Genomic DNA, 72089 nt, shown 5'->3' on the forward strand with positions numbered 1-72089 from the left:
ACATTAATTTTCTCCCACAGCTGTGGATGTGTAAGTGATGAACATGAGAGAAGTGCTAATCGATACTAGTTGAGGATGATTTTCAGCTGTGAATTCATGTGAAACTAAAATATCCTCATGAGAAAATTTTCCGATTTATAGTCTCAAGGATGTATTGCTGTTTTTTTGTGCACAGTGAAGTTTACTTTATGTATGTTTGAGTACATCAACATTTTCAATGCAGCATTTCACACATTTTTGATTACCAATGTTGGCACATCGGAACTTCTTAAAATACCTTTACGGACATTCAGTGATAGTAAGTGAATATACATTCAAAACTGAAAAAATTGCGCCAAGATAATTTTTCAATTTCTCCGTAAATTTCGCACCAAATTTTAGAAATTTTAATATCTGGGCAGAATTTGAGTTGTAGAATTTAAATTTAGAAAGAAAAATTTTTATGCTATTTCAAAAAAGCCAGATTTTGCGTCAAAATACCTATGTTAGAACAATGTTATATATAAATCTAATCTAATCCTCAATCGGCCCAGTAGAACGGGAGATATAGAACTGTCCAATTTTTTTTTTGCGCAGTGTACATACATATATATGCATACACACATAGAGATCCTTCAATATTTAATAATACTAGCCGCCGAAAATAATTATAATAAAAATGAAAGAATATGTGGTTATCTTAATATTGGAGCTTAGATAATTTCAAAGATCCAACTAGTAATTAATTATAACACAGATGATGAAGAACTGCGTTTATTGCCTTTAAATCGCTTAGTTTGTTAATAAATAAAATACGTATCTTATTCTTTGTTAAATGATAAAACATAAAGACGCGTGGAAAATTAAAAAGTATTTTATTTTTGGCAGTGGCCACATATTTCTTTAAATCGCAGATTTGTTGATTAAATTTGAAAGAGAAATATCTGATATTTTGCCCAATGGCAACACACTGCTTTTAATTCGCTGAGTTTGTTAATCAAGAATTCACTAAATTAGCACCTTCCCTCAAAAAGTAAGTAAATAAAAATTGAAGTTCGAAACTTAAAATTTAAGTTTCGAAGTGCACAGGTTTGGTTGAAAGACTATGTGTGTTCAAAATCTGGTGGCTCTGGGAGCCACCTGATTGAAATGATTAGCAATGGATAGATGGAAAAATCTATCCATTCATTCATACATACATAGATGCATATATCTGATAAAATTTAAAATTTCAGTTTTATTTTAATAATAAGGATAAATTAAAACTGACAAAGTATGAAACTCGTTAAAATTATACGATTTCACCACATGGTCTATATACAAAATGAAATTATATTTAATTTCATTAGAAAGTTTTCTGTTAAATCACATTATTTGTTTAGCAATGAAGGTCACCATGATAGTAGCTTGCATTATAAGGAAAGACAGTTTTCCCTTCTACCTCATTTGGACACCAGGCGGAAAAAGTACACGTAAGTAATCCGGTCTTTTCCTTATTCCCTGCCTTTGAGAGGCCCCTTGAAATAATATTAACATTTTAAGAAATTCCTGCGTAAATATTACGTATGATTAGCATATGTATTTTAGCTTTAGACTGCTCATCATCGTTTCCGACTGAATCCCTTCCGATCTCTAGCGGAAAAATAAAGTTATGAAGAGACCCGTTAAGGAAACCCTGCTCTAGCTTAACCCAGAATAAAATGGTCAAATTTTTCACTGAATCATATCAAAAGAATAGAATACTATTAAACAAGCTTACCATTGAATAACTGTGCCCAAGTGTAGACTGTTTAATTTATATTAAGCTTAAATTACTATGCTTAGTAGTTTCGGTGTAGATGCGTTTTGAACGTGCCATAAATGCTAATTATAAGAATGCCATCCTATCATAAATCGTGCAGTATCTTTAAAGAAACTTTACCTCAATTAGATAGATTTGAATAATATTTACGACGACAGCTTTCTTCTTAAAATAATTCTAGACCACTTGTTGTGGCTTTAGTTTAAATTATTTCTCAAAGAAAATTGTAACAGAAATTATCATGTTTATCTGAGATATGAGAAATAGCATGAAATATTATATAGTCAACGTATTCTGTTTCCGAATCTAAAACATTTATCTTCGGAAAATTGGAAACGGGTTTAATTTTACGTACTCAGCTGTCTTACCAGTCGAATACTACTAGATCAGCTAAGTATATAAAACATTAAGTTGACATTTATCCACATGCAATCAGTTCACCTTTCTTTGCATACTTCTTACGGGAATCAATTAAAGTTACTGAGAAATTGCATAGTTTCAGTCGCAGATTTAACAGGAAACTTAGACGACTACTTTGCTTCGTCAAATACTTTATCACTTATATGGAGAAATGTACTCGTTTGAATTTCATATTTTGGCAAATCTGATTTTGCTCTAATAGAAACTTTCTGAATTTTGAGTCAGATAAACAAAACTGTGCTCATCTTCAAGAAGAAAGCATACTTTACACTGGAAGTATATATTTTAAAACAGGAAAAATAAAAATACGTAAATAATATAAAAATGAAGCATTAATCATAGGCAAGTATTACATGTAACATTTCGAAATTTTTAAAAGAGTAGTTTTAAAGCTTTGTAAAAATACTTTTTGGACTGAAAATAAAAGTTGATAGATTTCATTGACTGTAGAACAAACACTTCAAGAAAATAGAACTTCCCAGCTGAAGAGATCTTTTGGATAATATTAGAGGATCTAAAATTATAAGATTGCTTAAGGGGACAAACTAATTCAGCTACGGATGATTTGTTAATTTATTCTTTAATCACAGGAGTACTTGTTTTAAACAAAAAAGTTCAATCACTCTGACAGATATAATGATAAGGTACGAATTAAAACTGAAGATCTTTGAGGACTGAACAGTTCATTCTGCCAGTGAAAATAACAAAAAAATTAACTCAAGTAAAATTTTGAAATTTCGAATTTGAGCAATTTTGTAACTCTGAAGAAAAAAGACGTCTTCATTGAAAATTTATTCAGTTTTCTTAGGAAACGAATTTAAATCTAAGATTGAATTTCGCATGAATTTTAATTTTTATTAGTAATTCATATGGAAATGGTGATTCCTCAATCTCATTTTTCATTTCGACATATTCTTCTTTTTTAAGCAGTCTGAAACGGAATTTAATAATTTGTTTACTGTAAAGGGAAATTTCATTTGAATTAAGGGAAATTTGTTGTAATATCTTATATTTAGTATATTATGTGAAAATAAGAAAATACATTAATAAGTCTTGATTTCGGTGTTTATAAAATGTACTCTTTATAGTCATTTTATAAATATTGAGTTTCCTTCCAAATGATTGCTCATTTGAGCAAAATATCTTTATTTTATTTGGATTGAAACCTAGTAAGAATAGGATGATTAATAGACAACAGACAATGATGAAGTATATTGCTGTTATTTAAGAGAAAAAATCAGACACAAGTAAAATAATTAAGTTAACTTCATGCAATCCACCACGAGGACACTATTTCGTACACTCCGTAACAAAAAAATATTTTTAGAAATATATTCATTAATTATTTCTCTTCTTTCACTAAAGGATTAGATTCAGACACAAGTAAAATAATTAAGTTAACTTCATGCAATCCACCACGAGGACACTATTTCGTACACTCCATAACAAAAAAATATTTTTAGAAATATATTCATTAATTATTTCTCTTCTTTCACTAAAGGATTAGATTCAGACACAAGTAAAATAATTAAGTTAACTTCCTGCAATCCACCACGAGGACACTATTTCGTACACTCCATAACAAAAAAATATTTTTAGAAATATATTCATTAATTATTTCTCTTCTTTCACTAAAGGATTAGATTCAGACACAAGTAAAATAATTAAGTTAACTTCATGCAATCCACCACGAGGACACTATTTCGTACACTCCATAACAAAAAAATATTTTTAGAAATATATTCATTAATTATTTCTCTTCTTTCACTAAAGGATTAGATTCAGACACAAGTAAAATAATTAAGTTAACTTCCTGCAATCCACCACGAGGACACTATTTCGTACACTCCATAACAAAAAAATATTTTTAGAAATATATTCATTAATTATTTCTCTTCTTTCACTAAAGGATTAGATTCAGACACAAGTAAAATAATTAAGTTAACTTCATGCAATCCACCACGAGGACACTATTTCGTACACTCCGTAACAAAAAAATATTTTTAGAAATATATTCATTAATTATTTCTCTTCTTTCACTACAGGATTAGATTCAGACACAAGTAAAATAATTAAGTTAACTTCATGCAGTCCACCACGAGGACACTATTTCGTACACTCCGTAACAAAAAAATATTTTTAGAAATATATTCATTAATTATTTCTCTTCTTTCACTAAAGGATTAGATTCAGACACAAGTAAAATAATTAAGTTAACTTCATGCAATCCACCACGAGGACACTATTTCGTACACTCCATAACAAAAAAATATTTTTAGAAATATATTCATTAATTATTTCTCTTCTTTCACTAAAGGATTAGATTCAGACACAAGTAAAATAATTAAGTTAACTTCATGCAATCCACCACGAGGACACTATTTCGTACACTCCGTAACAAAAAAATATTTTTAGAAATATATTCATTAATTATTTCTCTTCTTTCACTAAAGGATTAGATTCAGACACAAGTAAAATAATTAAGTTAACTTCATGCAATCCACCACGAGGACACTATTTCGTACACTCCATAACAAAAAAATATTTTTAGAAATATATTCATTAATTATTTCTCTTCTTTCACTAAAGGATTAGATTCAGACACAAGTAAAATAATTAAGTTAACTTCCTGCAATCCACCACGAGGACACTATTTCGTACACTCCATAACAAAAAAATATTTTTAGAAATATATTCATTAATTATTTCTCTTCTTTCACTAAAGGATTAGATTCAGACACAAGTAAAATAATTAAGTTAACTTCATGCAATCCACCACGAGGACACCACAAGGACACTATTTCGTACACTCCATAACAAAAAAATATTTTTAGAAATATATTCATTAATTATTTCTCTTCTTTCACTAAAGGATTAGATTCAGACACAAGTAAAATAATTAAGTTTTAACTTCATGCAACCCACCACAAGGACACTATTTCGTACACTCCATAACAAAAAAATATTTTTAGAAATATATTCATTAATTATTTCTCTTCTTTCACTAAAGGATTAGATTCAGACACAAGTAAAATAATTAAGTTTTAACTTCATGCAACCCACCACAAGGACACTATTTCGTACACTCCATAACAAAAAAATATTTTTAGAAATATATTCATTAATTATTTCTCTTCTTTCACTAAAGGATTAGATTCAGACACAAGTAAAATAATTAAGTTTTAACTTCATGCAACCCACCACAAGGACACTATTTCGTACACTCCATAACAAAAAAATATTTTTAGAAATATATTCATTAATTATTTCTCTTCTTTCACTAAAGGATTAGATTCAGACACAAGTAAAATAATTAAGTTTTAACTTCATGCAACCCACCACAAGGACACTATTTCGTACACTCCATAACAAAAAAATATTTTTAGAAATATATTCATTAATTATTTCTCTTCTTTCACTAAAGGATTAGATTCAGACACAAGTAAAATAATTAAGTTTTAACTTCATGCAACCCACCACAATGACACTATTTCGTACACTCCATAACAAAAAAATATTTTTAGAAATATATTCATTAAATATTTCTCTTCTTTCACTAAAGGATTAGATTCAGGTCAATGGTTTGCATTTAAATTTTAAACTTTCGCTTTTGATTTCATGGTATGTATTAAAAGCTTAATTAAAATGTTTACTTCTGAGAACAAACAAACTTGAGTGATCTGCTTCTATTCCCATTTATCTGTTACAGAGGAATATTTCGTTTCATTTAGAATTTTTATGCAGTTTGTAAATGCTTAATAGTCAGTTTTAATTAAAAGAGGTTTTAATTCTTTGAGGAAACTGATGTATTAGCTAATTTCACACTAGCATTCACAGAGCCAAAGTTTCAGGTTCCATTGTGAATAATGCAATGATTTCTTGTTGATTGTATTTCTAATCTATTAAGTTGTCATCTCATTTGATAAAATAAACGTCTACATTATTTTCAGTTTTGAATGGTGTATTATGTTGTTTCTGATATAGCACTTAACTTTCTATTCCATGAAGTAATACTAAATTTGTATTGTGTGTTCCTTAAATGCATTTAAGTATTCTCTTCGCTTACAATCTTTTCCTCTAAGAATGTTACTGTACCCTGAAATTTTATAAACAAGAAAAAACAAAATGTGACATTCTGTCTATTCCTAAATACATTAATGATAATTTGCAAATACATTAATGATTTTACATTAATGATTTTATGTTTTTAAGATGGGAAAGCAATATGTTTACTCGAATTTTCTGGTTTATTTATAAGATCAGAGTCAGTAATTTCAAATATCTTCAAAATGTTTGCGATATAACATTTTCAGTCACAATTATTTTTTCAGGTTTCTTGTTCGATGTCAAACCTAAAAATGCTAATAAATTTACCTAAAAATTTGCTTACCATGTTTACCTAAAAATTTGTTTGCATTTGTCATTTCTGTTAAGATGAACCAATTAGAACAATTGACCATTAATCATCTACAAATACGGCTACAATGAAGCATATTGATGGATGATTATGGATATAAACAGACAAATTTGACTTGAGATAATTTTATTAGCGTTATAACTAAGATAATGAATTTCTGAATTCAGTATCATATGTAAAATGCTCTGGATGTATATAATCGTATTAGCACTTGTTTATTTAGAGAGTAGCATGTCCAGGTACAATTTCATAATTAACAAAACTGAGTTAAACTTAATTTTATTCTTATTTATTCTTATTTTTATTTTGTAAATTTATGCGATATTTCCCTTCAGATATCTCAATAAAATTTCAAAATCTAAAGCAAAAGAGATTTAGCTATATAATTCGACTTATTCGATATGTCACTGCATAATTCGATATATAGTTAATGGGTTATAATTATTTCTTAATCTAAGGGATTACTTAACTATCCGTACCTCCTTCTTAAAGAAACGTCCTTCGTGGAACTGAGTTCTTTCCAAAGCAATAAGATTCTTCTCTTACCGTGGTTCATTTGACGGAAATTTTTCGTACGCAGAGATTTAGTCCATTACCACATCTCTACGAATCAACAATTCATTGCTTTATACGCCTTCTTCGGCAATATTCTTCACCGCTGCTCTTCACTATCTTCAAAAGATTACGCTACCAATTCTTTCTTTTCTCAGGAGCAATTTCCTGAATGTTATATCATACGTCTTTCAGTATTTCCTGATCTTTTAGTTAGGTTCTTGCTTTTATTTCTTAGAATCCAAACTTTCTTTTATACGCTTCTGGACTTATAACATTTTACCATTCTAAAATATAAAGTATAGTTTTTAAATAAATAACTATTGATTTGTATTATTTCTTAATATCTTTGGCTCGAAGCACTAATTTTCTTATATTTGTGAATAAAATTAACAGCTGTTTTTAATTATAATGCTTGCATCTTTTAACTTTCTCTGAGTTTTGTTCTTAAATATTCTTAATTATAAAATATTTTTAATAAATTTTTCCTTCATTATAGCTAACAATGTTGCTCAATAATTTATCAGTAAAGTCCCAAAAGGTTTCAGGAAATATTGTAAATTTAGTTCCTTTAAAGTAGGCAGGAAAACTGCTTGCAAAATAAGATCTTCTAAATTTGAATTTCCAACATTTTTTAAAAAATTACGTATGAATCTAAGCATTTAAAAATATGTAATAGTAAAATAATTAGCTGTGATATGCTGTAGTTAGTTAAATAAAGCAGGAAAATTATAACGATATGTGGTAGTGCAACGCTCTTTGGCAGTTTTGTAGAAATTCAAAATGTTATTGAGTCGTCAGGCTATAGATTATCGGAGGGAAAACGTATGTGCAGAAGAAGTGAACCAATAAGACGAATGGTGAATTTCAGGTGTCCAACCGACTTCATCTATACTGTGTCTGAGTGCGCTTGTGTATGTATGTGTGTGTCACATGCAGTTCGAAATGATTTTGGGAAATTCCATTTTTATATTTCACATTAAAAGTCATTTCATATCAATTATTTTATTTGTGTTTCGATAACAGGAAAACTGTAATTGCGAAATTTCACTACTTGCAATACCGAATAAGACGTAAAGAACCTTTTAAACGGAGTTTAGTTTATTCGGAATTAATATCGTGACGCACAGATTTCTGACGAGTTATTGATCATAATACTTTTCAAAATTTCAACTTTCAAAACTTTGTCTGTTATAAAATTTTGAACTTTTTGAAAACTGTAAAACAAACATTTTACACCTTCCGTTAAAACAAAAACAATCAAAAACGTTAATTAGGTCCTTTTCTACGTCTTAACTTCAGTACATTGCAAAAAAAGGCCTCATTTAAAAGTTTCACTAAAAGTATAATTTTTTCTATCACTATAATCTTGGAAATGCTGATATATGACTGGAGATAAAAAGGTCAAGTGAACAAAAATGGCTGGAAAGACTGTTATGTTTCGTTTCATGGCCTGAAAAGTTTTGCGCGGACTGCGAGTAGTGCACTTTTTATTCGTTTGGTACCTTTAAGTAAAGTAAATTTGAATTTGGAGTAAATTTTGAACTTGTCAGCTTACAAACTATTTTATAGTCTTTAATATTTCAGCTGAAGACAGAATTTCGCAAATAATCCTTCATTAGCAAGCATGCTGCCAATAAGAGGTCTTTGCATGCACGACTTCAACTAATCCCTTGGGATATTCATCGAAGCAGGAAACATGAAAAATGAGCAATGGCCTCAATGGCAGAGACTCGGACCTGGACCTTTGGTATACATGTAGAAAAGAGGGAAAAATACCTTATATACATAACTTTTTAGAGAGCGACTGGGAATTAGGGAACTCAGTCGCGAAATCCTGGTGGTGAAGAATCATTATCCAGCATTTTTTAGTTCGGGAGCTACTCTAGAGTCATTATTTTGAAGCAGAAGACATGAAAAACGAGCAATGCTCTAGCCGAGAGTCGAACCTGAACTTCTCGAATACACGCCGAGTGTGCAACCATTACACCACGAAGGCATCCAGAAAGGAGACAGAAAATACTTTATAATAAATACATCCTGCACGACAGCAGATAAAGTAGAAAATGGAAATAAGAAAAGGTAGGATGAAACTTTAAGGATGTCCAATACAAACTTAACATCTGAAATTTAAAAAAAAAAAGGGTGAAAGATCTAAAATAGCATCATTCGTCTCATTAAAGGTTTGTCTGTTTGAAATTTATTTATTTATACATTAAAGTTAATTTATCTTGGTAACGACAATTTATATCTAAAAATACGTTCCTCTTACTTGCGACGCATATTTTGTTTTAATCTTTGACGTGTCACTCGGTCAAAACGTTTCTCAAAGCCTGGTGTGTAGTGTAATATTGTGACAGAAGTAATTTAAGATTGCTTTGCTTTAAATTTCTTTCGGACGATTTAATATAAGGTAAATATTGTAAAAAATTCTTTTAATTGAAGTTTATTTAATTTCTTTCCTTGATGCACTTTTCAATTCTGATTTAAAGTACGTATTTATAGTATTTAGGAACTTATAAGCAATAAGAATTGCTTATTGGCAAGCTATTCTTTTGCATTTTATAAGTTTGGGAACATTAAGTTACTGTAAAAATAGGGTTGGAAAAAATAATAACAGAAGAAACAGTTAGTTTTAAGATAAATTATCATTTTGTTTTATGCTGTTGTTGATGTGAAAGACAAAACGTTCATCAAGTCTTTCGGGTATGATTTTAAAATCATTACGATACACAAAACGTAAGCTGTAATGCATTAAAAAAAGACCATATGTAAACGGCATGACATTGTACAGACATTAGGTATTTTTTTGGAAGGACCTCTGGAATACGCGCCCAGCGTGCTGAACACTACACTACGAAGGCATGCTAAGAAGGCGGGAAAAATACCTTATATATTCTTCCTTTTAAAGGGCGATGGGGTTTTAAGGGGACTCAATCGCCAAATCTTGGCTGTGGAGAATCATAAACCACCACTCGTTTTTGGTTCGGGAGCTACTGTAGAGACATAGGTATTTTTTGGAAGCAGGAGAAGTGAAAAATGAGCAACGCGTTCGACTGGAATCGAACTACGAACCTCTGGAATCAGTGCTGACTACGAAGGCATGCTAAGAAGGCGGGGAGAAATACCTTATAACATAACAATCGTCTTTGTGATGCAAAATGATTATTTTACACAGTATTTTAATATAATTTTACCGCTTGTATGTTAGGTCAAATCATTAAATTAATTTTTGTTCTTCTTTTACAAAGTCAGTTTTCTGGAAAATGTTGACATATGCATATTTGAGATTATAATTCACTGCAGCACAGACCACTTACTTTTTTTCCTCCTCAGAAATCAAACATCAGAGAGCAACAATCTCTTCATAATCACGTAAGTTGAAAAATAATCTTCCAAACCAGTTTCTTCCGAATTCCTAATTTATGTTAACAAAATTTCTCAATATGTTTCAAAAGTTATTCTTTTTTTTGACCTATTGTGTGGTTATTAACAATAAGGAAATTTTAAAACAAAAGTTTAATTCACTGTTGTTAGCATCCTCACGATTTTAAAGGATGATGAGATCTGATTTCTAAACCGAACGCAAATTTTTAAACTGATTACAATCTGACGCCATCAAATTACTTTAACACGATCTCATATTATAAAAAAATAAAAAGATGATGTTAGCTGCATGCTGATTAGAAGAAATAATTTTTATACGTTGGTGAATTTTTTCTTATTTTTGTCCCAGTCCTTCTTCTATAAAGTGTTTTGTAAAAAGTGTAAGAGATAAATTTTGTAAAAAAAAAAAAAGGATTTTAAATTACATGCGTTTTTAGCAATAAAATAGAACCTGTTTTTGCCATAATGTTTATGGTTGCAAGTAAATAAATATAAAATTCATGGAAAGGTTTCATAAGAATTATATTATGACATAGTAGAATTTTAAGGAACTAAAGTTGAATTAGCACGAAAATATAGTATATAAAGATAAATTACCATTCAGTTCGCTAAATTTCCTTTTAAGCACTTTTTTTTAAATCCATCTTTGCTAACTGTTCTAAAACTTTACTTTTAGACATATGTGATGGAATATATTATGCTAACATCATCCTTTATTCATAGTTTAGAGCATTTATGTAAAAGATTGCAAATTAAAAAGTTTTTATATGCACACATTTCATTCCCCTTTTTAATATTTACTTTTTGCTTTGTATACTTCTGTGAACATTTGTAATACCTTAAGATTCGCACGAAAAGAGCTTTTTTCCTCCTCCGTACGAAGAACGTGTAAATTGCAGAAAAGTTACGCAATAAAATGTTAAGTATGAGAACCGGGAGGATTTAAGTTCAAACAATTCTGCTCTAGAGCATAGCGTATGCTATCCCAGACGTGTTTTATTAGTTAAATAAATGCAGAAGTTAATAAAATTTGTTTCGTCTGGATATATTATGAATAATTTATATTTAAAAGTGCATTAAGATTATTTAGATACGTAATTAAAGTAAAAATTATAAGTACATGATGTTTGTTAAAGGCGCCGGTAGACTGAAGCTCTATTGTTCATGGAGATAACTGCATAGCGGCAGCGCAATAAATTTCAGTTGAATTTTAAATTAATGTTAACAAAACGCATACCGGTGGCCTTCAAGGTTTCCGGTCAGTGTTGGTATACAGAATGACTTTGAGTGTAGGGTAGCCTATAGGCTGTTAGTGTGGGTCGAATAAATCGCAGAACATCGATGCCCATCAGAGCTTTTATTCACTGGTAAACAACCCATTGCGCATTGGCTTAATCCAGGAAATCGCTGGTGTGAGGCAGTGCATTAAATTTACATAGATACATTGTTAAAAATTAAATGAAACTGAAAAGCATTGTTAAGATTAACTGAATAACACTTTTAATTGTCATACGCATTTTTACCATTAACTGTCCAGGCTATTATCCAGTGGTGACGAGAGGGTATTCAGTCATCAGTGTATTCCAAAATCCATGAATATTATACATAAAAATATAAAATGGAAACAAGGTTTATTGCACAATATTATTGGTCATCGAACCACAAATTTAGCTTTTTACTGCCAAAATCATGCTAAAAGCTTCCAGTTGTTGAACTATAATTTTTTCGAGGCTTTTCATAGCAATACAAATCTCTTTACTTTAGCAAATGGCTAAAATCTAACTCGTTTTGTTCACCTATTTAACACAGATCAGTTCTGATTCCATTTTCCATACCTAAATTACACCATTTGTTTTCGAAATTTTCATTACTTGTCTTTTCTCTTTATTATAGAGGGCATTACTTCTAGCTACTAGGACGTCCGTTAGTTATTTTACTTGTCTTTCATTAGCTGCAGTTAAATTATGTGAAGCACGAGTGGTGCAACACCGAAGTAAACGGGGAACCTACCTCAAACGAAAAATTAGTTCATTTCGAATATATCACTCGAATTCAGCAAGATATTGCAAATAGCATTATATAAATGAGAATGGTGTTAGTAGAGAATTGAGGTAACAGGATTGTAAACATGATGTCCACCGAATTTCTCATGAAAAAATTATCTATAACAAATAACTGACAAGCTGGTGACATAATTAGCAAAAATCACTTATAATAACAACAATAAAGAGAATGAAAAATATATTAAAACACGTAGTATAAATATTAACCAAAAAGAAACGGGTACAAATTACAATACTAAAACCTCTTATTGTAACATATCACCAAACATTACCGATTACAGATTGCAATACTAAAAATACTAATACAAAGTTCCTAAATATATCGTTACCCAATACAAAATACAAAACAAAACTACTACTACAGTTATCCTGAGTAGAACATAAAAAACAGAAATCATTACAATAAGAAATATAAAAATTATTCACAGGATACTAAAGCGTTACCCAGAAAATGACACTTAGCAAGTGATAGTACAGAAAATATGTAAGGAAGTTCACTAAGCTATCAGTTCCTCATGAATACAAAATATTTTAGCAAAAATATAATGCAACCTAGACATGAAAAAAAGAGATTAATTCTTTCTGTTAGTGGAAGAGTTAAATTATGCGATAGTGTCAATCGATTATGCAACAGTGTTCAAATTATGCAATAGTTGCTTGTAGGAGTTTCTGCTAAAAAAAACTGTATCAATTAACATTGATTTTCTTACACTAAGTGAAGTAGGATTTTATTCAGCTTTTGAACTTATTTTAAAACTTAGATTTGAGTAATGATAGCAAAAAATTTGGAATTGCATAATACTTTTAATACCATGACGAGTTATTAAAACATGATTGTTCAATAACGTATATAAACTTGAACACTGTATTGTTATGTATGCTTACGAAAGTGAATAAAAGAAAAGAATTCTTTATTACATATTAATGCAATAATTTTTTAAAGCCTGCAGTGAAGAAAAATAAGCGCTTTGAAGAATTTCGTGTTTTTGCTTTAATGATTAAACTAAATGCATTACCTAAAGATAAATTTGAAGCACTTTTCAACTTTCGAAATTTACATTTTTAAATGAAAATCTGAATAGTTGTTAGATTGCTTTTACGAAAAGTGCTTTTAAAAGCCATTAAATGTAATAGAATTGGGGTAAAAAGACACGACGTGGAAATTTCCCGTAAAATCTTTATTACACTTTGTGAAAGGTTTTTAAAACTTAGATCTCTGAATTTTTTTAAATAATTTAAATTGATATCTTATTACTTTTCATTAAATGCGAATCCATCGCATGCGTCCTATTTTTAGAAAAAGTTATCAAAATGGAAATTAGCAGCAAGGATTTAACTTAAAGAGTGCTATTAGTAGTTTTATTTCATAAATATTCTCGGTCATGGTTTTCTTTTCTTGTCTTCAGATAATCCTTTCCTTGGAATCTCAGAAATTCACTTTATACGCGGTTCAGAATAATATGAAGTGATGGAAGTTTCTCTACTCTCATATTTTTCAAATTTTCTCTTATCCAGAGCATAATTACAGAAGAGTGCATAAAAAATGAAATATTTACATAACTATAAACTTAATTCTCTGAGAACTACTCCTGTCAAAGAATAGTTTAAGGAAGGATATTCCATCCGTAAATTCGCCTATTCGTAATTTGATTTATTCTGTTTGATCTTTCCACTTTTTGTTACCAACTTTGTAGATAATTAGATACATCCTTAAAATGTTATGTTACTATGCAATATTTTATTATCCACGTGGTTTGGAAAAAGTTGCTACTTTTGACATGAAATACTGAATCAGTAACTCAAAAGTAACTGTAAACTCATAAAGAATGGATCTGAAGGTCTCCGATGAACAATAACATTGAGAGTCAGAGGAATCTTTCAGTTTAATTTAATAATCTTTTCCAATTAATTGCACCTTCTCATAATGATGACATATAATTTGATTATTAACTTCTAGATCAATTGTTACCGTTTACACTTCTGATTGTGAGACGACTGCCAGTGACTTGTATGCTATAAGAAACAAATGATCACTAGTTTAACTTTATTTTGCTATCAACCCACAGATAACTTACCACAAGGTCAGCTGTCAAAGGCAGTATTCAACTTAATTTTATTCTAATAATGAATCTAACTTTATAACGTCGCTTTTAACTTCATTTATTTATTTACTGCGCCACACGGGTTTTCCGTCAGTTAACCGATGTTCGGCGCCATTGATAATTTCAATAATTATCTTCGGTTTAGTTTAATTTTAATAACCCACTTAATGACTAAGAATGTTACTTTAAAAGGCGTATGAAAATGTTACTTTAAAAGGCGAAAGATGGTTTTTAAGGGTCCATTTGATAATCTGAACCTGGTTTTTGACATTTACAAAGGATGGCCCCAAGGCTCTTGCAGCGCTCCTCTGTTCCGGGGCTTCTTTGTAAATGATTTACTGAGAAAGTCAATATTTTGAATTGTGAGATTATCTGTTATGCTGACGACGTATTGGTTGTGGTGGAGGGAGACTCTCTTGAAAAAATAGAGAAAGTATTTAAAAAAGTAGAAAATGATTTTGAAGAATGGACTGACAGAGAAAAATATATTTTAATAATGAAAAAACTTGTGGACTTTTTTCCCTTCAGATTGGGAGAAAGAGTAGACTCCCACAATTGAAATTTAAAGGTAATCGTATCAAATTTGGTGAAAATATGAAATATCTAGGAATTATTATTGACAGCAAATTAAATTTTCGGAGCATTTTCAGAATATACATAGAATCACAAATAGCAATTTAAAATTTATAAGTATAATTTTAGTGTTGATACTTTGATTAGAAAGAGTTCTACCCCGAGAGAGATATTTAGAAATGTGGTCATCCCTAAAAATATTGTATGGAATTGGAGCATAGGGCTGACGGGTAGAGGAGGTACTTAGGATTAGAATGAAACTGGGATTAGAATGAAGCTGGTCACCCTGCAGAGAGGATGGATGCTTACCATTACAAGAGCCTTCAGAACCGTTTCGACTGAAGTTGCCTGCGGCCTTGCGAGTGTTCCGCCCTTCTGAATTTTATTCAAATTATACTACAAAAAGTTCCTATTATCTAATAAAATTATTATAGATATTGAAATTGGACATTAAGAACTCACGAGTAAGGCCTTTCAACCAGAGAATGAGGATATTATTCAACAAATGACACAATTTGGATTATTTTATGATGTTGATCTTCCTTCTGATGGCGAAATAGAAGTTTTTTCAGATGGTTCTGGAATTGATGGGGGGGGGGAATGCTGTGGTAATTTATTTTCATGGAGTGGAGATAGACAATGTGAAAATAAAGCTAAAACCAATGAATTCAGTTTATCAAGTAGAACTATACGCACTGGCAGGGGTTTTAAATTGGATTAATAAAAAAATAACAGTTCGATGTTTTATAAATATTTATACTGATGCCCTATTTGCGCAACAGCCACTAACCCAACCAGATCAAATCGACTGATTAACGAAATTTAGCTTACATTTTTCATACCAGAAAAGCGCGTCTTAGGTCAATCGGAGGATATCACCAACACCACCTAGAACTAACTCAGTGAGTTAGTTCTAGGAGGTGTTGATATCACCCGCATGGACTGGCCAGCATTCTCGCCGGACTTGAATCCAGTAGAGCACTTGTGGGACATGCTTGGCCGACGAGTTGCAGCCCGTCAATCTCCTCCTACATGTCTACAGGAACGTCGGAGAGCATTGCTTTTTGAGTAGTGTAATATCCCCCAAGATCAGATTGATAATTTGATACTCAGCATGCCTAGGCGTTGTACGAACTGTATTGCATCGTCTGGGAGATATACAATGTATTAACATTCATACCGACCATGTAATATTGGTTTTTTGTAAATATTTTTTTTTTGTAATTCGCTCCAGGGAGAAAAAATCGCTAATTTTTTTAATAATATCAAACATATAGCGTCTTTTTTTGCTCTTTACCTTTTGTTTAATAAATAAGATTTACAAATAAGTCAAATTTATTTTGTTTCTAACTCTTCCTTTGCCTGATTTTGCATTATCCTTAATTTATGGACATTAGTGTAATTTCACTGTCGCCCGAAAAACCAAGAGGTGGACAATGGCAATATTTTTGCACTGCTAAACGTAGCGGGCATAAATTCGCAAGTGCTCTTGAACTTCTCCCAACCTGATGCAACCATCAAGTTTAGAAGATATTTTTTGAAAACTCTATTACATCTTTGTTGAAACCACATCTTCAGAATCGTCTGAAAATGCCATTTCTCCTGTCGCATTCCAAAGCTATTATTAGAAGGCTGGTAAAAACAGAAGCGGACAAGACGGCCGAAAGGAACGAGGAACCACCTGCAAAAAAGATCAAAGGACGCTGCGCTGAGTGCGGTAGAATGCTGAGTGTTCTAAGTTTACCTGCAAAAATTATTTGGGCAAGACAGTACAACTGCAGTTGTAACCCTGCTGCAGTGAACAGGGACAATCGGAAGAGGATTAAAATAGCAAAATAGCAAAAGGTTTTCAAATTTCTCATTTGTGAAATTTATTACTTACCGAACTTTTCTTTACGGAATATTTATAATTTGTAATTTTGATTTATGTTCTTATAATTTTCATACAGAAAATAATGCAGAATACTATTTAACTTTAAATTATATTTCCAGTGCATCCGCTTTTTGAATTAATAAAAAATTCGTAGTTTCCAACTTTACTGCTCTATTTCTGTTATTCTTTGCCTTATATCATTTTTACTATTACAAATCACCTTATTAATGCCATGTATAAGATTAAATAGATTCAAACACGAAGCAGAGGCTCGAAAAATAACCTGGCGTACTTCATACGCCGCCCCTCTAAGATTATACCATACGCCAGCCCCTCCAACTGAGGGTTAAGTAAATTGTTCTTTATTTAAAATCATTCTCTGCGATTTGGATATACTTATGGATTACGTGAAAATGACTCCGCCCTTATACTTATAGACTTATACTTATACTTATAGACTCCGCCCTAAGGATTTCACCTTAGGGCGTAGGGCGGAGTCTGAAGTCTCGTAATTTTGCCTGAGAGGCCAATATTTTATGATTCATGCAGTGTTTCAAGAATAAAGCTTTGAATATCATAATGAATCATAAATAAATAATAATAAACGAAAGTCCTTGATACAAATGAGATGAAAAGACGAATGATTCAAATTTTATTGGAGAGCCAAAAGTGTTAATTTTACATTTAATTTTGAATGAAAGTCTAAACATTATAACGCGTTCGAAATTTTTTTTTGAAATAATAATAATAAATAAAATTGTAATGAAAAATAAAATCAAAAATTTAAAAATAAGTAAATCAAGTTCAAAAATATAATAATAATAGTAATAAAATAAATAATATAAAAATTAATGGTAAGGAAAGTAAAATATTAAGAAGAAATAAATATAAAATGTAAAAAGTAACAATAACAAAATACAAAAAACACAAAAGTAAATATTAATAAACAAATAAGTAAAAATAAATAGCATTAAAAATTGAATAGGATATAAAAATAGTAAACAAATCCATTAATTGCAAAAATATACATAAAAAAATTCTTAATCTTTAATTAAGGGCTTTAAGTTTGGCTAAAATGCACAGTTTAGTCGCATTCAAGCCGCATCCTTGGCTCCCCACTTAATGTCTTTTTTATTAAATAAATATAATTCAGCTTATGAGCTCAATTTTTTATCAGTCACAGGTCCGTCAAGGAGGTCCCCACTTAGTCACTCACTGGTCAATCCGCGTGCAATTTTTTAGCCAGCCACTGGTCAATCATCGAGATCGTCATTTAGTAAGTCTCTGGTGTGTCAATGAACAATTTTGGTCAGATTGATGTCATTTCGAACAAATTTATGACGAATATAAACTGAAATTATGTAAACTTAGCTCAGATCTTGATAGGTTGCTTTAAAGTGTTATGTTTATTTTTAATTTTCTTAGAGCAAAAATATTTGAGTAACGCTTTTCTTAGGTTTGAAAATGTGAAACGCCGGCTACGATGTGAGGAAGGAGGCTGCGTATTCTCGTCATCAACGTAGATAACAGCGACGGTATCAACGACGATATCAATAAAGCGTTCTTGAAATTCTTGAATTGGTTTCACTTCTATTCTGTCTACATGATCCATTTTGCCTTTTATTTCTATTTCATTATTTGTGTTGATGAGATTGCCGAAATCGATGTCCCCTTGTGCTCCAAGATCGTTAATCCAAGATCAAAATTCTTTTCTGTTTCTTGATGAAGGTAACTAAATTGATTTTCATCACTGAAAAGGTACACATCAGTGGGATTATTATCGAAATCATTTTGAAAAAAGTCGATGTGGTCAGTGGCACTATCAATATGCAAATTAAGATGGTTATTATCGAAAGCTACGTTAGAAACTTGGAGGAAATCGGTGTCATTGTCTATATCCACTTCAAAGGAATCGTCATTAAATTCATTAATATCAGCATATGAATCAAGGAAATCTACATTATGTACCTCCTTTCCGACATTAAGGTTGCGTTCATTACGGTTAATGGTGTTTTCATCATTACTTTTCCGAGTTTTCTCTTCTCTTCGAGGAAACAAGGTGAAGGCAGTCGCAAAACAAATAAGTATGCCCAATAGGCTGTCGATAAACGGTGTTGGTATAAAAACGTAACACAGTACTGTCAACAAAAAGAAGCCCATTTTAAAAACGGCCCCAATTCGATTTTAGCAATAAAAATAATATATTTAAGCAAATAAGATCCAGACGTAAGATTTTAGCACCACTAGATTTGATATCTCTAATGATTATGGTTGATAAGCATTGTTAAAAAAGTATTCATTAACTTTGTTGTAATTCAACAGAAGCTGAAAAACAATTATTGGTAACTTCATTTATACAAATCTTATTAAAAGGATTCTTTGAATATGTAGCAATGAAAGATCTTCTGATATATAATTCATAATAAAAAGGAAGTTTCTTTGTGTGTCTTTCGTTCATGCTGCGAGTAAGCTAATAGACCCAGGGCTACGAATTTGGTACATAGGTGCATCTAGGTAAGAGCCAGTGTACCTCGAAGCGAGTATTTCAAAATTGGAATATGTCTTTTTATCGTATGTTTTTTCATGAAATCGCATCAAATCGATAATTCTCTCTCATTATATCAGCAATAATGCTATTGTATCACTATTGCCATTGTTTATTGTATCAGGACTGTTGCCATTCGGAAAGATTAAGGCGAAAATTAGCGTTTTAAGAGATTTTAATTAATATCTCTGATCTTTGCTATTTTTTTGGATAAAAGAGGAAGCGGAAAAGCGGACAAAAGAACGAACGCTAAACTACCGCTCCCATAAATATTCAAATAAATATTTTTTGGGGGTTTCTTGTGATACAAAACCTAAACGTAATCCTCATATATATATATAACCAAAGATTATTATTATTAAAACGAAAATTACGGGAAACATATATTTCAATTGAAAAAATACTTTCAAAACTTGATGTTTTCCTGGTTTTATGAGTGCAAAGCGCAGAATATCATGTTTACCGTAGACTCTCATGCAAATCGTTTCTTCTACCTTTGGTTAGGTGAAAATGAATTTAAATATAAACACAATATAAAATATATAAAAATGTTTTTAATTCTTTAATAGGCACCTATTTAAGATAAAATCAACTGATTAGCATAAAATTAACTTATATTAGCGTTATATTCTTAGTGGGAAGGTATTCATGTCTAGAAAGGCCTTTAAATGATAAGCGCAACAATATGCTTCCATACAAAACCATCACAAGACACAACATTCTGACATCATACCAGGCTACGACAGTCATAACAAACATTCTGAACATGGTAAACATACGACAGTCATAACAAACATTCTGAACATGGTAAACATACGACAGTCATAACAAACATTCTGAACATGGTAAACCGAGTGAATAGAATATAACGTTTCAATTCTCTACATTCCTCAAAAATAAGATATAATAATTTGAGTCAACATGGAGTGTTCAGAACGCCTACATTACTAAGGGATTCAGCGAATGGATTTAAGTTCGCTCGTGCGATGGTCACTTTCTCGTCCAACAGATTATGACTAGAGAGTGGAAGGGAGAAAGGGACTTATATGTCATCTTCGGTGCACGAACAGAGCTAAATTATGCGCCTGCGTAAAGCTGTTAGCTGAATATCATTCTAACACTTACACACATGTCTGAATCAATGGAGATACAAAACACCTTCATTGAAAACTGTAAAACATATAAAAATCTAAAACATTAAATGCAGTTAAAAACAATTTTTACAATTAAAATTAGAGTTTCTGCGTCCAAACAAGCAACTCAACCAACAAGTAGACAGACGAAAATTTTTGGTGTACAGTTTTGAAACTTAATGTTTAGTCTACCTTTGCAAAAAGACATGGAAGTTGGCGCACCAAATAATTTAATCCACAGTTCTAATAACAGTGTCTGGCCTCGTTACGCCTACTATCACTTTCACATTGCTCATAATTCGACAGCTATCGCATACACGAAAGGTGTAAAATCCATAACCGAAATATAAGAACAACATAAATTAACCTTTTAAAGTGTTAAAAGGCAAAAATGCAAAATTTATTAATATATAAGAACAAAAATACAGAGCTAAACTAGCCGGTGTAAGAAGACAGGAATATATATATATATATTTATACATGTTAAAGTGACCGATTGCAAGGAAAAAGTGAGGAGTACAACTAGATGTTATAGCACTCCCATATACTAAAACATTCTACGGCTACTCATTCTCGAGTTATTCGAGATACGTATTTCACGAAACGAAAATACTTGAAAATACCCAAAAATCTCTGTGCTGAATCTATTTTACAATCCGTTTTTATAAAAAAGTGCGCCATATATTTTATGTCCAGATACTATGCCAAAAAAAGTCATTCCAATTGATTTAAAGCGGTAGAAATGAATACTTTTCTTAAAATTTGCTACCCTAAATTTTTCGCAACTATAGTTCTTCATTTAACTCGTACAGGGAACTAGAAGGTGACAGTTTTGTAATTTCAATTCTGCAAAGCCGATTAACGGAATTTAGCTTGCATTTTTCATACCGAAAAAGCGCGTCTTATGATGCATCTTATTAATCTGTAATGATATTTTTAAATCAATTGATTAAATTAAATTTTATTAATATTGCATAATAACGTGTTGGCGATTCTCTACCTAAATTGCATCCCTGTTCCTAAATTTTGGCGAAATCCTTTCTTTAGTATAAAATATATTAACCTGTTGGCGCCCGCCAAATCGCCAAACTTATAAATCTGTCATATTACATAAAGTCCTTAAGAACACTTCTGATGAAAAGATAGCGTCACCTCGTGATTTCAATTAATATCGCTGATTGGAGGAGCCTCGTGACGCACACATATGTATAGGTAGGGCTTCTGCTCAAGGTACGAGGAGAACGCTTGTGAGATGGATGCTAAAATAAACCTACCACTTTATATTCCAAAGTTTGTCTCATTCCTGTTGCCCCGGCTGCACAAAACAAATAATGTATGAGAAATTACATTTCAGAAAGCCGGCAGGACACCACCTTCAAAGGGATTATCTAAAAACGAAGATACCCCAAGGATTATACGGATAAAATGTTATGCACTTAAGATAAATTCGCCGCTGTGCGACTTCTATGTTTCTACATTTTTCTCTAGGCGTTCTTGCTTCAAGAGAATCATCCTTCTGTTACCAGTATTCTGGTATTCTGCAGATTATTTTACGTCCAGAGAAGCACCCTTCTGCCCCCTGTGATGCGTGATCTGTGTTTCCATCGAAAGTTCGTCGTTCATCAAATGTGCTCTTACCGTTGACCTACTTTTGAGGATGGAAATCTTTCCCTACGTCTACGGCGTTCTGTGTTGCTCTCGAGAGCTTTGTGCTTGTGTGGTGATTGATCGTGTTTTGCGAAGATCTAATTAAGAGTGCACAAAAATGTGTATTTTCGTGTCGATTTCATCACTCGTATTCTCGTCACAATAAGTCAAACAGAAGCAATTAGTAAAAAGATTGGCGATACAAATGATATTATTACTATTGAATTATAATTACTGATTTAATAATAGTGTTTTTATTTTGAAAATTTTAAAAAGTATTATTTTGGTATAAATGTATTTTAAATTTGGTATTTAAAGGATGTATTTTGGTTTTAATATTGTTTTGGGAAAATTTAAAGAGTATTATTTTTGAGTTAGTTTTATTTATGAAAGTATTATTAGTTTTATTTATGAAAGTATTTTTGAAAGAATAATGGCTAACGAAAACCTCTCTGATCCTCATGATTCATTAAGGGCAGCTAGCGCTGAACCTGAAACAAGTATAATTCCCTTTGACGCGCAGAATGATATGGATATAAATTCATGGCTTGAGTACTTTAACAAAACTCATTTAGATAAACATGAAACGTGGAAGCTTAATAATGTAGCTCGATATCTAAAAGGTAATGCACTTAGCGTATATGTCAAAAACTGCCATAAAATTACTAAATATGTGGAATTAGTCCAAATTTTAAAAGAAAAATTTTTCGACCCCACTTTAACTACGTTTGGTGACTTTGCCAATTGCAAGTACAATCATAAAGAGGACATAACGCAATATTTTCGCAAAAAATTAGATATTGGTAAAAAATTAAATCTAACTCATGAAATGATCTTGGAGGGTCTGACGGATGGCCTTCCTATAGAATTAAAATCCTTAATGACGATCAACGCACCCTCTGACCCTATCTCTTGGCTTACTCATGTCCATAATCTTATTAAGATTAGCGAAAACCAACAAATCAAAAGTGCACCTCCCAGATTTGTTACTCCGATTGGGAACAGTCCCCAAGATTACAATCGATTTAATAGAAGTAGAATTTCAGCTACTGTGAGACAAGATTCTCCTAGACCCAACAATTTCCAACGTTTTCAAAGACCAAGTAATTTTTATAATCGGTTCAGTGGTCCAGGATTTACAAGCCATCATAATTATAATTCTCAAAATAGATTGCCATTGCCACCCAGTCGCTGTAGACTTTGCACCCGGAACGGAATCCCAAATGCTTTTCACTGGTTTAAGGTTTGTCCTTTCAGAGGGGAGAGATCTGATACACCTAATGTTACGCCCCTTGCAATAGAACCAACCCCAGAAGCCCCTCACAGTAGTTGACTATTAAAGGTGTCGGGATATTTGCCCAATAAGAAACGTCTAGAGTGTGTTGTAGACAGTGGTGCCACCATATCGATAATTTCTTCCAAAACGGCTAGACAATTACATTTAAAAATACAAAGAGTTAGGTCATTTTCAGTAACCCAAACTAAAGGAAACATAATCTTTAACAAAATATGCTGTATACAAATGAAAATTGGACGGATTAGTAACCAATTTACCTTGTTTGTTCTTGATAATAATTTGAATTATGTAATTTTAGGACTTTATGAATGCAAATTATTTGAGTTGAGTATTGATTGTAGTAATTTAAAAATTAAACAGAGAGCTATTGTACTTGACTGCCATTTTGACAGCCGACCCATATCTCTACACCTCCAACTTCAAGGTGGTACAACAAATGTTTATCCATGTGTTAATAATGATGATGATGTAAGAAATTTTCCAACCTGTAAATATAGGACTACAAATCCAAAGGAATTAGTTTCTCAGTCTAACATTTATGTGAAAAATGCTGTTTCTAATACTGTCGATAACAAAGAGTATAACTTTGAAAAATTGTTAAATGATTATTCATCTGTGTTTTCTAAAAATAAGTATGATGTAGGAAAAATTAATATTGAACCTCAACGAATTAATTTAAATTCTGATTTGCCTGTATCATTAAGACCTTATAGAACATCCCCTATGGAAGAAGAGGAAATAAAGACCCAAATTGATCAATTATTACAAGCAAAAAATTAGATATTGGTAAAAAATTAAATCTAACTCATGAAATGATCTTGGAGGGTCTGACGGATGGCCTTCCTATAGAATTAAAATCCTTTGTAGGGTTTATATTTATTTTAACTAACATTTATTTAAAGTTTAAACTATCTTTCCTGTCAAGCGTTACTTTCCCCTGGAACTGCCAATGACAGAATATGTAAATTTTAGTAGAACGCGCAAGGATTCAAATTATCAGCGGAAGGATTATAATTTAAATAGAAGGAAACGAGTTCGGTGTGTGATATTCTTACTTCACGAGCGCGGAGGTAGTTAGCGAGAATTGAAGAACCCCGCGTTTCGGCCTATGTGCTTGGCGGGAAGTAGTGTTATTCGTTCAAGTGAGCTTAAAGTCTGCTGAATTAGCAGCGGTATTGTAAACGCGGTGAGTATTTTAGAGAGCCTCGTAGTTAGAGTCTTGTCTTTAGTTTCTTTTCAGATTATTATTTTTATTTGACTGCCGAGTTGGCACAGTCTGTGAGCGTCAAGAGCACGCAATTGTAATTTTTATGTTGAATAAAAACGGACTTAAACCCTTCACAAGACTCTATCTTTTATACAGTTTTCACAGTCACCCCTTGGTTGCGTGCAAGTTGGAGGCGCGCAACTTTACATTGGCGCCCGAACACTTATCGAACTGAAATGGCCGATAACTGGATGGAAGCCGCTGGACAACACCAAGAAATGACAAGCCAGTTAGAAGGATTTGGATACCTGGTCCAGACTTTGAGAGCGTCAATCAAGCCAAACGTCCATTTCGACGGAAAAAATTCGGTGGCGGTATTTCTAGAAGGTCTAGAAAACCACTTTCAGCTCTACCCTGTTCCCGAAAGACAAAAAGTTGCCACCGCCACATCAGCACTAAGAGGACAGGCCGCGCTATGGTGGAAAAACATAGGCAAATTTTTATTAGGGGAATTTGGAAGCCAGACATATATATTTGAAAATTTCAAAAAATCGTTAGTAAAGGCCTTCCCCATAGTGAAAGATCGCGCACGGCTGGAAGCCGAGCTATATAGTTTTTATCAACGGGATACAGCAGAATTGACGGACTTTTATGCTACGAAAAATCAAGCTAACGGATATGTTGTATGGAAAGAAACCCGATGCGGAGATTATTGAAATAATATTACCAAGATTGTTACCCGCTGTTCAAGACTACTTTGAAATTAGAAACCCAAGCACATTGCAGGAACTCTTCGAATTGGCGGTGAAGTTTCAAAATCGCAGAATAGCGGGAAAAGCGAGAGGGGAAACATATTCTCAAAGTACCCGAAGGAAATCTTCAAAGGAGGAAACCAGAAATGGAAATCGCTCTTATGGGGGAAAGAACTATCAAGCTAACGCATCGAAACTCGAAGGTCAAGGCCCAAAAACAAAATTTGAAAATAAGCATCCGCGTACCCAGAAGACACAGATTGAAAGGAAAGCGTTAAACGAGTAGAGGGGCCTGTGAAAGGGAGGGTCCAGACCCCGGAAGTTTTAAAAAAACCCTCAAATAGACATTTAAATACGGTCATCGTAAAAAACTCACAGCTACCAATTATACAAGTCCTGGTTGGCGATGTACCAGTAGAAGCCCTCATCGATACAGGAGCAGAAGGATATTTTATGAGTGAAAACTTCTTCAAAAAGAATTTTTATATGGTACGGCTATTTAAAACCAAAAATACGGAAATTATAGCGGCGCAAGGAAAAACATGTCACTGCATCGGGAAATTATCATTAAACCTACAGGTAAAAGAGGAAAGTCTCACAGTATTAATTTTTGTGGTGAAAGATCTGCAACATTCTCTTATTTTAGGTATTTAGTTTTTAAGGGCCGCGAGGGCCAAATTAAATTTTCAAGATAGTTCCGTGGTGTTGGAGGTGGACCAGAGGGTGGTGGAACCTGTGGAGACACCGCAATTGGACCTTAGCCATCTGAATGACCATGAAAGGAAAGCAATACAGCAAGTGGTGAGTAATTTTTCTCATTTGTTTTCAGAAAAACCAGGAAACTGCCAAGTAGTGACGCACAAGATTCAATTAAATGCCGAAAAACCTTGTAGGACTAAGCCATACCGTTATGACAAATAAAAAGACTTAATCATCGAGGAACATATTCAGGAGATGTTAAAGAATAAAATAATAACGCCCATAAATAGTGAGTACGCGAGTCCAGTCGTACTATGTAGGAAAAAGAACGAGTTTCCTCCTTCGGATAAAAGGGCTTAAAGGTTTTCTATTGATTACAGAAAACTAAATAGTATTACCAAATTTCCAGTTTACCCTTTGCCTGTTATAGACGAGATCATTAGACAGATCAAATCGACAAGATATATGTCTACTTTGGACTTAACGTCTGGCTACTATCAAATAGCTATGAGACCCGAAGATATACATAAAACCGCGTTTATAACAAAATCGGGCACTTATGCATCTTTACGCATGTCTTTTGGGTTGTGTGGGGCCCCATCAACATTCCAGAGAGCTATGGACATTGTTCTAAAGCCTGTCCTAGGAAAATCAACTTTAATTTATCTAGATGATATAATTATAACGAGTAGTACATTGGAACAACATATTAATGATCTAGAAGAAGTTTTTAAATTATTAAAAGAGGCCGGTCTTACAATTAACGCCTCAAAATGCAAGTTCGCAACTAAAGAACTTAAATATCTCGGTTATAAAATTTCGCAAAAGGATATCGAATCGCAAGATTCAAAAATAAAAGCTATTAAGAATTTCCCACCGCCCAACACCGCCAAGAAACTTTCTTCTTTCCTTGGATTATGTTCTTACTATCGATCTTTCATAAAAGATTTCGCTAATATTGTTGAACCACTCTTAGTAATCAAAAGAAAAAGGGCTAAATTTACGTGGACAGCGGAAGCTAACACAGCTTTTGAAAGATTAAAAGAAGCGCTTATTAATGCCCCTGTTTTAAAATTCCCGGAGGGGGACGAAAACCTGGAAATTGCAGCAGATGCGTCAGACTATGCGGTGGGCGCGGTTCTTATGCAAAATAACCATCCGCTGGCATTTTTTAGTAAAACGTTGAATCAGACACAAAGGAATTATACAGCTACAGAAAGAGAAACATTAGCCGTATTAATGGCTGTACACAAATTTCGAGTTTATTTCGGCAAATCGCCAGTAACAGTCTTTTCGGATCATGCGGCTGTTGGTAGACTTTACTCGGGGAAAAACCTAACGCCCAGGTTAATAAGATGGGCTTTAAACCTCCAAGAATATAATATCATAATAAAATATAAACCGGGTAAGGAAAACAATGTAGCTAACGCACTTTCTCGTATAAAACTGGACGATGAAGGAAATGAACTTAAATGCGCTGTGTTAACTTCAAAAATTTTAGATTCTAGAGATACGGTTATTACTGAACTGAAAGCTGATCCTGAATTTGGAAATATCTATGCTTATTTGAAAGACCCCGAAAGCTTCGAGCACACAGATATCGATGCGATAAGAAATAGAGCAAAAAACTATGAAATAATAGATAATTTATTATTCTTTACGAAAACAACAAACGAAAAACTTGAGTATAAGCCAGTCATCCCAGCCTCGCTTCGATCAAGCATTTTGAAGGAGTTGCACGAAGCAAAATCAGCGGGCCACCTAGGGATCAGAAAGACTTTAAAAAGGGTACGCGAGGCGGTATATTTCCCGCAATTATACAAAATAGTAACGGCGTATGTCAGGTCCTGCAATCAATGTCAGTTAATAAATGATATTAATTACAGCCCGGCCGGGTACTTAAATAGCATTCGCGCTACATTTCCGAATGAAATTTTAGGCATAGATCTTCTTGGTCCCTTCCCCCAGAGCGAGTTAAATAAAAATCGTTTTCTTTTAGTGATAGTAGATCATTTTTCAAAATGGACAGAAATTGTTCCACTTAAACGCGCGTCAGCCAAAACAGTCGCAGATGCATTCTTACACAGATACATTTTAAAATACGGTGCACCGATAAAAGTCATTAGCGATAACGGAAAACAATTCATTAGTCAAATATTTGAAAACATATGCAATGGACTTGGCATACGCCATATCAAAATGGTTCCGTATAGACCACAGGCTAACATAGCAGAAAGAGTTAATAAAAACATAGTAAAAATAATTCGCAGTTACGTGAGCACACATCACAAGCGCTGGGATGGCTACATAAATGAATTAGCTTATGCTTTAAGAACGGCACATCATGATACTACGGGAAAAACTCCAGCAGAATTATTCTTAGGCCGAAAATTAATTACGCCTTTAGATAAATTATTCTTTGTGCAACAAAGAGAGCAGGAGTTTAAACAAAAAGATGTGCAAAAGTTGATTGATCAGGCGCTTAAAACCTCGGATACGGCACGAAATAGGCAGAAAATATATTATGATAGAAAACGCCGTGAAGCAGATTTTAAAGTTGGCGATAAAGTATTGAAGCGGAAATTTTCTTTATCAAGTGCCCCAGACAATTTTACGGCAAAGCTAGCTCCAAAGTTTGAAGGCCCCTATGTAATTCAGGAAATCAAAGGAGTAGTCTTATATCTTAAGAACGAGAGAGGGGAAATCTGTAAAGCAAGCCCCGACCAGGTGAAAAAATACTATAATCCAAATGATTTTGAAATCCTTAAAAGTTTCTTGCAGGACTCAAGTCTAAACGAAGTAGAAGGTCCAGCGACAACAACAACTATTCCACCACCAAAGAAACAGAGAACTGAAGAGAGACCTAGCCCTTCTACAACCCGGACGTCGGTATCAAAAAGAAAAAATAATTTTCAAACTCCAGCGTTTAAGAAAAACAAAAATACAGATGCACCGGGTAAAGAAACCGTGGTAAAGAGAAAAACACCACCTACAAAGGATGGCAGGAGAAATTTCACATCAAGGAAAACGCGCACACGGCCACAGAGTCAGGTGCCAGCAAGGCCGCCGTTCCGGAAACTGAAACGGCAACAGGAGGCACAAAAATACGAGGAACAGAAGAAATTCAAGAAGGACTCCAGACCGATGGACGTCAAGACCAGCCGTCCCAGGCAGAAACGGAAATGCCAACAACCAGACGATTACTCCGCCAAGAGGCCAGCATGTAGAGGACGCAAAAGAAAGAGCAACGTGGACGACACTCGGAGATCAATAAGGAGAAGATTGACATCCATGAAACCTCTAACTTGGGATCAATTTTGCCAAAAACGGATGACGGAGTTTCAAGCATCGAAAACTCAAAGATAAGTTAAAACCTTCTATAATTTTTTTTTCTCTTTTGTTCCGAAATGTTATGCATAAGTACGAAGTTCTATGTTTTGACGAAAGTCAATATGTCTCGGTTGAGACTTAGTTTTGTTTTACTTTATTTAGCTAAGGCAAAAGTATTATTTTCTTTAAGTGTAAAAGCTAAAAACAAGCATTTTCTGTTGGTCGAAAGACTAATTCTGTTATGTTAAAGCCAAAATTTGGCCGAAGATAAAAATAACTTCGTATTCTTGTATTAATAAGAATTTTAGTTTCAGTGCCGCCAGCTTGGCGAAGAATGAGTAAAGTAAAAATTTATTTTCTCTTATTCATTTTATGGTAAATTGTAAAAATCATATGTATTAAAATTTTGTAAATGTACGTAAATACATGAATGTTATGTAAAAGTAGAATTTAGTCTAGAAGCATAAAATTGTAGATGCAAAAAGTGAATGCTTAAAAGCAATGAAGTTAAAATTTAAGTATTAAACTGTAAAGTCATGCTTTAGAGCGAAAGCCTGCATGTTTAAAGATGAATGAGGGGGAAGTTAGAATGAATGTGTTTTGTAGGGTTCTCCACCTACATTTGAATTTTTAAGAATATTAAAGTAGCTCATTGAGTTGTAGAATGTCGAGTAAGGTGTGTCTATTTGGTCGTTGAATTCTAACAAATCATGGTGGTTAGGGGAAGTGTTGTAAGACTAAAACACGAATATTCCCGTTTGACACCACACACGGTGGAGAACCAGGGTAAAGTTAAATTAATGCTTGAAAAATTGAATGAATGTGAAGTAAGCAATAACTAAGAAAAACGAATTGTTTAAAAACAAAAATTTATTGTGTCAAGAAAGTGTAAATTATAATGTATGTAGAAAGATACTGATACTTATTCCTTCCAGATGCTGGAAGGAAAGACCAAGATTGATTGATCAAGTCCAGGAAAAGTTGCTGTAAGAAGAGAGCTTTATAACGATCAACAGAATTTTAGTATACAAATTGTTACATAAGATTTTTTTGTGTAAACGAGGTTCTCGCCAGTTAGTTCAGAATTAGAGAAACTTACAACAGGTCGTTTGTAGGACCTGCTTCCAAGTTTTCCAAATTCTGGCAGCGGCAAATGTAGGGTTTATATTTATTTTAACTAACATTTATTTTAAGTTTAAACTATCTTTCCTGTCAAGCCTTACTTTCCCCTGGAACTGCCAATGCCAGAATATGTAAATTTTAGTAGAACGCGCAAGGATTCAAATTATCAGCGGAAGGATTATGATTTAAATAGAAGGAAACGAGTTCAGTGTGTGATATTCTTACTTCACGAGCGCGGAGTTAGTTAGCGAGAATTGAAGAACCCCGCGTTTCGGCCTATGTCCTTGGCGGGAAGTAGTGTTAATCGTTCAAGTGAGCTTCAAGTCTGCTGAATTAGCAGCGGTATTGTAAAACGCGGTGAGTTAAGTATTTTAGAGAGCCTCGTAGTTAGAGTCTTGTCTTTAGTTTCTTTTCAGATTATTATTTTTATTTGACTGCCGAGTTGGCACAGTCTGTGAGCGTCAAGACCACGCAATTGTAATTTTTACGTTGAATAAAAAGGGACTTAAACCCTTCACAAGACTCTATCTTTTATACAGTTTTCACAGTCACCCCTTGGTTGCGTGCAAGTTGGAGGCGCGCAACGTTACACCTTAATGACGATCAACGCACCCTCTGACCCTATCTCTTGGCTTACTCATGTCCATAAGCTTATTAAGTTTAGCGAAAATCAACAAATCAAAAGTGCACCTCACAGATTTGTTACTCCGATTGGAAACAGTCCCCAAGATTACAATCGATTTAATAGAAGTAGAATTTCAGCTACTGTGAGACAAGATTCTCCTAGATCCAACAATTTCCAACGTTTCCAGAGACCAAGTAATTTTTATAATCGGTTCAGTGGTCCAGGATTTACAAGCCATCATAATTATAATTCTCAAAATAGATTGCCATTGCCACCCTGTCCCTGTAGACTTTGCACCCGGAACGGAATCCCAAATGCTTTTCACTGGTTTAAGGTTTGTCCTTTCAGAGGGGAGAGATCTGATACACCTAATGTTACGCCCCTTGCAATAGAACCAACCCCAGAAACCCCTCACAGTAGTTGACTATTAAAGGTGTCGGGATATTTGCCCAATAAGAAACGTCTAGAGTGTGTTGTAGACAGTTGTGCCAGTATATCGATAATTTCTTCCAAAACGGCTAGACAATTACGTTTAAAAGTACAAAGAGTTAGGTCATTTTCAGTAACCCAAACTAAAGGAAACATAATCTTTAACAAAATATGTTGTATACAAATGAAAATTGGACGGATTAGTAACCAAATTACCTTGTTTGTTCTTGATAATAATTTGAATTATGTAATTTTAGGACTTTATGAATGCAAATTATTTGAGTTGAGTATTGATTGTAGTAATTTAAAAATTAAACAGAGAGCTATTGTACTTGACTGCCATTTTGACAGCCGACCCATATCTCTACACCTCCAACTTCAAGGTGGTACAACAAATGTTTATCCATGTGTTAATAATAATGATGAGGTAAGAAATTTTCCAACCTGTAAATATCGGACTACAAATCCAAAGGAATTAGTTTCTCAGTCTAACATTTATGTGAAAAATGCTGGTTCTAATACTGTCGATAACAAAGAGTATAACTTGGAAAAATTGTGAAATGATTATTCTGTGTTTTCTAAAAATAACTATGATGTAGGAAAAATTAATATTGAACCTCAACGAATTAATTTAAATTCTGATTTGCCTGTATCATTAAGACCTTATAGAACATCCCCTATGGAAGAAGAGGAAATTAAGACCCAAATTGATCAATTATTACAAGCAGGTATAATTAAAGAAAGGTGTAGCCCATATTCGTCCCCCGTGACTTTAGTATTTAAACGTGAGGAAGGTAAGAAAACTAGATTGTGTATAGATTATTGAAAATTGAATACCCTGGCTAAAACAGATGCAAACCCTCTTCCTCGCATTGACACTTTGTTAGACAAATTAAGTAAAGCAAAAGTATTTTCTACAATTCATTTGAGATCTGGCTTCTGGCATATCCCGATTCACCCTGCAGATACTGAGAAATTAGCTTTTTGCAAGAATTTTGGATTATTCGAATGGTTAAGGCTCCCTTTTGGTTTCAAAAATGCATCTGAATTTTTAACAGAACAATTAGACGAATATTAACAAAAAATAAAATTAATTTCGCTTGCAGTTACTTTGATGATATAATCGTTTACTCTTCCTCTGAGAAAGAACATTTAGAACATTTAAAAATTTTATTTGAGGTGTTTAAAGAGGAGCATATTAAATTGAATCGAAACAAGTGTGTGTTCGCCAGAGATCAGATCACATTTCTTGGCTATGAAATAAAAAATGATAAAATAATTCCCGATAACCATAATATAGAAGTTATTAAGAAACTTAAAAAACCCCAGTAACACCAAAGAGTTACAAAGAGTTTTGGGAAGTGTGAATGTGTATCATAGATTCATTCCGAATTATGCAACTATTAGTGCTCCATTAAACAGACTCTTGAAAAAAGATGTCAAGTGGGAATGGGATGACTAATGTCAAAAAGCTTTCGACGAAATGAAACGAATACTGATTTCCAAACCTGTTTTACAATTGTATGATTCCAGTAGGCCATGTCATATTTTTGTTGATGCTTCTCAAACTGCTGTTGGAGCTGTTTTGAAACAACCAGATGAAAATGATGTCCTTCACCCTGTATCATATCATTCCCGAACTTTAAGAAATTATGAGAAAAATTATACGATTACTGAGTTAGAATGTTTGGCCATAGTAGATGCCCTAGACAAATTTTATTAGTATCTGCATGGACAAAAATTTGTTATACATACGGACCATGCGGCCCTCGTTTGGCTCAAAAATGTTAAAAATTTAAAAGGTAGACTCTTCCGTTGGTCACTCAAACTACGTATGTTCAATTATGAAGTAAAGTATCAGAAGGGCTCTACCAATATTGAAGGTGACATGCTTTCTAGACATCCTGTTTCACAGCACCTCCAACATTATGTACATTTACTTGATAGAAATGAAATAATCCAACAACAAAAAACTGATAATGTCTGCGGAAAAAAATTACCATGAGATTAATGATATGATGGTAATTAAGAAAAAGAATTTTTATAAAATTGTAGTACCTAAATCGTTAAGATTAAAATTGTTGAATAAAACCCATGAAAATTTTGGTCACCCGGGAGTTCAAATTATGCTTAACTTAATCACCCCTCAATATTATTGGCCTCATATTAGCGAAGATATCGGAAATTTCGTTAAACATTGTCATACTTGTCAACTTAATAAGAAGAAAAAACAGAAAAAATTTGGTCTTATGCAAGACGTACCCCCAACCGACAAACCTTTCGAATGTCTCTCTATTGACACTGTGGGAGGATTTAATTATTATAATTCTACAAAAAAATATTTACATATAGTTATTGACCATGCAACAAGATATGTCTGGGCTTTTCCCTCGAAAAGTGTAACTTCAGAAACCTATGCCAATTGTCTAAAACAAATATTTGAAATACAAGTCCCCGAAAAAATTCTGAGTGACAGGAATGCAGCCTTCACTTCCTCTAGATTCAAAAAAATTCCTTAAAAAGCATAATGTTAAACAACTTTTAACTTCATCTCACCATCCCCAGACAAATGGTAAAGTAGAAAGAGTAAATCAATCAATAGTAAGTCGACTAAAATGTAAAGTAAATTCTTCTTCTAAAAAGTACCATGAACTAAAGTGCTAGAGCAAGTTGTTATCGAATATAACAACTCCCCTCATACGGTAACTAAGTTCACCCCAGCATACTTACTATTTGGTAACCTCCCTTTTGAATCTCCAATTGATCAAAATAAATACCTTTCCTTAAATGAAGCAAGGGCTTTAGCAAAGAAAAGAACTACCGAATACCACCGAAAGAATAAAACTAGATATGACATCAGATTTGTAGAATCTAAATTTCAACCTGGAAATTTTGTCCTTTACGAGGAATTTGAATACCCAAATACTAGAAAATTGACTTCACCCTATTCAGGCCCTTATCGGATTATGAATAAATTATCTGAAGTTAATTATGAAATCGACAGGAAAAATTTTCACGCGAAGAAACCAACTGATATTGTACATGCGTCAAAATTAAGGTTCTATCATCCACCCGAGAACTTTAAATTACATCATGAATAAATCAAAATTTATAAATCAATAAACTATCCATAACCCTTCTTTTAGTTTTCATCCTGTTGTCCCCCTTAATAGTTGATTTATCTCTCAGTGTCTGAAAAGTTTGTCTGCCCTTTTCTTTTACTGGGCACTTTCAAACTTGAGTTTCAGGTTCAATACACTTTCCGTGTGGGAAACACTCAATTGAGGCTATACTACACGTAGAGTACTATACCCTCACATTTCCTTGAGCTCATGGTTTCCTATGTTTGTGTTATAAATTGTAGCAACAGTTGAAAAAGTTAAATTTCAGTTGTTGAAATTTCTGAATTTCATTTTATGTTTCTGCAGCATCGTGTACAAAAAACTGGTATGGATGTTGGAAGTTAAATTTTGTTTTGTTATCATTAATAAGAGAAAAATAGAGTGATAAAATATGTTAAAAACCTAGCAAAATGTGTATTTTCAACAAGAGTATAAGAGCTCTAGTATCGTGACATAAAAACTCAAATGTTTTCAGTGCCAATGCTAATCCATAATTCTAGCGCTAATTAAATGATCCGGAGATCTCCAAAGACCAGTAAAAGACTGAAGATGAGCCTGAATGACAACTCTAATGATTGTACGGACTCTAATGATTACACAAACTGTGAATGGCATGCCCTAAGATATAAACTTACAAATTCAGTTATATTACTATTTCCTATTGCCGCGTAGCTAACCAGCAATATGTTATTAGTGCTTTATTTGTTCTGCACTTAATTACTATATTATAATTTCATTAATCATTTATTATATTTTATATACTGTATTCATTATATTCAAATATTTTATGTCATATTTTATGTAAACATTTTGTTGCCTTGAGATAAATCCAATCAGTTTTCCTACTCACTTAATTTCCTAATAACTAAATTTTCTGCTCTCAATATCTGGACTGTCTTGGGTCGACGGCCGCGACTGCAAGCCTTTTCAGATGGGGGGGGTGATAATCTGTAATGATATTTTTAAATCAATTGATTAAATTAAATTCTATTAATATTGCTTAATAACGTGTTGGCGATTCTCTACCTAAATTTCATCCCTGTTCCTAACTTTTGGTGAAATCCTTTCTTTATCATTTGTAATAGTGATCTCGTTCTCTTTACCAGTACTCTTATCTACAGCAGACACATTCAATATGCCATTGGCATCAATATCGAAGGTAACTTCAATCTGTGGGACACCTCTAGGTGCAGGAGCAATGCCAGTTATTCAAACTTTCCAATAAGATTATTGTCCTTGGTCATTGCACGTTCACCCTCGTAAACTTGGATCAAGACACCTGGTTGATTATCAGAGTAAGTTGTAAATGTTTGTGTCTGACGAGTTGGAATGGTTGTATTACGTTTGATGAGCACAGTCATTACACCACCAGCAGTTTCAATTCCTAGAGACAGTGGGGTTACATCCAACAGCAACAGATCTTGCACTTGTTCAGATTTATCACCATTCAAAATTGCAGCTTGGACTGCAGCACCATATGCGACAGCTTCATCTGGATTAATACTTTTGTTAAGTTCTTTACTATTAAAGAAATCTTGCAGTAGCTTCTGAATTTTAGGAATACGAGTAGATCCACCTACCAGGACAATATCGTGGACTTGAGTTTATCTAATTTTGCATCTCGCAAAGCCTTTTCAACAGGTTCCAATGTGCTTCTAAACAAATCAGCATTCAGTTCTTCAAAACGGGCTCTTGTTATGGTTAAATAGAAATCTACACCTTCAAAGAGAGAATCAATTTCGATGCTGGCTTGAGTACTTGAGGACAGGGTTCTCTTAGCCCTTTCACAGGCAGTATGTATGAGAAATTACATTTCACATATATATATAGAGAGAGAGATATAGAAGACAGATAAATTTAAACACCTAAAGCCAATATTAATTTGGAATCAAAGCAAGGCAATTCCTCAACAATATTAAGAATCGCAACCTCGTATAAGAGATTTAACACAATTATAAAAAATAATCGAAATTAAAATAAGAATTAATAACTGAACAAACTCGAAAAATGAAAATGCGAAAGGGAAAATATACAAATTGTTAACATGTAAGAATTAATCTCCTTTTAAAGAGCTCGGTTACCCAAAGAAAGTTTTCTCAGTTACATGAAATTCTAATTCATATTACAAGAATTTATTAAGTAAATAGTTCAGTATTTAAAATCATTCTCTGGGATTTGGATATACTTATGGATTACGAGGAAATGACGACGCCCTTATACTTATACTTATAGACTCCGCCCTAAGGGGTCTGAAGTCTCGTAATTTTGCCTGAAAGGGCAATATTTTATGATTCATGCAGTGTCTCAAGAATAAAGCTTTGAATATTATAATGAATCATAAATAAATAATAATAAACGAAAGTCCTTAATACAAATGAGATAAAAAGACGAATGATTCAAATTTTATTGGAGAACCAAAAGTGTTAATTTTATATTTAATTTTGAATAAAAGTCTAAACATTATAACGCGTTCGAAATTTTTTTTGAAATAATAATAATAAATAAAATTGTAAAGAAAAATAAAATCAAAAATTTAAAAATAAGTAAATCAAGTTCAAAAATATAATAATAATAGTAATAAAATAAATAATATAAAAATTAATGGTAAGGAGATTAAAATATTAAGAAGAAATAAATATAAAATGTAAAAAGTAACAATAAGAAAATACAAAAAACACAAAAGTAAATATTAATAAACAAATAAGTAAAAATAAATAGCATTAAAATTGAATATGATATAAAAATAGAAAAAAATCCATTAATTGCAAAAATATATATGAAAAAATTCTTAATCTTTAATTAAGGGCTTTAAGATTGGCTAAAATGCACAGTTTAGTCGCATTCAAGCCGCATTCTTGGCTCCCCAATTAATGACTTTTTTATTAAATAAATATAATTCAGCTTATGAGCTCAATTTTTTATCAGTCACAGGTCCGTCAAGGAGGTCCCCCACTTAGTCACTCACTGGTCAATCAGCGTGCAATTTTTTAGCCAGCCACTGGTCAATCATCGCGATCGTCATTTAGTAAGTCTCTGGTGTGTCAATGAACAATTTTGGTCAGATTGATGTCATTCCGAACAAATTTATGACGAATATAAACTGAAAGTATGTCAACTTAGCTCAGATCTTGATAGGTTGCTTTAAAGTGTTATGTTTATTTTTAATTTTCTTAGAGCAAAAATATTTGAGTAACGCTTTTCTTAGGTTTGAAAATGTGAAACGCCGGCTACGATGTGAGGAAGGAGGCTGAGTATTTTCGTCATCAACGTAGATAACAGCGACAGTATCAACGACGATATCAATAAGGCGTTCTTGAAATTCTTGAATTGGTTTCACTTCTATACAGTCTACATGATCCATTTTGCCTTTTATTTCTATTTCATTATTTGTGTTGATGAGATTGCCGAAATCGATGTCCCCTTGTGCTCCAAGATCGTTATGCGATACAAAGCATTCAGCATCCAATGATTTAATAGAGGTATTCAAACTGAGGTCTTCCTGGTTAAAGGTGGTTGTAGCGGTATTCATAGCTGTTTCATTACCTGAGTTATAAGGTTTTGGAAAATCAAAATTCTTTTCTATTTCTTGATGAAGGTAACTAAATTCATTTTCATCACTGAAAAGGTACACATCAGTGGGATTATTATCGAAATCATTTTGAGAAAGGTCGATGTGGTCAGTGGCACTATCAATATGCAAATTAAGATGGTTATTATCAAAAGCTACGTTAGAAACTTCGAGGAAATCGGTGTCATTGTCTATATCCAGTTCAAAGGAATCGTCATTAAATTCATTAATATCAGCATATGAATCAAGGAAATCTACATTATGTACCTTCTTTCCGGCATTAAGGTTGCGTTCATTACGGTTAATGGTGTTTTCATCATTACTTTTCCGAGTTTTCTCTTCTCTTCGAGGAAACAAGATGAAGGCAGTCGCAAAACAAATAAGTATGCCGAATAGGCTGTCGATGAACGGTGTTGGTATAAAAATGTAACACAGTACTGTCAACAAAAAGAAGCCCATTTTAAAAATGGCCCCAATTCGATTTTAGCAATACAAATAATATATTTAAGCAAATACGATCCACACGTAAGATTTTAGCACCACTAGATTTGATATCTCTAATGATTATGGTTGATAAGCATTGTTAAAAATGTATTCATTAACTTTGTTGTAATTCAACAGAAGCTGGAAAACAATTATTGGTAACTTGATTGTTACAAATCTTATTAAAAGGATTCTTTGAATATGTAGCAATGAAAGATCTTCTGATATATAATTTAAAATAAAAAGGAAGTTTCTTTGTGTGTCTTTCGTTCATGCTGAGTGTAAGCTAATAGACCCAGGGCTACGAATTTGGTACATAGGTGCATCTAGGTAAGAGCCAGTGTACCTCGAAGCGAGTATTTCAAAATTGGAATATGTTTTTTTTTATCGTATGTTTTTTCATGAAATCGCATCAAATCGATAATTCTCTCTCATTATATCAGCAATAATGCTATTGTATCACTATTGCCATTGTTTATTGTATCAGAACTGTTGCCATTCGGAAAGATTAAGGCGAAAATTAGCGTTTTAAGAGATTTTAATTAATATCTCTGATCTTTGTTATTTTTTTTTTTTTGGATAAAAGAGGAAGCGGAAAAGCTGACAAAAGAACGAACGCTAAACTACCGCTCCCATAAATATTCAAATAAATATTTTTTGGGGGTTTCTTGTGATACAAAACATAAACGTAATCCTCATATATATATATAACCAAAGATTATTATTATTATTAAAACGAAAATTATGGGAAACATATATTTCAATTGAAAAAATACTTTCAAAACTTGATGTTTTCCTGGTTTTATGAGTGCAAAGCGCAGAATATCAAGTTTACCGTAGACTCTCATGCAAAGCGTTTCTTCTACCTTTGGTTAGGTGAAAATGAATTTAAATATAAACACAATATAAAATATATAAAATGTTTTTAAATCTTTAATAGGCACCTATTTAAGATAAAATCAACTGATTAGCATAAAATTAACTTATATTAGCGTTATATTCTTAGTGGGAAGGTATTCATGCCTAGGAAGGCCTTTAAATGATAAGCTCAACAATATGCTTCCATACAAAACCATCACAAGACACAACATTCTGACATCATACCAGGCTACGACAGTCATAACAAACATTCTGAACATGGTAAACCGAGTGAATAGAATATAACGTTTCAATTCTCTACATTCCTCAAAAATAAGATATAACAATTTGAGTCAACATGGAGTGTTCAGAACGCCTACATTACTAAGGGATTCAGCGAATGGATTTAAGTTCGCTCGTGCGATGGTCACTTTCTCGTCCAACAGATTATGACTAGAGAGTGGAAGGGAGAAAGGGACTTATATGTCATCTTCGGTGCACGAACAGAGCTAAATTATGCGCCTGCTTAAAGCTGTTAGCGGAATATCATTCTAACACTTACACACATGCCTGAAAAAATTCATGAGACTTAAAATGGAAATTTTTATTATCTCTATACTACTTAGTGGGTCACAATCACAGAGTTAAGGGAAGTGGAAGTTTAATTAAACTTTTCTTTTGTCTCTCCTCTAAAATCTCAGAATATTATATTGGATATAAAAAGTCTCACATCGCTTTTCCTCCTACTGAAACCCTTTGATTCTTATTAATATAAATAATAATAATTGTTTTCCGTCACTACTTACCTCACATGAACGTATATGTAATTTAGGCACACGCACCCAACAAAATATCTGATTTCGATACCACACGAATTCCCTGTAAGGACTATTAATTTATAGACATTTCTGCTTCAATTGATTTGCCCCTGTGTCCTCGAATTTTAATTAGATATATATTTATATTTCAATTAATTCAGTTCTCACTTCGCGGCGTAGCAAAAATCAATGGAGATTCAAAATACCTTCATTGAAAACTGTAAAATATATAAAAATCTAAAACATTAAATGCAGTTAAAAACAATTTTTACAATTAAAATTAGAGTTTCTGCGTCCAAACAAGCAACTCAACCAACAAGTAGACAGACCAAAATTTTTGGTGTACAGTTTTGAAAGTTAATGTTTAGTCTACCTTTGCAAAAAGACATGGAAGTTGGCGCACCAAATGATTTAATCCACAGTTCTAATAACAGTGTCTGGCCTCGTTACGCCTACTATCACTTTCACATTGCTCATAATTCGACAGCTATCGCATACACGAAAGGTGTAAAATCCATAACCGAAATATAAGAACAACATAAATTGACCTTTTAAAGGGTTAAAAGGCAAAAATGCAAAATTTATTAATATATAAGAACAAAAATACAGAGCTAAACTAGCTGGTGTAAGAAGACAGGAATATATATATATATATATTTATGCATGTTAAAGTGACCGATTGCAAGGAAAAAGCGAGGAGTACAACTAGATGTTATAGCACTCCCATATACTAAAACATTCTACGGCTACTCATTCTCGAGTTATTCGAGATACGTATCTCACGAAACGAAAATACTTGAAAATACCGAAAAATCTCTGTGCTGAATCTATTTTACAATCCGTTTTTATAAAAAAGTGCGCCATATATTTTATGTCCAGATACTATACCAAAAAAAGTCATTCCAATTGATTTAAAGCGGTAGAAATGAATACTTTTCTTAAAATTTGCTACCCTAAATTTTTCGCAACTATAGTTCTTCATTTAACTCTTACAGGGAACTAGAAGGTGACAGTTTTGTAATTTCAATTCTGCAAAGCCGATTAACGGAATTTAGCTTGCATTTTTCATACCGAAAAAGCGCGTCTTATGATGCATCTTATTAATCTGTAATGATATTTTTAAATCAATTGATTAAATTAAATTCTATTAATATTGCTTAATAACGTGTTGGCGATTCTCTACCTAAATTGCATCCCTGTTCCTAAATTTTGGCGAAATCCTTTCTTTAGTATAAAATATATTAACCTGTTGGCGCCCGCCAAATCGCCAAACTCATAAATCTGTCATATTACATAAAGTCCTTAAGAACACTCCTGATGAGAAGATAGCGTCACCTCGTGATTTCAATTAATATCGCTGATTGGAGGAGCCTCGTGACGCACACATATGTATAAGTAGGGCTTCTGCTTAAGGTACGAGAAGAACGCTTGTGAGATGGATGCTAAAATAAACCTATCACTTTATATTCCAAAATTTGTCTCATTCCTGTTGCCCCGGCTGCACAAAACAAATAATGTATGAGAAATTACATTTCAGAAAGCCGGTAGGATACCACCTTCAAAGGGATTATCTAAAAAAGAAGATACCCAAAGGATTATACGGTGCCGCTGTTATTTGCCGCTGTGCGACTTCTATGTTTCTACATTTTTCTCTAGGCGTTCTTGCTTCAAGAAATTCATCCTTCTGTTACCTGTATTCTGGTATTCTGCAGATTATTTTACGTCCAGAGAAGCACCCTTCTGTCCCCTGTGATGCGTGATCTGTGCTTCCATGGAAAGTTCGTCGTTCATCAAATGTGCTCTTACCGTTGACCTACTTTTGAGGATGGAAATCTTTCCCTACGTCTACGGCGTTCTGTGTTGCTCTCGAGAGCTTTGTGCTTGTGTGGTGATTGATCGTGTTTTGCGAAAATCTAATTAAGAGTGCACAAAAATGTGTATTTTCGTTCGATTTCATCACTCGTATTCTCGTCACAATAAGTCAAACAGAAGCAATTAGTAAAAAGATTGGCGATGCAAATGATATTATTACTATTGAATTATAATTACTGATTTAATAATAGTGTTTTTATTTTGAAAATTTTAAAAAGTATTATTTTGGTATAAATGTATTTTAAATTTGGTATTTAAAGGATGTATTTTGGTTTTAATATTGTTTTGGGAAAATTTAAAGAGTATTATTTTTGAGTTAGTTTTATTTATGAAAGTATTATTAGTTTTATTTATGAAAGTATTATTGAAAGAATAATGGCTAACGAAAACCTCTCTGATCCTCATGATTCATTAAGGGCAGCTAGCGCTGAACCTGAAACAAGTATAATTCCCTTTGACGCGCAGAATGATATGGATATAAAATCACGGCTTGAGTACTTTAACAAAACTCATTTAGATAAAGATGAAACGTGGAAGCTTAATAATGTAGCTCGATATCTAAAAGGTAATGCACTTAGCGTATATGTCAAAAACTGCCATAAAATTACTAAATATGTGGAATTAGTCCAAATTTTAAAGAAAATTTTTTCGACCCCACTTTAACTACGTTTGGTGATTTTGCCAATTACAAGTACAATCATAAAGAGGACATAACGCAATATTTTCGCAAAAAATTAGATATTGGTAAAAAATTAAATCTAACTCATGAAATGATCTTGGAGGGTCTGACGGATGGCCTTCCTATAGAATTAAAATCCTTAATGACGATCAACGCACCCTCTGACCCTATCTCTTGGCTTACTCATGTCCATAAGCTTATTAAGATTAGCGAAAATCAACAAATCAAAAGTGCACCTCCCAGATTTGTTACTCCTATTGGGAACATTCCCCAAGATTACAATCGATTTAATAGAAGTAGAATTTCAGCTACTGTGAGACAAGATTCTCCTAGACCCAACAATTTCCAACGTTTCCAGAGACCAAGTAATTTTTATAATCGGTTCAGTGGTCCAGGATTTACAAGCCATCATAATTATAATTCTCAAAATAGATTGCCATTGCCACCCAGTCCCTGTAGACTTTGCACCCGGAACGGAATCCCAAATGTTTTCACTGGTTTAAGGTTTGTCCTTTCAGAGGGGAGAGATCTGATACACCTAATGTTACGCCCCTTGCAATAGAACCAACCCCAGAAACCCCTCACAGTAGTTGACTATTAAAGGTGTCGGGATATTTGCCCAATAAGAAACGTCTAGAGTGTGTTGTAGACAGTGGTGCCACAATATCGATAGTTTCTTCCAAAACGGCTAGACAATTACGTTTAAAAGTACAAAGAGTTAGGTCTTTTCAGTAACCCAAACTAAAGGAAACATAATCTTTAACAAAATATGTTGTATACAAATGAAAATTGGACGGATTAGTAACCAAATTACCTTGTTTGTTCTTGATAATAATTTGAATTATGTAATTTTAGGACTTTATGAATGCAAATTATTTGAGTTGAGTATTGATTGTAGTAATTTAAAAATTAAACAGAGAGCTATTGTACTTGACTGCCATTTTGACAGCCGACCCATATCTCTTCACCTCCAACTTCAAGGTGGTACAAGAAATGTTTATCCATGTGTTAATAATGATGATGATGTAAGAAATTTTCAAACCTGTAAATATCGGACTACAAATCCAATTTATCATTAATCATTTATTATATTTTATATACTGTATTCATTATATTCCAACCATTATTAAATCCAATCAGTTTTCCTACTCACTTAATTTCCTAATAACTAAATTTTCTGCTCTCAATTTCTGGACTGTCTTGGGTCGACGGCCGCGACTGCAAGCCTTTTCAGTTGGGGGGGGGATAATCTGTAATGATATTTTTAAATCAATTGATTAAATTAAATTCTATTAATATTGCTTAATAACGTGTTGGCGATTCTCTACCTAAATTGCATCCCTGTTCCTAAATTTTGGCGAAATCCTTTCTTTATCATTCGTAATAGTGATCTTGTTCTCTTTTCCAGTACTCTTATCTACAGCAGACACATTCAATATGCCATTGGCATCAATATCGAAGGTAGCTTCAATCTGTGGGACACCTTTAGGTGCAGGAGGAATGCCAGTTATTCAAACTTTCCAAGAGGAATATTGTCCTTGGTCATTGCACGTTCACCCTCGTAAACTTGGATCAAGACACCTGGTTGATTATCAGAGTAAGTTGTAAATGTTTTTGTCTGACAAGTTGGAATGGTTGTATTACGTTTGATGAGCACAGTCATTACACCACCAGCAGTTTCAATTCCTAGAGACAGTGGGGTTACATCCAACAGCAACAGATCTTGCACTTGTTCAGATTTATCACCATTCAAAATTGCAGCTCCGACTGCAGCACCATATGCGACAGCTTCATCTGGATTAATACTTTTGTTAAGTTCTTTACCATTAAAGAAATCTTGCAGTAGCTTCTGAATTTTAGGAATACGAGTAGATCCACCTACCAGGACAATATCGTGGACTTGAGCTTTATCTAATTTTGCATCTCGCAAAGCCTTTTCAACAGGTTCCAATGTGCTTCTAAACAAATCAGCATTCAGTTCTTCAAAACGGGCTCTTGTTATGGTTGAATAGAAATCTACACCTTCAAAGAGAGAATCAATTTCGATGCTGGCTTGAGTACTTGAGGACAGGGTTCTCTTAGCCCTTTCACAGGCAGTATGTATGAGAAATTACGTTTCATATATATAGAGAGAGAGAGAGATATAGAAGACAGATAAATTTAAACACCTAAAACCAATATTAATTTGGAATCAAAGAAAGGCAATTCCTCAACAATATTAATACCATGTATAAGAGTTTTAACACAATTATAAAAAATAATCGAAATTAAAATAAGAATTAATAATTGAACAAACTCGAAAAATAAAAATGCGAAAGGGAAAATATACAAATTGTTAACATGTAAGAATTAATCTCCTTTTAAAGAGCTCGGTTACCCAAAGAAAGTTTTCTCAGTTACATGAAATTCGAATTCATATTACAAGAATTTATTAAATAATAGTTCAGTATTTAAAATCATTCTCTGGGATTTGGATATACTTATGGATTACGAGGAAATGACGACGCCCTTATACTTATAATTATAGACTCCGCCCTAAGGGGGTCTGAAGTCTCGTAATTTTGCCTGAAAGGGCAATATTTTATGATTCATGCAGTGTCTCAAGAATAAAGCTTTGAATATTATAATGAATCATAAATAAATAATAATAAACGAAAGTCCTTAATACAAACGAGATGAAAAGACGAATGATTCAAATTTTATTGGAGAACCAAAAGTGTTAATTTTACATTTAATTTTGAATAAAAGTCTAAACATTATAACGCGTTCGAAATTTTTTTTGAAATAATAATAATAAATAAAATTGTAATGAAAAATAAAATCAAAAATTTAAAAATAAGTAAATCAAGTTCAAAAATATAATAATAATAGTAATAAAATAAATAATATAAAAATTAATGGTAAGGAGTGTAAAATATTAAGAAGAAATAAATATAAAATGTAAAAAGTAACAATAAGAAAATACAAAAAACACAAAAGTAAATATTAATAAACAAATAAGTAAAAATAAATAGCATTAAAATTGAATATGATATAAAAATAGTAAAAAAATCCATTAATTACAAAAATATACATAAAAAAATTCTTAATCTTTAATTAAGGGCTTTAAGTTTGGCTAAAATGCACAGTTTAGTCGAATTCAAGCCGCATCCTTGGCTCCCCACTTAATGACTTTTTTATTAAATAAATATAATTGAGCTTATGAGCTCAATTTTTTATCAGTCACAGGTCCGTCAAGGAGGTCCCCACTTAGTCACTCACTGGTCAATCAGCGTGCAATTTTTTAGCCAGCCACTGGTCAATCATCGAGATCGTCATTTAGTAAGTCTCTGGTGTGTCAATGAACAATTTTGGTCAGATTGATGTCATTTCGAACAAATTTATGACGAATATAAACTGAAAGTATGTCAACTTAGCTCAGATCTTGATAGGTTGCTTTAAAGTGTTATGTTTATTTTTAATTTTCTTAGAGCAAAAATATTTGAGTAACGCTTTTCTTAGGTTTGAAAATGTGAAACGCCGGCTACGATGTGAGGAAGGAGGCTGAGTATTCTCGTCATCAACGTAGATAACAGCGACAGTATCAACGACGATATCAATAAGGCGCTCTTGAAATTCTTGAATTGGTTTCACTTCTATACTGTCTACATGAACCATTTTGCCTTTTATTTCTATTTCATTATTTGTGTTGATGAGATTGCCGAAATCGATGTCCCCTTGTGCTCCAAGATCGTTATGCGATACAAAGCATTTAGCATCCAATGATTTAATAGAGGTATTCAAACTGAGTTCTTCCTGGTTAAAGGTGGTTGTAGCGGTATTCATGGCTGTTTGATTACCTGAGTTATAAGGTTTTGGAAAATCAAAATTCTTTTCTGTTTCTTGATGAAGGTAACTAAATTCATTTTCATCACTGAAAAGGTACACATCAGTGGGATTATTATCGAAATCATTTTGAAAAAGGTGGATGTGGTCAGTGGCACTATCAATATGCAAATTAAGATGGTTATTATCAAAAGCTACGTTAGAAACTTGGAGGAAATCGGTGTCATTGTCTATATCCACTTCTAAGGAATCGTCATTAAATTCATTAATATCAGCATATGAATCAAGGAAATCTACATTATGTACCTTCTTTCCGGCATTAAGGTTGCGTTCATTACGGTTAATGGTGTTTTCATCATTACTTTTCCGAGTTTTCTCTTCTTTTCGAGGAAACAAGATGAAGGCAGTCGCAAAACAAATAAGTATGCCGAATAGGCTGTCGATTAATGGTGTTGGTATAAAAACGTAACACAGTACTGTCAACAAAAAGAAGCCCATTTTAAAAATGGCCCCAATTCGATTTTAGCAATAAAAATAATATATTTAAGCAAATACGATCCACACGTAAGATTTTAGCACCACTAGATTTGATATCTCTAATGATTATGGTTGATAAGCATTGTTAAAAATGTATTCATTAACTTTGTTGTAATTCAACAGAAGCTGAAAAACAATTATTGGTAACTTGATTGTTACAAATCTTATTAAAAGGATTCTTTGAATATGTAGCAATGAAAGATCTTCTGATATATAATTTAAAATAAAAAGGAAGTTTCTTTGTGTGTCTTTCGTTCATGCTGCGTGTAAGCTAATAGACCCAGGGCTACGAATTTGGTACATAGGTGCATCTAGGTAAGAGCCAGTGTACCTCGAAGCGAGTATTTCAAAATTGGAATATGTTTTTTTTATTGTATGTTTTTTCATGAAATCGCATCAAATCGATAATTCTCTCTCATTATATCAGCAATAATGCTATTGTATCACTATTGCCATTGTTTATTGTATCAGGACTGTTGCCATTCGGAAAGATTAAGGCGAAAATTAGCGTTTTAAGAGATTTTAATTAATATCTCTGATCTTTGCTATTTTTTTGGATAAAAGAGGAAGCGGAAAAGCGGACAAAAGAACGAACGCTAAACTACCGCTCCCATAAATATTCAAATAAATATTTTTTTGTGGTTTCTTGTGATACAAAACATAAACGTAATCCTCATATATATATATAACCAAAGATTATTATTATTAAAACGAAAATTATGGGAAACATATATTTCAATTGAAAGAATACTTTCAAATCTTGATGTTTTCCTGGTTTTATGAGTGCAAAGCGCAGAATATCAAGTTTACCGTAGACTCTCATGCAAAGCGTTTCTTCTACCTTTGGTTAGGTGAAAATGAATTTAAATATAAACACAATATAAAATATATAAAATGTTTTTAAATCTTTAATAGGCACCTATTTAAGATAAAATCAACTGATTAGCATAAAATTAACTTATATTGGCGTTATATTCTTAGTGGGAAGGTATTCATGCTTAGGAAGGCCTTTAAATGATAAGCTCAACAATATGCTTCCATACAAAACCATCACAAGACACAACATTCTGACATCATACCAGGCTACGACAGTCATAACAAACATTCTGAACATGGTAAACCGAGTGAATAGAATATAACGTTTCAATTCTCTACATTCCTCAAAAATAAGATATAATAATTTGAGTCAACATGGAGTGTTCAGAACGCCTACATTACTAAGGGATTCAGCGAATGGATTTAAGTTCGCTCGTGCGATGGTCACTTTCTCGTCCAACAGATTATGACTAGAGAGTGGAAGGGAGAAAGGGACTTATATGTCATCTTCGGTGCACGAACAGAGCTATATTATGCGCCTGCTTAAAGCTGTTAGCTGAATATCATTCTAACACTTACACACATGCCTGAAAAAATTCATGAGACTTAAATGGAAATTTTTATTATCTCTATACTACTTAGTGGGTCACAATCACAGAGTTAAGGGAAGTGGAAGTTTAATTAAACTTTTCTTTTGTCTCTCCTCTAAAATCTCAGAATATTATATTGGATATAAAAAGTCTCACATCGCTTTTCCTCCTACTGAAACACTTTGATTCTTATTAATATAAATAATAATAATTGTTTTCCGTCACTACTTACCTGACATGAACGTATATGTAATTTAGGCACACGCACACAACAAAATATCTGATTTCGATACCACACGAATTCCCTGTAAGGACTATTAGTTTATAGACATTTCTGCTTCAATTGATTTGCCCCTGTGTCCTCGAATTTTAATTAGATATATATTTATATTTCAATTAATTCAGTTCTCACTTCGCGGCGTAGCAAAATTCAATGGAGATTCAAAACACCTTCATTGAAAACTGTAAAATATATAGAAATCTAAAACATTAAATGCAGTTAAAAACAATTTTTACAATTAAAATTAGAGTTTCTGCGTCCAAACAAGCAACTCAACCAACAAGTAGACAGACCAAAATTTTTGGTGTACAGTTTTGAAAGTTAATGTTTAGTCTACCTTTGCAAAAAGACATGGAAGTTGGCGCACCAAATGATTTAATCCACAGTTCTAATAACAGTGTCTGGCCTCGTTACGCCTACTATCACTTTCACATTGCTCATAATTCGACAGCTATCGCATACACGAAAGGTGTAAAATCCATAACCGAAATATAAGAACAACATAAATTGACCTTTTAAAGGGTTAAAAGGCAAAAATGCAAAATTTATTAATATATAAGAACAAAAATACAGAGCTAAACTAGCCGGTGTAAGAAGACAGGAATATATATATATATATTTATACATGTTAAAGTGACCGATTGCAAGGAAAAAGCGAGGAGTACAACTAGATGTTATAGCACTCTCATATACTAAAACATTCTACGGCTACTCATTCTCGAGTTATTCGAGATACGTATCTCACGAAACGAAAATACTTGAAAATACCGAAAAATCTCTGTGCTGAATCTATTTTACAATCCGTTTTTATAAAAAAGTGCGCCATATATTTTATGTCCAGATACTATGCCAAAAAAAGTCATTCCAATTGATTTAAAGCGGTAGAAATGAATACTTTTCTTAAAATCTGCTACCCTAAATTTTTCGCAACTATAGTTCTCCATTTAACTCTTACAGGGAACTAGAAGGTGACAGTTTTGTAATTTCAATTCTGCAAAGCCGATTAACGGAATTTAGCTTGCTTTTTTCATACCGTAAAAGCGCGTCTCATGATGCATCTTATTAATCTGTAATGATATTTTTAAATCAATTGATTAAATTAAATTCTATTAATATTGCTTAATAACGTGTTGGCGATTCTCTACCTAAATTGCATCCCTGTTCCCAAATTTTGGCGAAATCCTTTCTTTAGTATAAAATATATTAACCTGTTGGCGCCCGCCAAATCGCCAAACTCATAAATCTGTCATATTACATAAAGTCCTTAAGAACACTCCTGATGAGAAGATAGCGTCACCTCGTGATTTCAATTAATATCGCTGATTGGAGGAGCCTCGTGACGCACACATATGTATAAGTAGGGCTTCTGCTCAAGGTACGAGGAGAACGCTTGTGAGATGGATGCTAAAATAAACCTACCACTTTATATTCCAAAATTTGTCTCATTCCTGTTGCCCCGGCTGCACAAAACAAATAATGTATGAGAAATTACATTTCAGAAAGCCGGTAGGATACCGCCTTCAAAGGGATTATCTAAAAACGAAGATACCCCAAGGATTATACGGATAAAATGTTACGCACTTAAGATGAATTTGCCGCTGTGCGATTTCTATGTTTCTACAATTTTCTTTAGGCGTTCTTGCTTCAAGAGAATCATCCTTCTGTTACCTGTATGCTGGTATTCTGCAGATTATTTTACGTCCAGAGAAGCACCTTTCTGTCCCCTGTGATGCGTGATCTGTGTTTCCATCGAAAGTTCGTCGTTTATCAAATGTGCTCTTACCATTGACCTACTTTTGAGGAAGGAAATCTTTCCCTACGTCTACGGCGTTCTGTATTGCTCTCGAGAGCTTTGTGCTTGTGCGGTGATTGATCGTGTTTTGCGAAAATCTAATTAAGAGTGCACAAAAATGTGTATTTTCGTGTCGATTTCATCACTCGTATTCTCGTCACAATAAGTCAAACAGAAGAAATTAGTAAAAAGATTGGCGATGCAAATGATATTATTACTATTGAATTATAATTACTGATTTAATAATAGTGTCTTTATTTTGAAAATTTTAAAAAGTATTATTTTGGTATAAATGTATTTTAAATTTGGTATTTAAAGTATGTATTTTGGTTTTAATATTGTTTTGGAAAAATTTAAAGACTATTATTTTTGAGTTAGTTTTATTTATGAAAGTATTATTAGTTTTATTTATGAAAGTATTATTAGTTTTATTTTATAAGTATTATTAAGTATTATTGAAAGAATAATGGCTAATGAAAACCCCTCTGATCCTCGTGATTCATTAAGGGCAGCTAGCGCTGAACCTGAAACAAGTATAATTCCCTTTGACGCGCAGAATTCTATGGATATAAATTCATGGCTTGGGTACTTTAACAAAAGTCATTTAGATAAAGATGAAACGTGGAAGCTTAATAATGTAGCTCGATATCTAAAAGGTAATGCACTTAGCGTATATGTCAAAAACTGCCATAAAATTACTAAATATGTGGAATTAGTCCAAATTTTGAAAGAACATTTTTTCGACCCCACTTTAACTACGTTTGGTGATTTTGCCAATTACAAGTACAATCATAAAGAGGACATAACGCAATATTTTCGCAAAAAATTAGATATTGGTAAAAAATTAAATCTAACTCTTGAAATGATCTTGGAGGGTCTGACGGATGGCCTTCCTATAGAATTAAAATCCTTAATGACGATCAACGCACCCTCTGACCCTATCTCTTGGCTTACTCATGTCCACAAGCTTATTAAGATTAGCGAAAATCAACAAATCAAAAGTGCACCTCCCAGATTTGTTACTCCGATTGGGAACAATCCCCAAGATTACAATCGATTTAATAGAAGTAGAATTTCAGCTACTGTGAGACAAGATTCTCCTAGACCCAACAATTTCCAAAGTTTTCAGAGACCAAGTAATTTTTATAATCGCTTCAGTGGTCGAGGATTTACAAGCCATCATAATTATAATTCTCAAAATAGATTGCCATTGCCACCCAGTCCCTGTAGAATTTGCACCCGGAACGGAATCCCAAATGCTTTTCACTGGTTTCAGGTTTGTCCTTTCAGAAGGGAGAGATCTGATACACCTAATGTTACGCCGCTTGCAATAGAACCAACCCCAGAAACCCCTCACAGTAGTTGACTATTAAAGGTGTCGGGATATTTGGCCAATAAGAAACGTCTAGAGTGTGTTGTAGACAGTGGTGCCACCATATCGATAATTTCTTCCAAAACGGCTAGACAATTACGTTTAAAAGTACAAAGAGTTAGGTCATTTTCAGTAACCCAAACTAAAGGAAACATAATCTTTAACAAAATATGTTGTATACAAATGGAAATTGGACGGATAGTAACCAAATTACCTTGTTTGTTCTTGATAATAATTTGAATTATGTAATTTTAGGACTTTATGAATGCAAATTATTTGAGTTGAGTATTGATTGTAGTAATTTAAAAATTAAACAGAGATCTATTGTACTTGACTGCCATTTTGACAGCCGACCCATATCTCTACACCTCCAACTTCAAGGTGGTACAACAAATGTTTATCCATGTGTTAATAATGATGATGATGTAAGAAATTTTCCAACCTGTAAATATCGGACTACAAATCCAAAGGAATTATTTTCTCAGTCTAACATTTATGTGAAAAATGCTGTTTCTAATACTGTCGATAACAAAGAGTATAACTTGGAAAAATTCTTAAATGATTATAAATCTGTGTTTCTAAAAATAAGTATGATGTAGGAAAAATTAATATTGAACCTCAACGAATTAATTTAAATTCTCATTTGCCTGTATCATTAAGACTTTATAGAACATCCCCTATGGAAGAAGAGGAAATTAAGACCCTAATTGATCAATTATTACAAGCAGGTATAATTAAAGAAAGTTGTAGCCCATATTCGACCCCCGTGACTTTAGTATTTAAACGTGAGGAAGGTAAGAAAACTAGATTGTGTATAGATTATCGAAAATTGAATTCCCTGGCTAAAACAGATGCAAACTCTCTTCCTCGCATTGACACTTTGTTAGACAAATTAAGTAAAGCAAAAGTATTTTCTACAATTGATTTGAGATCTGGTTTCTGGCATATCCCGATTCACCCTGCAGATACTGAGAAATTAGCTTTTTGCACGAATTTTGGATTATTCGAATGGTTAAGACTCCCTTTTGGTTTCAAAACTGCACCTGCAATTTTTAACAGAACAATTAGACGAATATTAACAAAAAATAAAATTAATTTCGCTTGCAGTTACTTTGATGATATAATCGTTTACTCTTCCTCTGAGAAAGAACATTTAGAACATTTAAAAATTTTATTTGAGGTGTTTAAAGAGGAGCATATTAAATTGAATCGAAACAAGTGTGTGTTCGCCAGAGATCAGATCACATTTCTTGGCTATGAAATAAAAAATGGTAGAATAATTCCCGATAACCATAATATAGAAGTTATTAAGAAACTTAAAAAACCCCAGTAACACCAAAGAGTTAGAAAGAGTTTTGGGAAGTGTGAATGTGTATCATAGATTCATTCCGAATTATGCAACTATTAGTGCTCTATTAAACAGACTCTTGAAAAAAGATGTCAAATGGGAATGGGATGACTAATGTCAAAATTCTTTCGACGAAATGAAAAGAATACTGATTTCCAAACCTGTTTTACAATTGTATGATTCCAGTAGGCCATGTCATATTTTTGTTGTCGCTTCTCAAACTGCTGTTGGAGCTGTTTTGAAACAACCAGGTGAAAATGATGTTCTTCACCCTGTATCATATCATTCCCGAACTTTAAGAATTTATGAGAAAAATTATACGATTACTGAGTTAGAATGTTTGGCCATAGTAGATGCCCTAGACAAATTCTATTACTATCTGCATGGACAAAAATTTGTTATACATACGGACCATGCGGCCCTCGTTTGGCTCAAAAATATTAAAAATTTAAAAGGTAGACTCTTCCGTTGGTCACTCAAACTACGTATGTTCAATTATGAAGTAAAGTATCAGAAGGGCTCTACCAATATTGAAGCTGACATGCTTTCTAGACATCCTGTTTCACAGCACCTCCAACATTATGTACATTTACTTGATAGAAATGAAATAATCCAACAACAAAAAACTGATAATGTCTGCGGAAAAAAATTACCAAGAGATAAATGATATGATGGTAATTAAGAAAAAGAATTTTTATAAAATTGTAGTACCTAAATCTTTAAGATTAAAATTGTTGAATAAAACCCATGAAAATTTTGGTCACCCGGGAGTTCAAATTATGCTTAACTTAATCACCCCTCAATATTATTAGCCTCATATTAGCGAAGATATCGGAAATTTTGTTAAACATTGTCATACTTGTCAACTTAATAAAAAGAAAAAACAGAAAAAATTTGGTCTTATGCAAGACGTACCCCCAGCCGACAAACCTTTCGAATGTCTCTCTATTGACACTGTGGGAGGATTTAATTATTATAATTCTACAAAAAAATATTTACATATAGTTATTGACCATGCAACAAGATATGTCTGGGCTTTTCCCTCGAAAAGTGTAACTTCAGAAACCTATGCCAATTGTCTAAAACAAATATTTCAAATACAAGTCCCCGAAAAAATTCTGAGTGACAGGAATGCAGCCTTCACTTCCTCTAGATTCAAAAAAATTCCTTAAAAAGCATAATGTTAAACAACTTTTAACTTCATCTCACCATCCCCAGACAAATGGTAAAGTAGAAAGAGTAAATCAATCAATAGTAAGTCGACTAAAATGTAAAGTAAATTCTTCTTCTAAAAAATTACCATGGACTAAAGTGCTAGAGCAAGTTGTTATCGAATATAACAACTCCCCTCATACGGTAACTAAGTTCACCCCAGCATACTTACTATTTGGTAACCTCCCTTTTGAATCTCCAATTGATCAAAATAAATACCCTTCCTTAAATGAAGCAAGGGCTTTAGCAAAGAAAAGAACTATCGAATACCACCGAAAGAATAAAACTAGATATGACATCAGATTTGTAGAATCTAAATTTCAACCTGGAGATTTTGTCCTTTACGAGGAATTTGAATACCCAAATACTAGAAAATTGACTTCACCCTATTCAGGCCCTTATCGGATTATGAATAAATTATCTGAAGTTAATTATGTAATCGACAGGAAAAATTTTCACGCGAAGAAACCAACTGATATTGTACATGCGTCAAAATTAAGGTTCTATCATCCACCCGAGAACTTTAAATTACATCATGAATAAATCAAAATTTATAAATCAATAAACTATCCATAACCCTTCTTTTAGTTTTCATCCTGTTGTCCCCCTTAATAGTTGATTTATCTCTCAGTGTCTGAAAAGTTTGTCTGCCCTTTTCTTTTACTGGGCTCTTTCAAACTTGAGTTTCAGGTTCAATACACTTTCCGTGTAGGAAACACTCAATTGAGGCTATACTACACGTAGAGTACTATATCCTCACATTTCCTTGAGCTCATGTTTTCCTATGTTTGTGTTATAAATTGTACCAACAGTTGAAAAAGTTAAATTTCAGTTGTTGAAATTTCTGAATTTCATTTTATGTTTCTGCAGCATCGTGTACAAAAAACTGGTATGGATGTTCGAAGTTAAATTTTGTTTTGTTATCATTAATAAGAGCAAAATAGAGTGACAAAATATGTTAAAAACCTAGCAAAATGTGTATTTTCAACAAGAGTATAAGAGCTCTAGTATCGTGACATAAAAACTCAAATGTTTTCAGTGCCAATGCTAATCCATAATTCTAGCGCTAATTAAATGATCCGGAGATCTCCAAAGACCAGTAAAAGACTGAAGATGAGTCTGAATGACAACTCTAATGATTGTACGGACTCTAATGATTACACAAACTGTGAATGGGATGCCCTAAGATATAAACTTACAAACTCAGTTATATTACTATTTCCTATTGCCGCGTAGCTAACCAGCAATATGTTATTAGTGCTTTATTTGTTCTGCACTTAGTTACTATATTATAATTTCATTAATCATTTATTATATTTTATATACTGTATTCATTATATTCAAATATTTTATGTCATATTTTATGTAAACATTTTGTTGCCTTGAGATAAATCCAATCAGTTTTCCTACTCACTTAATTTCCTAATAACTAAATTTTCTGCTCTCAATATCTGGACTGTCTTGGGTCGACGGCCGCGACTGCAAGCCTTTTCAGATGGGGTGATAATCTGTAATGATATTTTTAAATCAATTGATTAAATTAAATTCTATTAATATTGCTTAATAACGTGTTGGCGATTCTCTAACTAAATTGCATCCCTGTTCCTAAATTTTGGTGAAATCCTTTCTTTATCATTCGTAATAGTGATCTCGTTCTCTTTTCCAGTATTCTTATCTACAGCAGACACATTCAATATGCCATTGGCATCAATATCGAAGGTAACTTCAATCTGTGGGACACCTCTAGGTGCAGGAGGAATGCCAGTTATTCAAACTTTCCAAGAAGATTATTGTCCTTGGTCATTGCACGTTCACCCTCGTAAACTTGGATCAAGACACCTGGTTGATTATCAGAGTAAGTTGTAAATGTTTGTGTCTGACGAGATGGAATGGTTGTATTACGTTTGATGAGCACAGTCATTACACCACCAGCAGTTTCAATTCCTAGAGACAGTGGGGTTACATCCAACAGCAACAGATCTAGCACTTGTTCAGATTTATCACCATTCAAAATTGCAGCTTGGACTGCAGCACCATATGCGACAGCTGCATCTGGAATAATACTTTTGTTAAGTTCTTTACCTTTAAAGAAATCTTGCAGTAGCTTCTGAATTTTAGGAATACGAGTAGTTTCACCTAACAGGACAATATCGTGGACTTGAGCTTTATCTAATTTTGCATCTCGCAAAGCCTTTTCAACAGGTTCCAATGTGCTTCTAAACAAATCAGCATTCAGTTCTTCAAAACGGGCTCTTGTTATGGTTGAATAGAAATCTACACCTTCAAAGAGAGAATCAATTTCGATGCTGGCTTGAGTACTTGAGCACAGGGTTCTCTTAGCCCTTTCACAGGCAGTATGTATGAGAAATTACATTTCATATATATAGAGAGAGAGAGATATAGAAGACAGATAAATTTAAACACCTAAAACCAATATTAATTTGGAATCAAAGCAAGGCAATTCCTCAACAATATTAATAATCGCAACCTCGTATAAGAGATTTAACACAATTATAAAAAATAATCGAAATTAAAATAAGAATTAATAACTGAACAAACTCGAAAAATAAAAATGCGAAAGGGAAAATATACAAATTGTTAACATGTAAGAATTAATCTCCTTTTAAAGAGCTCGGTTACCCAAAGAAAGATTTCTCAGTTACATGAAATTCGAATTCATATTAGAAGAATTTATTAAGTAAATAGTTCAGTATTTAAAATCATTCTCTGGGATTTGGATATACTTATGGATTACGAGGAAATGACGACGCCCTTATACTTATACTTATAGACTCCGCCCTAAGGGGGTCTGAAGTCTCGTAATTTTGCCAGAAAGGGCAATATTTTATGATTCATGCAGTGTCTCAAGAATAAAGCTTTAAATATTATAATGAATCATAAGTAAATAATAATAAACGAAAGTCCTTAATACAAATGAGATGAAAAGACGAATGATTCAAATTTTATTGGAGAGCCAAAAGTGTTAATTTTACATTTAATTTTGAATAAAAGTCTAAATATTATAACGCGTTCGAAATTTTTTTTGAAATAATAATAATAAATAAAATTGTAATGAAAAATAAAATCAAAAATTTAAAAATAAGTAAATCAATTTCAAAAATATAATAATAATAGTAATAAAATAAATAATATAAAAATTAATGGTAAGGAAAGTAAAATATTAACAAGAAATAAATATAAAATGTAAAAAGTAACAATAAGAAAATACAAAAAACACAAAAGTAAATATTAATAAACAAATAAGTAAAAATAAATAGCATTAAAATTGAATATGATATAAAAATAGTAAAAAAATCTATTAATTGCAAAAATATACATAAAAAAATTCTTAATCTTTAATTAAGGGCTTTAAGTTTGGCTAAAATGCACAGTTTAGTCGCATTCAAGCCGCATCCTTGGCTCCCCACTTAATGACGTTTTTATTAAATAAATATAATTCAGCTTATGAGCTCAATTTTTTATCAGTCACAGGTCCGTCAAGGAGGTCCCCACTTAGTCACTCACTGGTCAATCAACGTGCAATTTTTTAGCCAGCCACTGGTCAATCATCGAGATCGTCATTTAGTAAGTCTCTGGTGTGTCAATGAACAATTTTGGTCAGATTGATGTCATTTCGAACAAATTTATGACGAATATAAACTGAAAGTTTGTCAACTTAGCTCAGATCCTGATAGGTTGCTTTAAAGTGTTATGTTTATTTTTAATTTTCTTAGAGCAAAAATATTTGAGTAACGCTTTTCTTAGGTTTGAAAATGTGAAACGCCTGCTACGATGTGAGGAAGGAGGCTGAGTATTCTCGTCATCAACGTAGATAACAGCGACAGTATCAACGACGATATCAATAAGGCGTTCTTGAAATTCTTGAATTGGTTTCACTTCTATACTGTCTACATGATCCATTTTGCCTTTTATTTCTAATGCATTATTTGTGTTGATGAGATTGCCGAAATCGATGTCCCCTTGTGCTCCAAGATCGTTATGCGATACAAAGCATTCAGCATCCAATGATTTAATAGAGGTATTCAAACTGAGTTCTTCCTGGTTAAAGGTGGTTGTAGCGGTATTCATGGCTGTTTGATTACCTGAGTTATAAGGTTTTGGAAAATCAAAATTCTTTTCTGTTTCTTGATGAAGGTAACTAAATTCATTTTCATCACTGAAAAGGTACACATCAGTGGGATTATTATCGAAATCATTTTGAAAAAGGTGGATGTGGTCAGTGGCACTATCAATATGCAAATTAAGATGGTTATTATCAAAAGCTACGTTAGAAACTTGGAGGAAATCGGTGTCATTGTCTATATCCACTTCAAAGGAATCGTCATTAAATTCATTAATATCAGCATATGAATCAAGGAAATCTACATTATGTACCTTCTTTCCGGCATTAAGGTTGCGTTCATTACGGTTAATGGTGTTTTCATCATTACTTTTCCGAGTTTTCTCTTCTCTTCGAGGAAACAAGATGAAGGCAGTCGCAAAACAAATAAGTATGCCGAATAGGCTGTCGATTAACGGTGTTGGTATAAAAACGTAACACAGTACTGTCAACAAAAAGAAGCCCATTTTAAAAATGGCCCCAATTCGATTTTAGCAATAAAAATAATATATTTAAGCAAATACGATCCACACGTAAGATTTTAGCACCACTAGATTTGATATCTCTAATGATTATGGTTGATAAGCATTGTTAAAAATGTATTCATTAACTTTGTTGTAATTCAACAGAAGCTGAAAAACAATTATTGGTAACCTGATTGTTACAAATCTTATTAAAAGGATTCTTTGAATATGTAGCAATGAAAGATCTTCTGATATATAATTTAAAATAAAAAGGAAGTTTCTTTGTGTGTCTTTCGTTCATGCTGCGTGTAAGCTAATAGACCCAGGGCTACGAATTTGGTACATAGGTGCATCTAGGCAAGAGCCAGTGTACCTCGAAGCGAGTATTTCAAAATTGGAATATGTTTTTTTTATCGTATGTTTTTTCATGAAATCGCATCAAATCGATAATTCTCTCTCATTATATCAGCAATAATGCTATTGTATCACTATTGCCATTGTTTATTGTATCAGGACTGTTGCCATTCGGAAAGATTAAGTCGAAAATTAGCGTTTTAAGAGATTTTAATTAATATCTCTGATCTTTGCTATTTTTTTGGATAAAAGAGGAAGCGGAAAAGCGGACAAAAGAACGAACGCTAAACTACCGCTCCCATAAATATTCAAATAAATATTTTTTGGGGGTTTCTTGTGATACAAAACCTAAACGTAATCCTCATATATATATATAACCAAAGATTATTATTATTAAAACGAAAATTATGGGAAACATATATTTCAATTGAAAAAATACTTTCAAAACTTGATGTTTTCCTGGTTTTTTGAGTGCAAAGCGCAGAATATCAAGTTTACCGTAGACTCTCATGCAAAGCGTTTCTTCTACCTTTGGTTAGGTGAAAATGAATTTAAATATAAACACAATATAAAATATATAAAATGTTTTTAAATCTTTAATAGGCACCTATTTAAGATAAAATCAACTGATTAGCATAAAATTAACTTATATTAGCGTTATATTCTTAGTGGGAAGGTATTCATGCCTAGGAAGGCCTTTAAATGATAAGCTCAACAATATGCTTCCATACAAAACCATCGCAAGACACAACATTCTGACATCATACCAGGCCTCGACAGTCATAACAAACATTCTGAACATGGTAAACCGAGTGAATAGAATATAACGTTTTAATTCTCTACATTCCTCAAAAATAAGATATAATAATTTGAGTCAACATGGAGTGTTCAGAACGCCTACATTACTAAGGGATTCAGCGAATGGATTTAAGTTCGCTCGTGCGATGGTCACTTTCTCGTCCAACAGATTATGACTAGAGATTGGAAGGGAGAAAGGGACTTATATGTCATCTTCGGTGCACGAACAGAGCTATATTATGCGCCTGCTTAAAGCTGTTAGCGGAATATCATTCTAACACTTACACACATGCCTGAAAAAATTCATGAGACTTAAAATGGAAATTTTTATTATCTCTATACTACTTAGTGGGTCACAATCACAGAGTTAAGGGAAGTGGAAGTTTAATTAAACTTTTCTTTTGTCTCTCCTCTAAAATCTCAGAATATTATATTGGATATAAAAAGTCTCACATCGCTTTTCCTCCTACTGAAACCCTTTGATTCTTATTAATATAAATAATAATAATTGTTTTCCGTCACTACTTACCTGACATGAACGTATATGTAATTTAGGCACACGCACCCAACAAAATATCTGATTTCGATACCACACGAATTCCCTGTAAGGACTATTAATTTATAGACATTTCTGCTTCAATTGATTTGCCCCTGTGTCCTCGAATTTTAATTAGATATATATTTATATTTCAATTAATTCAGTTCTCACTTCGCGGCGTAGCAAAAATCAATGGAGATTCAAAACACCTTCATTGAAAACTGTAAAATATATAAAAATCTAAAACATTAAATGCAGTTAAAAACAATTTTTACAATTAAAATTAGAGTTTCTGCGTCCAAACAAGCAACTCAACCAACAAGTAGACAGACCAAAATTTTTGGTGTACAGTTTTGAAAGTTAATGTTTAGTCTACCTTTGCAAAAAGACATGGAAGTTGGCGCACCAAATGATTTAATCCACAGTTCTAATAACAGTGTCTGGCCTCGTTACGCCTACTATCACTTTCACATTGCTCATAATTCGACAGCTATCGCATACACGAAAGGTGTAAAATCCATAACCGAAATATAAGAACAACATAAATTGACCTTTTAAAGGGTTAAAAGGCAAAAATGCAAAATTTATTAATATATAAGAACAAAAATACAGAGCTAAACTAGCCGGTGTAAGAAGACAGGAATATATATATATATATTTATACATGTTAAAGTGACCGATTGCAAGGAAAAAGCGAGGAGTACAACTAGATGTTATAGCACTCTCATATACTAAAACATTCTACGGCTACTCATTCTCGAGTTATTCGAGATACGTATCTCACGAAACGAAAATACTTGAAAATACCGAAAAATCTCTGTGCTGAATCTATTTTACAATCCGTTTTTATAAAAAAGTGCGCCATATATTTTATGTCCAGATACTATACCAAAAAAAGTCATTCCAATTGATTTAAAGCGGTAGAAATGAATACTTTTCTTAAAATCTGCTACCCTAAATTTTTCGCAACTATAGTTCTTCATTTAACTCTTACAGGGAACTAGAAGGTGACAGTTTTGTAATTTCAATTCTGCAAAGCCTATTAACGGAATTTAGCTTGCATTTTTCATACCGAAAAAGCGCGTCTTATGATGCATCTTATTAATCTGTAATGATATTTTTAAATCAATTGATTAAATTAATTTCTATTAATATTGCTTAATAACGTGTTGGCGATTCTCTACCTAAATTGCATCCCTGTTCCTAAATTTTGGCGAAATCCTTTCTTTAGTATAAAATATATTAACCTGTTGGCGCCCGCCAAATCGCCAAACTCATAAATCTGTCATATTACATAAAGTCCTTAAGAACACTCCTGATGAGAAGATAGCGTCACCTCGTGATTTCAATTAATATCGCTGATTGGAGGAGCCTCGTGACGCACACATATGTATAAGTAGGGCTTCTGCTTAAGGTACGAGAAGAACGCTTGTGAGATGGATGCTAAAATAAACCTACCACTTTATATTCCAAAATTTGTCTCATTCCTGTTGCCCCGGCTGCACAAAACAAATAATGTATGAGAAATTACATTTCAGAAAGCCGGTAGGATACCACCTTCAAAGGGATTATCTAAAAAAGAAGATACCCAAAGGATTATACGGTGCCGCTGTTATTTGCCGCTGTGCGACTTCTATGTTTCTACATTTTTCTCTAGGCGTTCTTGCTTCAAGAAATTCGTCCTTCTATTACCTGTATTCTGGTATACTGCAGATTATTTTACGTCCAGAGGAGCACCCTTCTGCCCCCTGTGATGCGTGATCTGTGCTTCCATCGAAAGTTCGTCGTTCATCAAATGTGCTCTTACCGTTGACCTACTTTTGAGGATGGAAATCTTTCCCTACGTCTACGGCGTTCTGTGTTGCTCTCGAGAGCTTTGTGCTTGTGTGGTGATTGATCGTGTTTTGCGAAAATCTAATTAAGAGTGCACAAAAATGTGTATTTTCGTTCGATTTCATCACTCGTATTCTCGTCACAATAAGTCAAACAGAAGCAATTAGTAAAAAGATTGGCGATGCAAATGATATTATTACTATTGAATTATAATTACTGATTTAATAATAGTGTTTTTATTTTGAAAATTTTAAAAAGTATTATTTTGGTATAAATGTATTTTAAATTTGGTATTTAAAGGATGTATTTTGGTTTTAATATTGTTTTGGGAAAATTTAAAGAGTATTATTTTTGAGTTAGTTTTATTTATGAAAGTATTATTAGTTTTATTTATGAAAGTATTATTGAAAGAATAATGGCTAACGAAAACCTCTCTGATCCTCATGATTCATTAAGGGCAGCTAGCGCTGAACCTGAAACAAGTATAATTCCCTCTGACGCGCAGAATGATATGGATACGAATTCATGGCTTGAGTACTTTAACAAAACTCATTTAGATAAAGATGAAACGTGGAAGCTTAACAATGTAGCTCGATATCTAAAAGGTAATGCACTTAGCGTATATGTCAAAAACTGCCAAAAATTAATAAATATGTGGAATTAGTCCAAATTTTAAAAGAAAATTTTTTCGACCCCACTTTATCTACGTTTGGTGATTTTGCCAATTACAAGTACAATCATAAAGAGGACATAACGCAATATTTTCGCAAAAATTAGATATTGGTAAAAAATTAAATCTAACTCATGAAATGATCTTGGAGGGTCTGACAGATGGCCTACCTATAGAATTAAAATCCTTAATGACGATCAACGCACCCTCTGACCCTATCTCTTGGCTTACTCATGTCCATAAGCTTATTAAGATTAGCGAAAATCAACAAATCAAAAGTGCACCTCCCAGATTTGTTACTCCGATTGGGAACAGTCCCCAAGATTACAATCGATTTAATAGAAGTAGAATTTCAGCTACTGTGAGACAAGATTCTCCTAGACCCAACAATTTCCAACGTTTCCAGAGACCAAGTAATTTTTATAATCGGTTCAGTGGTCCAGGATTTACAAGCCATCATAATTATAATTCTCAAAATAGATTGCCATTGCCACCCTGTCCCTGTAGACTTTGCACCCGGAACGGAATCCCAAATGCTTTTCACTGGTTTAAGGTTTGTCCTTTCAGAGGGGAGAGATCTGATACACCTAATGTTACGCCCCTTGCAATAGAACCAACCCCAGAAACCCCTCACAGTAGTTGACTATTAAAGGTGTCGGGATATTTGGCCAATAAGAAACGTCTAGAGTGTGTTGTAGACAGTGGTGCCACCATATCGATAATTTCTTCCAAAACGGCTAGACAATTACGTTTAAAAGTACAAAGAGTTAGGTCATTTTCAGTAACCCAAACTAAACGAAACATAATCTTTAACAAAATATGCTGTATACAAATGAAAATTGGACGGATTAGTAACCAAATTACCTTGTTTGTTCTTGATAATAATTTGAATTATGTAATTTTAGGACTTTATGAATGCAAATTATTTGAGTTGAGTATTGATTGTAGTAATTTAAAAATTAAACAGAGATCTATTGTACTTGACTGCCATTTTGACAGCCGACCCATATCTCTACACCTCCAACTTCAAGGTGGTACAACAAATGTTTATCCATGTGTTAATAATGATGATGATGTAAGAAATTTTCCAACCTGTAAATATAGGACTACAAATCCAAAGGAATTAGTTTCTCAGTCTAACATTTATGTGAAAAATGCTGTTTCTAATACTGTCGATAACAAAGAGTATAACTTGGAAAAATTGTTAAATGATTATTCATCTGTGTTTTCTAAAAATAATATATGATGTAGGAAAAATTAATATTGAACCTCAACGAATTAATTTAAATTCTGATTTGCCTGTATCATTAAGACCTTATAGAACATCCCCTATGGAAGAAGAGGAAATTAAGACCCAAATTGATCAATTATTACAAGCAGGTATAATTAAAGAAAGGTGTAGCCCATATTCGTCCCCCGTGACTTTAGTATTTAAACGTGAGGAAGGTAAGAAAACTAGATTGTGTATAGATTATCGAAAATTGAATTCCCTGGCTAAAACAGATGCAAACCCTCTTCCTCGCATTGACACTTTGTTAGACAAATTAAGTAAAGCAAAAGTATTTTCTACAATTGATTTGAGATCTGGTTTATGGCATATCCCGTTTCACCCTGCAGATACTGAGAAATTAGCTTTTTGCACGAATTTTGGATTATTCGAATGGTTAAGACTCTCTTTTGGTTTAAAAAATGCACCTGCAATTTTTAACAGAACAATTAGACGAATATCAACAAAAAATAAAATTAATTTCGCTTGCAGTTACTTTGATGATATAATCGTTTACTGTTCCTCTGAGAAAGAACATTTAAAAATTTTATTTGGGGTGTTTAAAGAGGAGCATATTAAATTGAATCGAAACAAGTGTGTGTTCGCCAGAGATCAGATCACATTTCTTGGCTATGAAATAAAAAATGGTAGAATAATTCCCGATAACCATAATATAGAAGTTATTAAGAAACTTAAAAAACCCCAGTAACACCAAAGAGTTACAAAAAGTTTTGGGAAGTGTGAATGTGTATCATAGATTCATTCCTAATTATGCAACTATTAGTGCTCTATTAAACAGACTCTTGAAAAAAGATGTCAAGTGGGAATGGGATGACTAATGTCAAAATGCTTTCGACGAAATGAAAAGAATACTGATTTCCAAACCTGTTTTACAATTGTATGATTCCAGTAGGCCATGTCATGTTTTTGTTGACGCTTCTCAAACTGCTGTTGGAGCTGTTTTGAAACAACCAGGTGAAAATGATGTTCCTCACCCTGTATCATATCATTCCCGAACTTTAAGAAATTATGAGAAAAATTATACGATTACTGAGTTAGAATGTTTGGCCATAGTAGATGCCCTAGACATATTCTATTACTATCTGCATGGACAAAAATTTGTTATACATACGGACCATGCGGCCCTCGTTTGGCTCAAAAATGTTAAAAATTTAAAAGGTAGACTCTTCCGTTGGACACTCAAACTACGTATGTTCAATTATGAAGTAAAGTATCAGAAGGGCTCTACCAATATTGAAGCTGACATGCTTTCTAGACATCCTGTTTCACAGCACCTCCAACATTATGTACATTTACTTGATAGAAATGAAATAATCCAACAACAAAAAACTGATAATGTCTGCGGAAAAAAATTACCAAGAGATAAATGATATGATGGTAATTAAGAAAAAGAATTTTTATAAAATTGTAGTACCTAAATCTTTAAGATTAAAATTGTTGAATAAAACCCATGAAAATTTTGGTCACCCGGGAGTTCAAATTATGCTTAACTTAATCACCCCTCAATATTATTGGCCTCATATTAGCGAAGATATCGGAAATTTTGTTAAACATTGTCATACTTGTCAACTTAATAAAAAGAAAAAACAGAAAAAATTTGGTCTTATGCAAGACGTACCCCCAACCGACAAACCTTTCGAATGTCTCTCTATTGACACTGTGGGAGGATTTAATTATTATAATTCTACAAAAAAATATTTACATATAGTTATTGACCATGCAACAAGATATGTCTGGGCTTTTTCCTCGAAAAGTAACTTCAGAAACCTTTGCCAATTGTCTAAAACAAATATTTCAAATGCAAGTCCCCGAAAAAATTCTGAGTGACAGGAATGCAGCCTTCACTTCCTCTAGATTCAAAACAATTCCTTAAAAAGCATAATGTTAAACAACTTTTAACTTCATCTCACCATCCCCAGACAAATGGTAAAGTAGAAAGAGTAAATCAATCAATAGTAAGTCGACTAAAATGTAAAGTAAATTCTTCTTCTAAAAAAGTACCATGGACTAAAGTGCTAGAGCAAGTTGTTATCGAATATAACAACTCTCTCATACGGTAACTAAGTTCACCCCAGCATACTTACTATTTGGTAACCTCCCTTTTGAATCTCCAATTGATCAAAATAAATACCTTTCCTTAAATGAAGCAAGGGCTTTAGCAAAGAAAAGAACTATCGAATACCACCGAAAGAATAAAACTAGATATGACATCAGATTTGTAGAATCTAAACTTCAACCTGGAGATTTTGTCCTTTACGAGGAATTTGAATACCCAAATACTAGAAAATTGACTTCACCCTATTCATGCCCTTATCGGATTATGAATAATTTATCTGAAGTTAATTATGAAATCGACAGGGAAAATTTTCACGCGAAGAAACCAACTGATATTGTACATGCGTCAAAATTAAGGTTCTATCATCCACCCGAGAACTTTAAATTACATCATGAATAAATCAAAATTTATAAATGAATAAACTATCCAGAACCATTTTTTTAGTTTTCATCCTGTTGTCCCCCTTAATAGTTGATTTATCTATCAGTGTCTGAAAAGTTTGTCTGCCCTTTTCTTTTACTGGGCTCTTTCAAACTTGAGTTTCAGGTTCAATACACTTTCCGTGTGGGAAACACTCAATTGAGGCTATACTACACGTAGAGTACTATACCCTCACATTTCCTTGAGCTCATGGTTTCCTATGTTTGTGTTATAAATTGTAGCAACAGTTGAAAAAGTTAAATTTCAGTTGTTGAAATTTCTGAATTTCATTTTAGGTTTCTGCAGCATCGTGTACAAAAAACTGGTATGGATGTTGGAAGTTAAATTTTGTTTTGTTATCATTAATAAGAGAAAAATAGAGTGACAAAATATGTTAAAAACCTAGCAAAATGTGTATTTTCAACAAGAGTATAAGAGCTCTAGTATCGTGACATAAAAACTCAAATGTTTTCAGTGCCAATGCTAATCCATAATTCTAGCGCTAATTAAATGATCCGGAGATCTCCAAAGACCAGTAAAAGACTGAAGATGAGTCTGAATGACAACTCTAATGATTGTACGGACTCTAATGATTACACAAACTGTGAATGGCATGCCCTAAGATATAAACTTACAAATTCAGTTATATTACTATTTCCTATTGCCGCGTAGCTAACCAGCAATATGTTATTAGTGCTTTATTTGTTCTGCACTTAATTACTATATTATAATTCATTAATCATTTATTATATTTTATATACTGTATTCATTATATTCAAATATTTTATGTTATATTTTATGTAAACATTTTGTTGCCTTGAGATAAATCCAATCAGTTTTCCTACTCACTTAATTTCCTAATAACTAAATTTTCTGCTCTCAATATCTGGACTGTCTTGGGTCGACGGCCGCGACTGCAAGCCTTTTCAGATGGGGGGGGATAATCTGTAATGATATTTTTAAATCAATTGATTAAATTAAATTCTGTTAATATTGCTTAATAACGTGTTGGCGATTCTCTACCTAAATTGCATCCCTGTTCCTAAATTTTGGCGAAATCCTTTCTTTATCATTCGTAATAGTGATCTCGTTCTCTTTTCCAGTACTCTTATCTACATCAGACACATTCAATATGCCATTGGCATCAATATCGAAGGTAACTTCAATCTGTGGGACACCTCTAGGTGCAGGAGGAATGCCAGTTATTCAAACTTTCCAAGAAGATTATTGTCCTTGGTTATTGCACGTTCACCCTCGTAAACTTGGATCAAGACACCTGGTTGATTATCAGAGTAAGTTGTAAATGTTTGTGTCTGACGAGTTGGAATGGTTGTATTACGTTTGATGAGCACAGTCATTACACCACCAGCAGTTTCAATTCCTAGAGACAGTGGGGTTACATCCAACAGCAACAGATCTTGCACTTGTTCAGATTGATCACCATTCAAAATTGCAGCTTGGACTGCAGCACCATATGCGACAGCTTCATCTGGATTAATACCTTTGTTAAGTTCTTTACCATTAAAGAAATCTTGCAGTAGCTTCTGAATTTTAGGAATACGAGTAGATCCACCTACCAGGACAATATCGTGGACTTGAGCTTTATCTAATTTTGCATCTCGCAAAGCCTTTTCAACAGGTTCCAATGTGCTTCTAAACAAATCAGCATTCAGTTCTTCAAAACGGGCTCTTGTTATGGTTGAATAGAAATCTACACCTTCAAAGAGAGAATCAATTTCGATGCTGGCTTGAGTACTTGAGGACAGGGTTCTCTTAGCCCTTTCACAGGCAGTATGTATGAGAAATTACATTTCATATATATATAGAGAGAGAGATATTGAAGACAGATAAATTTAAACACCTAAAACCAATATTAATTTGGAATCAAAGCAAGGCAATTCTTCAACAATATTAATAATCGCAACCTCGTATAAGAGATTTAACACAATTATAAAAAATAATCGAAATTAAAATAAGAATTAATAATTGAACAAACTCGAAAAATAAAAATGCGAAACGGAAAATATACAAATTGTTAACATGTAAGAATTAATCTCCTTTTAAAGAGCTCGGTTACCCAAAGAAAGTTTTCTCAGTTACATGAAATTCGAATTCATATTAAAAGAATTTATTAAGTAAATAGTTCAGTATTTAAAATCATTCTCTGGGATTTGGATATACTTATGGATTACGAGGAAATGACGACGCCCTTATACTTATACTTATAGACTCAGGCCCTAAGGAGGTCTGAAGTCTCGTAATTTTGCCTCAAAGGGCAATATTTTATGATTCATGCAGTGTCTCAAGAATAAAGCTTTGAATATTTTAATGAATCATAAATAAATAATAATGAACGAAAGTCCTTAATACAAATGAGATGAAAAGACGAATGATTCAAATTTTATTGGAGAGCTAAAAGTGTTAATTTTACATTTAATTTTGAATAAAAGTCTAAACATTATAACGCGTTCGAAATTTTTTTTGAAATAATAATAATAAATAAAATTGTAATGAAAAATAAAATCAAAAATTTAAAAATAAGTAAATCAAGTTCAAAAATATAATAATAATAGTAATAAAATAAATAATATAAAAATTAATGGTAAGGAAAGTAAAATATTAAGAAGAAATAAATATAAAATGTAAAAAGTAACAATAAGAAAATACAAAAAACACAAAAGTAAATATTAATAAACAAATAAGTAAAAATAAATAGCATTAAAATTGAATATGATATAAAAATAGTAAAAAAATCCATTAATTGCAAAAATATACATAAAAAAATTCTTAATCTTTAATTAAGGGCTTTAAGTTTGGCTAAAATGCACAGTTTAGTCGCATTCAAGCCGCATCCTTGGCTCTCCACTTAATGACTTTTTTATTAAATAAATATAATTCAGCTTATGAGCTCAATTTTTTATCAGTCACAGGTCCGTCAAGGAGGTCCCCACTTAGTCACTCACTGGTCAATCAGCGTGCAATTTTTTAGCCAGCCACTGGTCAATCATCGAGATCGTCATTTAGTAAGTCTCTGGTGTGTCAATGAACAATTTTGGTCAGATTGATGTCATTCCGAACAAATTTATGACGAATATAAACTGAAAGTATGTCAACTTAGCTCAGATCTTGATAGGTTGCTTTAAAGTGTTATGTTTATTTTTAATTTTCTTAGAGCAAAAATATTTGAGTAACGCTTTTCTTAGGTTTGAAAATGTGAAACGCCGGCTACGATGTGAGGAAGGAGGCTGAGTATTTTCGTCATCAACGTAGATAACAGCGACAGTATCAACGACGATATCAATAAGGCGTTCTTGAAATTCTTGAATTGGTTTCACTTCTATACTGTCTACATGATCCATTTTGCCTTTTATTTCTATTTCATTATTTGTGTTGATGAGATTGCCGAAATCGATGTCCCCTTGTGCTCCAAGATCGTTATGCGATACAAAGCATTCAGCATCCAATGATTTAATAGAGGTATTCAAACTGAGGTCTTCCTGGTTAAAGGTGGTTGTAGCGGTATTCATGGCTGTTTGATTACCTGAGTTATAAGGTTTTGGAAAATCAAAATTCTTTTCTGTTTCTTGATGAAGGTAACTAAATTCATTTTCATCACTGAAAAGGTACACATCAGTGGGATTATTATCGAAATCATTTTGAAAAAGGTCGATGTGGTCAGTGGCACTATCAATATGCAAATTAAGATGGTTATTATCAAAAGCTACGTTAGAAACTTGGAGGAAATCGGTGTCATTGTCTATATCCACTTCAAAGGAATCGTCATTAAATTCATTAATATCAGCATATGAATCAAGGAAATCTACATTATGTACCTTCTTTCCGGCATTAAGGTTGCTTTCATTACGGTTAATAGTGTTTTCATCATTCGTTTTCCGAGTTTTCTCTTCTCTTCGAGGAAACAATATGAAGGCAGTCGCAAAACAAATAAGTATGCCCAATAGGCTGTCGATAAACGGTGTTGGTATAAAAACGTAACACAGTACTGTCAACAAAAAGAAGCCCATTTTAAAAATGGCCCCAATTCGATTTTAGCAATAAAAATAATATAATTAAGCAAATAAGATCCACACGTAATATCTTAGCACCACTAGATTTGAAATCTCTAATGATTATGGTTGATAAGCATTGTTAAAAATGTATTCATTAACTTTGTTGTAATTCAACAGAAGCTGAAAAACAATTATTGGTAACTTGATTGTTACAAATCTTATTAAAAGGATTCTTTGAATATGTAGCAATGAAAGATCTTCTGATATATAATTCATAATAAAAAGGAAGTTTCTTTGTGTGTCTTTCTTTCATGCTGCGTGTAAGCTAATATACCCAGGGCTACGAATTTGGTACATAGGTGCATCTAGGTAAGAGCCAGTGTACCTCGAAGCGAGTATTTCAAAATTGGAAT

General features: G+C 32.8%; 4 pseudogenes; all 4 read right to left on the reverse strand.

Annotated features, from left to right (window-relative positions):
* Nucleotides 1-36101: 36101 nt before the first annotated feature.
* Nucleotides 36102-36873, reverse strand: LOC146996161 (heat shock cognate 71 kDa protein-like; annotated as a pseudogene).
* Nucleotides 36874-44681: 7808 nt separating this feature from the next.
* LOC146996162 (heat shock cognate 71 kDa protein-like) lies at nucleotides 44682-45454 on the reverse strand (annotated as a pseudogene).
* An 11257-nt stretch (nucleotides 45455-56711) lies between these two features.
* LOC146996163 (heat shock cognate 71 kDa protein-like) lies at nucleotides 56712-57484 on the reverse strand (annotated as a pseudogene).
* Nucleotides 57485-68689: 11205 nt separating this feature from the next.
* On the reverse strand, nucleotides 68690-69462 carry LOC146996164 (heat shock cognate 71 kDa protein-like; annotated as a pseudogene).
* Nucleotides 69463-72089: the final 2627 nt, after the last annotated feature.

This window comes from Stegodyphus dumicola, chromosome 7 (genome assembly GCF_044657685.1).
Source record: "Stegodyphus dumicola isolate Sdum_Otavi_A_Nest chromosome 7, ASM4465768v1".
NCBI lineage: Eukaryota > Metazoa > Arthropoda > Arachnida > Araneae > Eresidae > Stegodyphus > Stegodyphus dumicola.